This window comes from Eleutherodactylus coqui, chromosome 5 (assembly GCF_035609145.1).
Source record: "Eleutherodactylus coqui strain aEleCoq1 chromosome 5, aEleCoq1.hap1, whole genome shotgun sequence".
Taxonomy (NCBI): Eukaryota; Metazoa; Chordata; class Amphibia; order Anura; family Eleutherodactylidae; genus Eleutherodactylus; species Eleutherodactylus coqui.
In genome coordinates, this window is record NC_089841.1 from 76477418 (window position 1) to 76549506 (window position 72089).

Consider the following 72089-nt stretch of genomic DNA (forward strand, 5'->3'; position numbering starts at 1 on the left):
GATATAGAATTGCATGACCATTGTGTCAAGAGATGTTTTCTCTCTATTGAGAGTACAGAGCATTTGGATTTTCTAAAAAGATTTGTCAATGTAAATCTTGTGTTTCCATGGAGTCTATTAAACCTAACTCTTGTTAGAGCTGTCATCCAATTTTTTATATCTATCACTGTTTGTGAATGGCTTATTTACAATGCCTAATGGCGCTAGTGACTACGACTCGGAGCGTTCCATTCTTTTATTACCACTATCACAGTTTTGTCTCTTAACATGCTACATGAAGCGTGAATGCCTCCAGGTAAAGTTTGTGTATGGGGAACAGATATATTTCATTGCTCTGTGTTTTGTCTTGTTTTTGTGCACGTATTTTAAGTACCCTTGTGATTTAGCATGGCCCACATTAAATGGTTTTAGTAGGCTCAGTATGGCAATTTAGACTGTTATTCCTATAAATTATAGTCTCGTCCAGAAGCGGGTTCTTCCACTAGCCTGAAATCCCTGTCAAATAAATTAGTGATGGTAATGTTAGCATAATTAGAGCGTCCATTCTTTTAATCGTTTGCTTGGTATAGAAAATTCAGCTCTTTTCCTTAAACCCAATGTATGTAAGTAGGAGTTTGAAATTTGTATCTATATTTTTAGATTTCTAGAAATACACAGAACATGTTTTCAACCTGAATGTTTTTGAAAAGTTGCTGTTTAGTATGTAGCAAATTGATGACAAGTTATTTCATTTTTTAAAGTGACTTCTGATTTTGTTGGACCTTCTTTGTTCTTTTTGGTTTCACTCTGAGGATTCTGTGTCTCTAAAATATAACCTTTATTGAAAATCTAAGCTTAAATGATTTGATAGTAATTCCAAGACGAACACACAAAGTTACTAAATTATAAAAACAGATAGGGATTGGCAGCAAAAAGGACCTGAAATGTATCCTTCAACTGATTTAGTCAAGTATCTTAGTGGCTAATATTGATGTGCCACTCATGTTTATGACTACTTGCTAATAGCTAGGTCCCATGGATTACTAGTTCTATTCTGAATTTATTACTGATCAATGTCTGGGAAGCAAACACTTCCACTAAAGTGGTCAATGTACTGGTAAAAATATCCAGTCTAGAATATAAATTCCAGGTTCAACGCGTTTCCACTACCCTGTGGTAGTTTAATCAGGAACCTATCTACTTGATAGTGGAGAAATATAAGCAGATTTAAGCAGAACCACCTTAAAAGACTGGTTTAATGGTGCCGTCTGTACTGACAGAGTATGAGGAGTAGACTTAAGTACTCATAAGGTTGAAGTTTTTATCCCGGATTACCCAACCCCCACCTCAATCCCTATCAGGAACAAAACAACAAACTGATAGCATCACTAGCCTTTGTGGTAGGCTAATGGCCAATCATTAGCCTACCACAAAGGTAGGCTAGTGAAAATATTGTTTGTTCTTTTTGGTTTAAGTTGTGTTAAAAAATTGTTCACTTGAATTTTTTTTTTTAATTGTAAAAATTAAAATTTAACAAATCGTAGTCACATTGATTATTGAATTTAATGCTTTGATTTTTATTCCCTTCCTTTCTCGGGTCCTAAATCCAGAATAAGAATACTAATTTCATTAGTATAGCTCAACAAATAAAAACAACTTCATTAATTAAAACAGTTTTGGCAGTGAGTTTAAGCTAACAAATATGGAAACTTCGAAAGCATTTGAGTTTGAACTTTATGTTTTGAGCTTAGAGTTTTCTTTTTTAGAGCGTTTTTAGTTGCATGGACCCAAAGGAACGGCACCGTTTTTAGAATCTTTCTAAAAATCCAAATGTTTTTTGGCATATTGATCCTGATTATAATGTAATGATCTGAGGGGAATATCATTTTATAACATCTTTTCTGAACAACAACACAAGTAGGAATTAAGTAGCATTGGGAAGATATAAATAAGATATTGATTTCTTCTATGATTTAAGATTTTCCGAGTTCCTTTTTTTCTGTTTCTTTTGCTCAATTCCTTTATCTTGCACTCTGGAGATCTTTCTCCTATTCTTGTCACAAACTTTTCTGACTCTGTGGAGTCAAAATATGCCAAGATTTGTGATCTTTTTTTCTAATTTTATAAACGTTTAATAAAGAATTTGAAAAAAAGCTTTTCCAACTTTGAAATTCATAGTTGACAAATTTACTTTACTAGTTTTAGGTATTACCAATGATGGACAAAGCAACTTCAACTTTTTTGTTTTAACTGCTTTACTGTCCCTTTTCACATCTCCTTCAATAAGAACAGGTAAGCGGCACTCAGGAACTAGTATCTTGCTCCATATGGTATTATAAAAATATTCAAACCATTTATTGTGTCTCAATGGTATCCATCAGATATGGGACATTTTGACCTATGCGGTCTTTGTCAAGCATTCTAGAATATGTAATGTTAGCAGAAAAAGCAAAAAAATTCTACCAAACGCTGTTTCAAAAGCACAGAAGCTGCACTTAGAGAAACCTTGTCCCAATACACAATGGGTAACAAATCACAGCTAAACTAGCTTCCATTGCCGCATTCAATACTGCCTGCAGCATCTAGGCAGTTACCAGGGAAAGAGCCCTCTCTGTCATCCCACTGACCTCCTGCGATGTGATCAAGGGGTCGCAGTGCAATGGCTGTCTTTGGCCTATTATAGACTCCTAGGGCTGCCATGTATGGATTTAATAGGCAAGAATTAAAACACTAAATACCGAAATACAGAAATATTGTAGTATATTATTCAAGCAATTTCAAGTTCAGGTCTCCTAGTGAAACTAAAGAAAAGTTTTATAACATTTTTAAAAATATTAAAACAAAAAATAGTAAAAGTAAGAAAAAACCCTTTCCTATTTTCTCATGAAAAAGCTAAGGTGTTACAAACATAACCATGTTTGGAACAGTCCAAACTGTTAAAATATTGCACTATTTATCCTTCACAGTGAACTACATAAGTAATAAAAAATACACTCTATATTCCAAAAGATTAGAATTAAAATTATCAAAAGGTTTTATGTACCACAAATTGTACCATTAAAAACTTCAGCTTGGGCCACAAACAAACCAGGGTTTATGATGTCTGAAACTAGTCAGATTCTCAGTTTGTGTGATGCTGTTAAATGATCCCTACCACAGAAACTGCTTACAGGGGAACACAAATACTCATGTTACATTTACTGATGATGATCACATAGCTTTTGTTACACAGTTATAATAGAGGAGATCACAGCTTATCCTCCTGACTTTATGCGTATGGTCTGTAGCTTATTTAGGTGAATATAGAATGTAATGATAATTAAACTGCCCCACCTGTAGACAAAATTGGTATATCTTTAACTAATGGTGTGCTGATGCATCATGTGATAGACATGAAACTAAAGGGGCCCTTTTACAGTGAACAATTATTATTCAGATTCTTGCTGGGACATGGGAATCTGGGTAAATTCCTGCACAATCTAAATGACAAATAATAAGAGTGACCTATCAGAGGTGGCGCTCAGCCATTGAATGACAAAGTCATTCAATGGCTGAGTGCTGTCTCTGATTTGTCACAGCGCTCAGCCAATCAGAGGCAGTGTATTCTGGTGGCGGGGATTTTTCAATCCCCAGCCACCAGAATAGAGAAGAAGACTGCTGGGGATGGGGAGAAGAGCAGACCGCGCTTCTAGGTGAGTTAGGTTTTTTTTTACTATACCTAAGGATGATTTTCAGAATAGGGCTTATATTTCAAGCCACCCCCTGAAAATCATCGCTGCAGGGGTTGCCTTCATCCCATTGCATTCAATGGATCAATAGAAAGCAATGAGATACAATCACAGATAAATGGCCGTTACTTACTGACTGAGGAGTGCATATAGATGCATCCTCCTCTCACCATGCAGGTAGCTGACTACCATGCAGGTAGTCAGCTACCTGCATGGTGAGAGGAGGATGCATCTATATGCATTCCTCAGTCAGTAAGTAACGGCCATTTTTCTGTGATTGTTTTTAATTCTTGATTTCCCCTTCTGTGATGCAAAAGCAATGAGATAGCATCGTTGTCCTCTATGACAGCTGTGGCAGGGGATTATTTCATCCCCGCTGCAGACCCCTCAATTTTGAACACTGTGACAGTGCTGTCACAGTGTTCAGTGATAAGGGGACTCCCTGCGGGGATTAACGAACTTTACTGGCGTGCATTATAGGCACGCATTTCCTACCTTTTGCAGGTGCAAGTATTTCGCGCCTCTAGAAAACAGACATGTGAACACTTCATAGGAAACCAATGGTTCTAATACACGTAATTTTTCTTGCACATATAGGTGCGCAAAAAAAAATCACTCATCTTACTGAGGCCTTACTATGAATGGAGGTAGGTGGGCTAGAACAATCCTTAGCCCACTTCATCTCCATTCACTGAGCGTTAATCGCTTCTGTGTAAAAGCACAGGAGTAATCATCGCTGGAACGTTTCTGTGCATTGTTATGTGTAAAAAGGCCCAAAGTAAAATATCTGAGCATTAAGAAGGTGCCTTATAAGGGACTGCACTGCAGGGATGTGGCTGGAATACACAGAAGACCTCCAGAGTGTGGCAGAGAATCATGTGAGGAGGCAGGTATGGAAAAATGTGCTGTCGCCAGAGTGGCCCTTTAAAAGTTGTTTCAGTTAATTATATGGTACATTAAACGGCATAATTAAAATATACAACTCATTTCACAAAAACAAGTTCTTATATACCTATGTTGACAGAAAAAAAAGTTATGGCTCTTGGAAGGCCTGGATGGAAAAATGAAAAAACTAGTCTTGAAGAGGTTACACAATAGTTTGCTCTTTAATGATATACTCCCTTTAAGGTTTGTGCAATTAGTAACTCACTAATATATTTAACTTTACAGATCTCTACTAAATACATAACCAAAGATTACTACTCCGCTAAAGAACCACTACCATGATTGGAAAGTGCAGTACCAACTAAAGTTAGCAGAGTCGGATTTCTTACAGTGTAAACAAACTCATCCTTGTCACTCCGCTGTCTCAGATATTTCAGAATTATGGCCTTTTTTACCTTAACATTCATGGTTATAGGTTATATTTCTTGTGCAAACACAATAGAGCCAAATAGGATATTTTTCAGGGACACATGAAGCCATTGTATCCATTGATCTAGGAGACATATAATAGAGATCAATGATGAGTAGCTGATTGTGCTACACTCTGTAGATAACATAGTTATTGAGGCTCCTCATGGAGAGACCCTGAAGACTAATCAGAGTGTTAACGCTGTTTAGGTCATAATCTCAGCAATAACAATGAGAAAAATCAGCAAGTGTCTCATCATGGTGATAGATACAACAAAAGGCACAAAGTCAGATATTGATGTCTAGGTTTACTTTTTACCAGTGGATGAAATCCTTTATGAAATACTCAGTCGAAACCCAAAACCTAAGCAAATACAAAAAATTAGGTATCATAATAAATTGGATTATTGAGCAAATCTTCTTTCTTCTTGGGAATAAACAGCCTGTGGTTTCTATTGGCCTACACAAGTGAAAATTCCAATAATCAAGCATGCAATAGTCTGAGATTCTGGCATCTGAAAAAGGTACAACCATGCCTAAGTACCTGGAAAATGACTTGTTGGTTCAGCACTGAGACAATCTGGCAGGAAAAAGCAAGTCTGGTAATTGTTGTGAGCAGACCTTTGAGTCTCATGCTCAATTTCATTATTCACAATACAACCTTTTTGAAGATTTTATGTAACTATAGGCATAGACTGCATGCCATGACCAACATTACTTCTATGGACCTTTGAATATGTTATGATGTTACTGGTAATTTTTAAACACTGGTGTCACTAGCCAGGTGCTGATATTGGCATTGTCTATCAATCCAATAGACCCATAGAAGCTATTAAAAAGGGGCTTTACATCTAGACCAAGCATGGCTGTGATGGGGACACAATTCTATATGAGACGACCGGTGGCCAGGAGGATAGAAACATCTGAGTGTGGTTGGACTACGATACTTTCCTAACTCCCATGGAAATTATTAGGACTTATGCAAACCTCATAGCTATGCTGTTTCTGTAACTCTGGAATTAAGAAAACAGCATAACTCACGGTTCCATGTTATTTCTGTAAATCCTATTGAACTTTATGGGAGTTATAGAAACTGCAAAGAGTCCTGGGCTGTTTCCATAATCCTAACCACCACCAGCCACCTAGTAGAGCTGGGGTAAACTAAGATCTTCATCTATCTGACTTTGATAGCCATAAAATATGACCCAAATTTACATCCTAGTAGGGTGGTACTTAATGCACAAGGGCACAAACTTACATCTTGTGGACAGCATGGGATCAGAAACAGAGCTTGCGCTATCCTGCAGCAGGAGCTGGCTGTTATTGATAGCCAGCCTCCTGTTGCAACAGCAAGCATACATAAGAACAGCGACCCCCACTGTCAACCCCCTACATGCCGTGATCTATGTAGATCATGGCATGTAAAGGGTTCACATAGGGAGAATGCTTACTTTGCTTATTTTGTTTGATTTGCCTCCCAAAAAACTCCCCTGATTGGCTGGAATCGGCACACGTGACGGGGCGGAGCTACGCGGTGACGTGTAGAAGGGGCGGAGCCAGAACGCTGCTCGTGCCGCACCGAACAGAAGCCAGAAGACCCTTCTGCGCAAGCGCATCTAATCGGGAGATTAGACGCTGAAATTAGACGGAGCCATGGAGACGGGGACGCCAGCGCAAGGAAGGTAAGTGAATAACTTCTGTTTGGCTCATATTTAATGCACGATGTATATTACAAAGTGCATTAATATGGCCATACAGAAGTGTACAACCCCACTTGCTTTCGCGAGACAACCCCTTTAAGCACTTGCATAGTTATGTATACATTAAGGATACCTGATTTTCAAGCACCACTGCCAAGCCAGATCAATCCTACAGACCAATCCAACACTTGCACAAATCTTGAGCACAAACAAGTAAGTTTACAAACAAAACAGTAATTGCACATAAAGAGTTCCCTTATTGGGTTCTGGTTCTCCTTGTGGAGATCCAGTTGTAGTGAGGAGTCTCACAGACAATGATTACTGGGAAACAGTATGCAAATTGACTGTCTTCAGAAAACTGCCTCTCTAATATGACCTATATATGGCTACCCCATAAGTCAATTTCAACCCGTTAAATAGCCTTGAAACATGATGTATAATATGTGAGAAGAGAAGGCCACAGAGTATCGCTTGTATCTTTGTGAGCTGTTTCTACTAGGGATATTATCCAAACCATAGATAACCAACTGTTACTTCTCATCAGTACATAATTACATTCTGGTTAGCTGTGTAAGATGCTCTTGATGCAGCTCTCAACTTCTCAAAGACATCCATCTGAAACACTCTTTTGGTGTAGAATTCTTTTAAACATGCAATAATAGTTGGTATTGCATTCTTGTTTGCTTCATTTAAGCTCAGAAGTTAAGGTGCTTGTAGTTCGAGCAAAGCATTTGCATGCTTAGAAGTATACTCTTTACAGCAGGCATGTTCAGTAGTCCAATTAGTAGCACCACTGGAGCTGGGAGAGTGCTAAGGACACACTCTACCTAGCCCAAGGTTTTTAAATGGAGGGACCAAATATCTACTGCAGGTAATGAAAAATGTACAGTAACTATGACCATAGTAGTCTTATGCAGAATATAACTATATTACTTGTCCTCAGCAGATCAGTAGATGTAATGCCCTGAGCTGTGTACACATGTATGTCTTTATAGCAATCAATGCTGGAGAACATTGAAAGATTATTCCTTGCCGCTGGTAATACAAAAATTGTACCTGTCTGCAAACAGTCCTAATTTGTGTCTCAGCATCCCTCAGCCTGGTCAAAGTGTTTATACAAGACCAGTTGGACCAGATCACCTAAAGATTATCTGATAAGATCAACCGCTCAAGCTATGACTAGTACTCACCAAAATAGAGCACAAGAGGTCTAGTAGAAGACAACCCCATCTTAAGCTAATAATAAGGGTGGACGTGATTCTTCCTATCTTGCGCTGCGAGAGCAAGTGAAAACACTCACCTCGCAGCGCAAGAAAGACGCCAGGATGAGACCGGGATATCACCAGTCTTTTCAATGGGGCCAGCGGCAGCAGCGCCGGCCCCATTGAAAGGATAGGGAGAATACCGTGGACTTCTGCCACAGCTGTCTCAACTGTGACAGCTGTGGCAGGAGTTTCCTTCATCCCCATGGGGACCGCGGGGATGAAGGAATCCTCTGCCACAGCTGGCCCAGCTGTCACAGCTGTCACAGCTGTGGCAGAAGTGAAGCATGCTATCCCATTGCTTTCAATGAATAGCTAAATGAATGAATAGCGAAGCACTAGCTGTAATTGGCTGAGCACTCAGCCAATAGCTAAGCACTAGCTGCTATTGACTGAGCGCTCAGCCAATCAGCACAGCCCTTTCAGGGGGCGGGGATTTTAAAATCCCCACCTGCTGAAAGTGCTGGATAGCAGTTTCGGGGAGCCAGCTGGAGGACGCGTCTGAGCGGCGGAGAAGTGTGTAATTTTTTTTACCTTTTTTACCACCTAATGATGATTTTCAGGGAAGGGCTTATATTTCAAGCCCTTCCCCGAAAATCCTACTGCAGGGTTTGCCACTAGAGATGACCGAGCACCAAAATGCTCGGGTGCTCGTTGCTCGAGTCGACTGTTTCGTAATGCTCGAGAGCTCGTTTCGAGTAACGAACCCCATTGAAGTCAATGGGCGACTCGAGCATTTTTGTATATGACCGATGTTTCACATAGCTGATGACTTGTCAAACACCAGAAAACACCAGAAAGTCATGGAAACACCACAGAAACGGACAGGGAAGGGCAGGGGCAGCATGCATGGCTGCATCTGAGACTCCCAGGTCCCACTATTGAGCCAAAATGGGGGCTAGGGTCTGGCATCACCCCCCTAACAATTTACTTGGGACAAACCCTCATTAGTAAGGCACATGCGCTGGCACATCTTAGCTAAGCACCACACTACCTGCAACCAAGGACAATCACTGCCTACGGGTGACACCGCTGCCTCTTCTTCTGGGTTACATGCTGGCATTGCTGTCCAACCCCCCCCCCCCCAAGACCCTGCGTCCACAGCACACCCAAAATTATCCCTGCACAGCGTTCAGCTGGCCTCATGCCACACGCACGCTTCATAGCCACACCACCCTCATGTCTATTTATAGGTGCGTAATGCATGAGGAGGAACTGGAGGCACACTCGGCAGAGAGTTGGTAGGGCTAGGCAGCGACCCTCTTTGAAAGTGTGGGTGATAGCCCACAATGCTGTTGAGAATTGATGATAAATTGACGTACAATCATCATTCCAATCCCGTGCCACCTCCATCACAAAATTGTCAGGAGCCACAAACGTGGGCATAAAGGGGACTCAGGTGCCAGCACTTCTACACATCTCCACAATGCAGCAATACTCTGTGTGGGGGTCCCAGCCTCCACCGTGTGTGACCCAGGGTGCCGCACGTTAGATAGCAATGGGAAATCCATGTGTTCCCACACAATTTATTCCGTGTAGGTGTCAGATAGCTCAACTCCGCAATGGGAAGTCTTTGAGTTCCTTGGGCTCGCCTATGCTGTGGGTGCACAAAGATGGTATTACACAGGAAGAAATCAGAGTGCCCAAACATGGCAAAGTTTCTCCCCGCCAAGGACCTCAGCCTCGGCCCACATTTCTGCCCTAGTCAATCAGTGTATTTGTGCCAGACAGGTAAAACAACGCAATGGGAAGTCTTTGTGCACCCACAGCATAGGCGAGCCCAAGGAACTCAAACATGGTATTACACATGAGGAAATCAGAGTGCCAAAACATGGCATTTTCAACTTGCCAAGGACCTAAACCTTGGCTCACACCCTCAGTAATCGTGGGTATAAAGTGGACTCGGATGCTAGTGCAGCTGTGAACGTCTCATTAATGCAGTAACGCTCCTTTTGTTTGGCCCAAACCAGTGTCTCAGATAACTGTGGTAACACGAGAGAAAATACATGTTGCCCAGCGCTGATCCCCAGACCCCAAGCAGGAGGAGGAGGTATAATAAGGCCAAGAAACCATAACCGAGATAGGACCTGTAATACTCTGTGTGGGAAGTACATGAGCGGGCCCTGGGTTAGGTTTGGTCCCAGCCTCCACATTGTGTGACTCAAGGTGCGGCAAGATACATAGCAATGGGAAATCCATGTGTCCCCACACAATTCATTCTGTGTAGGTGTCAGATAGCTCAACACCACAATGGGAAGTCTTTGAGTTCCTTGGGCTCACCTATGCTGTGGGTGCACAAAGATGGTATTACACAGGAAGAAATCAGAGTGCCCAAACATGGCAGAGTTTCACCCCGCCAAGGACCTTGGCCTCGGCCCACATTTCTGCCCAAGTCAGTCAGTGTATTTGTGCCAGATAGGTAAAACACTGCAATGGGAAGTCTTTGTGCACCCACAGCATATGTAACATTTCTGTAGCAAGAGTATAGGTGAACCCCAGTAACATTTCTGTAGCAAGATTATAGGTGAGCCCCTCAAACCATTCAGTAGAAACTGTATAGGTAGACCTCAGTAACATTTCTGTAGCAAGAGTATAGGCGGACCACAGTAACATTTCTGTAGCAAAAGTATAGGCAGACCCCTGTAACATTTCTGTAGCAAGAGTATAGGCGGACCCCAGTAACATTTCTGTAGCAGGAGTATAGGCGAACCCCTCAAACCATTCAGTAGAAAAGGTAAAGGCAGACCCCAGTAACATTTCTGTAGCCAAAGTATAGGCAGACCCCAGTAACATTTCTGTAGCAAAAGTATAGGCGAACCCATGTAACATTTCTGTAGCAATAGTATGGGCGAACCCCAGTAATTGGTGTACCCAGAGTATAGGCAAACATCTGTAGAAATTAGTTTCCCAAGAGTATAGGCAAAGCCTGGGAAAATTTGTTTGCCAACAGTATTGGCAATGGCCTGAAAAATTGGTGTACCAAGAGTACAAGCGTACCCCTGAAAAATTGCTCAACCGCGAGGGCAGGTGAAACACACAAACATTTTTTGAAGATAGAGCTCGTTATTGGTTAATTTGTAAGAGAGCCTGGAGGCAGCCCTCCGCAAAAATTGGTTTAAGTTTAACTTTTAAAACTGTAAAAACTGGTAAAACTTATAAAAGTTTTAAACAGAGCATTTTGGGGCTTTTCGAAATTGGCAGTTCAGCCTGATGGCTTGCTGTTTTAGGAGTGGGAGTAATAATATCCGAGAGGGATTCACAAAGCTAATTCTCCCCTTTTTTACCAGTGATAGAGAATGCTTTTTTCTCCTGTTGCAGCGAAAAGATTCTTTAGGATCCTATGTTTTTCGCCGGTGGAGAAGAGAAGTCTGGGGAAATCCAGCCTTTGTTCATCTTTATGAGGGTAAGCATGTTGGCGCTGTCAGTTGACAGGCGGGTACGCTTATTAGTGATGATTCCCCCAGCTGCACTAAACACCATCTCTGACAAGACGCTAGCGGCAGGGCAGGCTAGCTCCTCCAGGGTGTACAGCGCAAGTTCATGCCACATGTCCAGCTTTGACACCCAATAGTTGTATGGAGCAGAGGCATCACGGAGGATGGTGGTACGATTGGCTATGTACTCCCTCACCATCTTTTTACAGTGCTCCCTCCGACTCAGCCTTGACTGGGGAGTGGTGACACAGCCTTGCTGGGGATCCATAAAGCTGGCAAAGGCCTTGGAGAGTGCTCCCCTGCCTGCGCTAGACATGCTGCCTGATTCCCGTGCCTCCTATGCTAGTTGGCCCTCTGAACTGCGTCTTCTGCCACTAGCGCTGTCAGATGGGAACTAGCATCACTTTTTCCACCAGGGCCCTGTGGTATTGCATCGCTCTCATACCCCTTTTCTCTTCGGGAATGAGAGGGGAAAGGTTCTCCTTGTACCATGGGTCTAGAAGGGTGTACACCCAGTAATCCGTGTTGGCCAGAATGCGTCTAAAGCGAGGGTCATGAGGAAGGCAGCTTAACATGAAGTTGGCCATGTGTGACAGGGTCCAAGTATGCAACACATCGCTGTCTTCACTAGGAAGATGACTTTCAGGATCCTCCTCCTCCTCCTCTTCAGCCCATACAGGCAGAACAGATAAGAGGCAAGCAGCATGGGTACCCTCTGCAGTGTGGCCAGCTGTCTCTTCCCCCTCCTCCTCCCCTTCCCACTCCTCCTCCTCCTCCAAAACGAGCTAAATATAGACATGAGGGTGTTCTGGCTATCAAGCGACATACTGTCATCCACCGTCTCCTGTTCCGACCCCAAAGCATCGGCCTTTGTGCTTAGCAGTGAACTTCTCAGCAGGCAAAGCAGCGGGATGGTAATGCTAATGATGGCCGCATCGCCGCTCACCATCTATGTAGACTCCTCAAAGTTTCTGAGGACCTGGCACCCATGCCCACTCAGTAAAGAATTGCAGAGGCTGACTACCACTCTGCCGCCCATGTTGCAGCTGGTATTCCACTATTGCTCTACGCTGCTCGTACAGCCTGGCCAACATGTGCAGTGTAGAATTACAACGTGTGGGCATGTTGCACAGCAGTCGGTGCTCTGGCAGCTGAAACCGACATTGCAGGGTCCTCAGGGTGGCAGCTTCCGTGGTGGACTTGCGAAAATGTGCACAGATGCGTCGCACCTTGCCGAGCAGGTCAGGCAAGTGGGGGCAGTTTTTCAGAAACCGCTGAACCACCAGATTGAAGATGTGGGCCAGGCATGGCACGTGTGTGAGACTGCCGAGCTGCAGAGCTGCCACCAGGTTACGGCCGTTGTCACACACGACCATGCCCGGTTGGAGGCTCAGCGGCGAAAGCCAGACGTCGGTCTGCTCTATCAGACCCTGCAACAGCTCAGGGGCAGTGTGCATCTTGTCACCTAAGCTGATTAGTTTCAGCACGGCTTGCTGACGCTTGCCCACCGCTGTGCTGCTGCGCCACGCGCTACCGACTGCTGGCGACGTGTTCACACTTCGTAATTGAAAGGTAGACGTGGCAGAGGAGGAGGAGGGGGAGGGTTTGGAGGAGGTGGCATAAAACGCCGCAGATACCAGCACTGAGGTAGGACCCGCTATTCTGGGCGTGGGTAGGATGTGAATGGTCCCAAGCTCTGACTCGGTCCCAGCCTTCACCAAGTTCACCCAATGTGCCGTCAGGGAGATATAGTGGCACTGCCCGCCAGTACTTGTCCACGTGTCCGTGGTTAAGTGGACCTTCCCAGTAACCTCGTTGGTGAGGGCACGATTTATGTGGCAAGAGACATGCTAGTGTAGGGCGGGGATGGCACACCGGGAAAAATAGTGGCGACTTGGGACCGAGAAGCACGGGAATGCCGTCGCCATCATGTTTTTGAAAGCCTCCGTTTCCACAAGCCTGTACAGCAGCATCTCCAGGCTGATTAATTTGGCAATGTGCACGTTTAAAGCTTGTGCATGCGGGTGGGTGGCGGTGTATTTGCCCTTTCGCTGCAACGCTTGTGTTAGCGACAGCTGAGAGACATTGCTGGATGGAATGGAGGACAGTGGAGGTGAGGGTGTGGGTGCAGGCTGGGAGGCGCTCGTGCCTGTGTCCTGGGAGGGGGATTGGATCTGTGTGCCAGGTTGTGGCACAGGGGAAGAGGCAGTGGTGTGACTCGGAGGCGGTGAATGTCCTTCATTCCAACTTGTGGGGTGCTTGGCTATTATATGCCTGTGCATGCTGGTGGTAGTGGCTCCCCGGCTGATCTTGGTGCGACACAGGTTGCACACCACTGTTCGCCAGTCGTCCGCGCTCTCACTAAAAAACATCCACACCTAGCCCTCTGCATGGAGGCTTGCCGCGAGGGGGTGCTTTGAGAAACTGTTGGAGGGATTCTTCGCTCTGGCCCTGCCTCTACCCCTGGCCACTCCACTGCCTCTTCCAACCTGTCCTGCTGCTGCACTTGCCTCCCCCTCTGAAGCCCTGTCCTCAGTAGGCTTAGCAACTGTGTCTCATCATCCTCATCCACAAAAAGCTCTTGAGACACTTGCCGGAAGTCCCCAGCTTCATCACCCGGACTCTGGGGACTTTCCAAAGGTTGGGCATCGGTCACAACAAACTCCTCAGGTGAGAGAGTAACCGTTTTTTTCCTCTCATGGCAGGGGCCCGAGAACAGTTCCTGGGAGTCTGCCTGCTCAGAATATGTCATTTTCATGGAGTGAGGAGGCTGGGAGGAAAGGGGAGCAGCTAGAGGATTCAGAGTTGCAGTCCCTAGGATGGGAGTAGTGGACTGCGTAGAAGACTGGGTAGTCGATACATTGCTGGACGCGTTTTCTGCCATCTACTTACCTCTCTCCTAATCCCGCAGCAGCCGGCTGTGATTTACCACCACAAGGAACTCGGCCTGTGCCCACACCCTGACTTGGACGCCCTCATCCGCGTTCTCGACCCTTACCCCTACTCCTTATCATGGTGGATTAAGAATAGAACAGGGCCCAAATAAATTACCCCACTGTACAGCACTGACAACTGTGGCTAATAGTTTATATGTGATTAATACTTGTAAATTGCGGAGGCTCTATGCTGTGACTTGAAAAAATTAACCCGCTGTCTTGCGCTGATACTCAGGGGTAATTTACCGCTCGCAGAGACTTGTAGATAATAGAGTCTGTGTGGAGTGGGAGAAGACTCTAAAGCCAGTGGATAGTGCTGGTAACTGCGGCCATCTCAACCCCCCCAAAGAAAGGGTATTGTGAGATGCTCTGAACAGCGGCAGAGCTGAAATACTTTGCAGTGGCCCAGGAAATATTACAGTACTGTTTAGCAGTGAGACCTCTGTCTAATGCACTGCAGACACAGAACGGTATAACTGAAGTAGTTTGCGGTAGGCTAGGAAATGTTAGAGTGCAGTTTCACGGTGAGAGCTGGTTGTACGGCACTGCAGCCTGAGAACGCTATTACTGAAAGGCTGGGAACAGGCCTAGATGCGTAATACAAAAGTTGGTGCACTACTGCTCCCAGCCAGCCACAACTGTAAAGCACACGGTCAGATGTAGCCCTAAGAGGGACCGTTGGGGTTCTTGTGCGGAGGATCAGGACTGTATAACTTTCCCTATAGAAGCAGCTCTGTCCCTAAAATCTGCGTTATGCACTGCAGGCTGAGAACGCTATTGCTGAAAGACTGGGAACAGGCCTAGATGTGTAATACAAAAATTGATGCACTACTGCTCCCAGACAGCCACAGCTGTAAAGCACACGGTGAGATGTAGCCCTAAGAAGGAGCGTTGGGGTTCTTGTACGGAGGATCAGGACAGTATAACTTTCCCTATAGAAGTCGCTGTGTCCCTAAACTCTGCGTTGGCACTGCAGACTGAGAACGCTATTGCTGAAAGGCTGGGAACAGGCCTAGATGTGTAATACAAAAGTTGGTGCACTACTGCTCCCAGCCAGCCACAACTGTAAAGCACACGGTCAGATGTAGCCCTCTAAGAAGGACCGTTGGGGTTCTTGCACAGAGGATTCAGGCGTCCTGTAAATCTTTCCCTATATAGGCAGCTCTGTCCCTAACCTCTGCGTAATACACTGCAGACTGAGAGCGCTATAGTTGAAATGGCCTGCACAGCCCGAGATGCTTAAAAAAAAAATGGTGCGCTACTGCTCCCAGCCAGCCACAACAGTAATGCACACGATGAGGAGTAGCCCTAAGAAGGACTGTTGGGGTTCTTGAAGACAGAATCCTACGCTAACACTATCCCTGTATGAGCAGCAGCACTATCCCTAACCTCTGCCAGGATGCGTCTGAGGCGAGCCGCGGGCGGGACCAGTTTAGGTACTCAGCAGTTACCTGATCGGCCCAGCCACTCACTGCTGTGGGGGAGGGGAGAGGGCTGGCACGTCACAGCAAGTTTATTGGCTAGAAAATGGCGCTAAACATGCGGGGAAGGAAATGCAATTGACTCGAGTACCGCGTGGTGTTCGCCTCGAGTAACGAGCATCTCGAGTACCCTAATACTCGAACGAGCATCAAGCTCGGACGAGTACGCTCGCTCATCTCTATTTGCCACAAACTACTACTTTCAATGGGACCGGCAGCAGCGCCGATCCCATTGAAAGCAATGGGATAGCATGCTGCACTTCTGTGACAGCTGTGGCAGAAGTCCGCAGTATTCTCCGTATCTTTTCGATAGGGCTAGCACTGCTGCCACTGGCCCAAATAAAAAGACTGGCGATATCCCGGCATCCTCCCGGCTTTTTTCTCGCGCTGCGAGGCGCGTTTTTTCACTTGCTCTCGCAGCGGAATAGAGAAAAAACACCAGTGAGTGTGAGCCCTAAAGCAGATCTTCTGTGGCTTTTGTAGATTACTTCATTATTAGAGATGAGCGAACACCAAAATGTTCGGGTGTTCGTTATTCGGAACGAACTTCCCGCGATGTTCGAGGGTTCGTTTCGAACAACGAACCCCATTGAAGTCAATGGGCGACCAGAGCATTTTTGTATTTCGCCGATGCTCGCTAAGGTTTTCATGTGTGAAAATCTGGGCAATTCAAGAAAGTGATGGGAATGACACAGAAACGGATAGGGCAGGCGAGGGGCTACATGTTGGGCTGCATCTCAAGTTCACAGGTCCCACTATTAAGCCACAATACCGGCAAGAGTGGGCCCCCCCCCCTCCCAACAACTTTTACTTCTGAAAAGCCCTCATTAGCATGGCATACCTTTGCTAAGCACCACACTAGCTACAACAAAGCACAATCACTGCCTGGATGACACTCCGCTGCCACTTCTCCTGGGTTACATGCTGACCAACCGCCCTCCCTCCCCCCCACAGCGCACACCAAAGTGTCCCTGCGCAGCCTTCAGCTGCCCTCATGCCACGCCACACTCATGTCTATTTAGAAGTGCGTCTGCCATGAGGAGGAACCGCAGGCACACACTGCAGAGGGTTGGCATGGCTAGGCAGCGGCCCTCTTTAAAAGGGGCGGGGCGATAGCCCACAATGCTGTACAGAAGCAATGAGAAATAGAATCCTGTGCCACCGCCATCAGGAGCTGCACACGTAGGCATAGCAATGGGGAACCTATGTGCCACACACTATTCATTCTGTCAAGGTGTCTGCATGCCCCAGTTAGACCGGGCTTTTTAATTCATAGACACAGGCAGGTACAACTCCCTATTGTGAAGTCCCTGTCGACCCACAGCATGGGTGGGTGCCAGGAAGCCACCGGCGGTACATAGAAATATCCCATTGCATTGCCCAACACAGCTGAGGTAGTAATGTCGTGCGTAATACAGGTGGGCTTCGGCCCACACTGCATGCCCCAGTCTGACCGGGGTTCTTTACAAGTGGACACATGTAGGTTACACTCCGTGTGCACCTACAGCATGGGTGGCTCCCTGGAACCCACGAGCGGTACATAAAAATATCCCATTGCATTGCCCAACACAGCTGAGGTAGTAATGTCGTGCTTAATGCAGGTGGGCTTCGGCCCACACTGCATGCCCCAGTCAGACTGGGGTTCTTTAGAAGTGGACACATGTAGGTTAAACTCCCTGTGGACCCACTGCCTGGGTGGGTGCCAGGAAGCCACCGGCGGTACATAGAAATATCCCATTGCATTGCCCAACACAGCTGAGGTAGTAATGTCGTGCGTAATACAGGTGGGCTTCGGCCCACACTGCATGCCCCAGTCAGACTGGGGTTCTTTAGAAGTGTACAGATGTATTAAAAACTCCGTGTGCACCTACAGCATGGGTGGCTCCCTGGAACCCACCGGCGGTACACAAAAATATCCCATTGCATTGCCCAAAACAGCTGAGGTAGTAATGTTGTGCGTAATACAGGTGGGCTTCGGCCCACACTGCATGCCCCAGTCTGACCGGGGTTCTTTACAAGTGGACACATGTAGGTTACACTCCGTGTGCACCTACAGCATGGGTGGCTCCCTGGAACCCACCGGCGGTACATAAAAATATCCCATTGCATTGCCCAACACAGCTGAGGTAACGTCAGCTGTAATGCAGGTGGCCTAAAAATTAATTTGATTACACTGTAGGCGAGGACCCACAAAAATTGCTGTATCAACAGTACTAATGTACATCCCAAAAATTGGCTATGGCCAGCCAAGAGGGCAGGTGAAACCCATTAATCGCTTTGGTTAATGTGGCTTAAGTGGTAACTAGGCCTGGAGGCAGCCCAGTGTAACGAAAAATTGGTTCAAGTTAAAGTTCCAACGCTTTTAAGCGCATTGAAACTTATAAAAATTGTTCAGAAAAATTATTTGAGTGAGCCTTGTGGCCCTAAGAAAAATTGCCCGTTCAGCGTGATTACGTGAGATTTCAGGAGGAGGAGCAGGAGGAGGAGGAGGAATATTAGAAACAGATTGATGAAGCAGAAATGTCCCTGTTTTGGATGGTGAGAGAGAACGTAGCTTCCATCCGCGGGTGCAGCCTACGTATTGCTTACGTATCGCTGCTGTCCGCTGGTGGAGAACAGAAGTCTGGGGAAATCCAGCCTTTGTTCATCTTGATGAGTGTTAGCCTGTCGGCACTGTCGGTTGACAAGCGGCTACGCTTATCTGTGATGATTCCCCCAGCCGCACTAAACACCCTCTCCGACAAGACGCTAGCCGCAGGACAAGCAAGCACCTCCAGGGCATACAGCGCGAGTTCAGGCCACGTGTCCAGCTTCGACACCCAGTAGTTGTAGGGGGCAGAGGCTCCACCAAGGATGGTCGTGCGATCCGCTACGTACTCCCTCACCATCCTTTTACAGTGCTCCCGCCGACTCAGCCGTGACTGGGGAGCGGTGACACAGTCTTGGTGGGGAGCCATAAAGCTGGCCAGGCCCTTAAAGACTGTTGCACTGCCTGGGATGTACATGCTGCTCGATCTACGCACATCCCCTGCTACCTTGCCCTCGGTACTGCGCCTTCTGCCACTAGCGCTGTCGGCTGGGAATTTTACCATCAGCTTGTCCGCAAGGGTCCTGTGGTATAGCAACACTCTCGAACCCCTTTCCTCTTTGGGAATCAGAGTGGGCAGGTTCTCCTTATACCGTGGATCGAGCAGTGTGTACACCCAGTAATCCGTCGTGGCCAGAATGCGTGCAACGCGAGGGTCACGAGAAAGGCATCCTAACATGAAGTCAGCCATGTGTGCCAGGGTACCTGTACGCAACACATGGCTGTCTTCACTAGGAAGATCACTTTCAGGATCCTCCTCCTCCTCCTCCTCCTCCTCCTCAGGCCATACACGCTGAAAGGATGACAGGCAATCAGCCGGTGTACCGTCAGCAGCGGCCCAAGCTGTCTCTTCCCCCTCCTCCTCATCCTCCTCATGCTCCTCCTCCTCCTGTACGCGCTGAGAAATAGATAGGAGGGTGCCCTGACTATCCAGCGGCATACTGTCTTCTCCCGCCCCCGTTTCCGAGCGCAAAGCAGCTGCCTTTATGGTTTGCAGGGAATTTCTCAAGATGCATAGCAGAGGAATGGTGACGCTAATGATTGTAGCATCGCCGCTCACCACCTGGGTAGACTCCTCAAAATTACCAAGGACATGGCAGATGTCTGCCAACCAGGCCCACTCTTCTGAAAGGAATTGAGGAGGCTGACTCCCACTGCGCCGCCCATGTTGGAGTTGGTATTCGACTATAGCTCTACATTGTTCATAGAGCCTGGCCAACATGTGGAGCGTAGAGTTCCACCGTGTGGGCACGTCGCACAGCAGTCGGTGCACTGGCAGCTTAAAGTGATGTTGCAGGGTGCGCAGGGTGGCAGCGTCCGTGTGGGACTTGCAAAAATGTGCGTAGAGCCGGCGCGCCTTTACGAGCAGGTCTGACAAGCGTGGGTAGCTTTTCAGAAAGCGCCGAACCACCAAATTAAAGACGTGGGCCAGGCATGGCACGTGCGTGAGGCTGCCGAGCTGCAGAGCCGCCACCAGGTTACGGCCGTTGTCACACACGACCATGCCCGGTTGGAGGCTCAGCGGCGCAAGCCAGCGGTCGGTCTGCTCTGTCAGACCCTGCAGCAGTTCGTGGGCCGTGTGCCTCTTATCGCCTAAGCTGAGTAGTTTCAGCACGGCCTGCTGACGCTTGCCCACCGCTGTGCTGCCACACCGCGCGACACCGACTGCTGGCGACATGCTGCTGCTAACACATCTTGATTGCGAGACAGAGGAGGAGGAGGAGGAGGAGGAGGGTGCTTTAGTGGAGGAAGCATACACCTCCGCAGATACCACCACCGAGCTGGGGCCCGCAATTCTGGGGGTGGGTAGGACATGAGCGGTCCCAGGCTCTGACTCTGTCCCAGCCTCCACTAAATTCACCCAATGTGCCGTCAGGGAGATGTAGTGGCCCTGCCCGCCTGTGCTTGTCCACGTGTCCGTAGTTAAGTGGACCGTGGCAGTAACCGCGTTGGTGAGGGCGCGTACAATGTTGCGGGAGACGTGGTCGTGCAGGGCTGGGACGGCACATCGGGAAAAGTAGTGGCGACTGGGAACTGAGTAGCGCAGGGCCGCCGCCTCCATGATACTTTTGAAGGACTCCGTTTCCACAACCCTATACGGCAGCATCTCAAGGCTGATGAATTTTGCTATGCGGACGGTTAACGTTTGAGCGTGCGGGTGCGTGGCGGCGTACTTGCGCTTGCGCTCCAACAGTTGCGCAAGCGACGGCTGGACGGTGCGCTGAACTACACTGCTGGATGGGGCCGAGGACGGCGGAGGTGAGGGTGTGGGTGCAGGCCAGGAGACGGTAGTGCCTGTGTCCTGAGAGGGGGGTTGCATCTCAGTGGCAGGTTGGGGCACAGGGGGAGAGGCAGGGGTGCAAACCGGAGGCGCTGAACGGCCTTCGTCCCACCTTGCGGGGTGCTTGGCCATCATATGTCTGCGCATGGTGGTGGTGGTGAGGCTGTTGGTGTTGGCTCCCCGGCTGAGCTTTGCGCGACAAAGGTTGCACACCACTGTTTGTCGGTCGTCAGGCGTCTCTGTGAAAAACTGCCAGACCTTAGAGCACCTCGGCCTCTGCAGGGTGGCATGGCGCGAGGGGGCGCTTTGGGAAACACTTGGTGGATTATTCGGTCTGGCCCTGCCTCTACCCCTGGCCACCGCACTGCCTCTTGCAACCTGCCCTGCTGATGCCCTTGACTCCCCCTCTGAAGACCTGTCCTCCTGAGTAAGCGTTGCACACCAGGTGGGGTCAGTCACCTCATCGTCCTGCTGCTCTTCCTCCGAATCCTCTGTGCGCTGCTCCCTCGGGCCCTTACTACTACCTCACTGCAAGACCACTGTGTCTGATCGTCATCGTCCTCCTCACCCACAGAAAGTTGTTGAGACAGTTGGCGGAAGTCCCCAGCCTCTTCCCCCGGACCCCGGGAACTTTCGAATGGTTGGGCATCAGTGACGATAAACTCCTCTGGTGGGAGAGGAACCGCTGCTGCCCAATCTAAGCAGGGGCCCGAGAACAGTTCCTGGGAGTGTTCCCGCTCCTGAGCAGGTGTCATTGTAGTGGAGTGAGGAGGCTGGGAGGAAGGAGGAGCAGCAGACAGAGGATTCGGATTTGCAGCAGTGGACGGCGCAGAACTGCGGGTAGACGATAGGTTGCTCGAAGCACTTTCTGCCATCCAGGACAGGACCTGCTCACACTGCTCATTTTCTAATAACCGTCTCCCGCGTGGACCCATTAATTGGGCGATGAATGTGGGGACACCAGAAACGTGCCTCTCTCCTAATCGCGCAGCAGTCGGCTGCGACACACCTGGATCAGGAGCTCGGCCTGTGCCCACACCCTGAGTTGGCCCTCCGCGTCCTCGGCCACGTCCACGTCCTCTAGGCCTACCCCTACCCCTCAGCATGCTGTATTACCAGTGATTTGATTTCACAGGCAGCTAATAAATTGGCGCAAGACTGCAGGCCAAATATAATTTTTTCCCTTTTTTGAAAACGAAAGGCCCCACTGCCTCTAGTGAATGTATAATCTAAGTTTAATAACTGTGCTGTGTCCCTGCTAATGTGTCACAGAACGTGAGGGTAGCAGAGTTATTAACTGTGGCAGAGCAGGTATTTTTTTTCCCAATTAAGGAAAGCAAATGGCGAAGCCAGGAGTAAAACGTAGCTGGGTGCGTCTGATTTTTACAGGTTGCACACGCAGCCGACACGTGTCCACCGCCCTTAGGACGGACAGAGGCAGGACAAATAGAATTATTTTCCGTTTTTTTGCACCAAAAGGCAGCACTGCGTATATTCTATGAACATGAGAAGTTTAATAACTGTGCTGTTTTCCTGCTAATGTGTCACAGAACGTGAGGGTAGCAGAGTTATTAACTGTGGCAGAGCAGGTATTTTTTTTCCCAATTAAGGAAAGCAAATGGCGAAGCCAGGAGTAAAACGTAGCTGGGTGCGTCTGATTTTTACAGGTTGCACACGCAGCCGACACGTGTCCACCGCCCTTAGGACGGACAGAGGCAGGACAAATAGAATTATTTTCCGTTTTTTTGCACCAAAAGGCAGCACTGCGTATATTCTATGAACATGAGAAGTTTAATAACTGTGCTGTGTTCCTGCTAATGTGTCACAGAACGTGAGGGTAGCAGAGTTATTAACTGTGGCAGAGCAGGTATTTTTTTTCCCAATTAAGGAAAGCAAATGGCGAAGCCAGGAGTAAAACGTAGCTGGGTGCGTCTGATTTTTACAGGTTGCACACGCAGCCGACACGTGGCCACCGCCCTTAGGACGGACAGAGGCAGGACAAATAGAATTATTTTCCGTTTTTTTGCACCAAAAGGCAGCACTGCGTATATTCTATGAACATGAGAAGTTTAATAACTGTGCTGTTTTCCTGCTAATGTGTCACAGAACGTGAGGGTAGCAGAGTTATTAACTGTGGCAGAGCAGGTATTTTTTTTCCCAATTAAGGAAAGCAAATGGCGAAGCCAGGAGTAAAACGTAGCTGGGTGCGTCTGATTTTTAAAGGTTGCACACGCAGCCGACACGTGTCCACCGCCCTTAGGACGGACAGAGGCAGGACAAATAGAATTATTTTCACTTGTATTACAAGCAAAAGGCAGCACTGCGTATATTCAATGAATAATAACTGTGTTGTGGCCCTGCCTATACAATTCTTTCCCTGCAGTATCAATGGAGGGTGCAATGCTCTGCAGAGGCGATTTTGAGAAGCAAAAAAAAATGCAGCACAGCTAACAGCAGCCTGGACAGTACTGCACACGGTTAAATATGGCCCTAGAAAGGACCGTTGAGGTTCTTGAAGGCTACACTCACTCCTAACACTCTCCCTGCCTATGCAGCACTTCTGTCCCTAATGCCGGGTGCAACGCTCTGCAGAGCCGATTTTGAGAAAAAAAAAATTGCCACTGCTAACAGCAGCCAACACACAGCTATCAGTGGCCCTAATAAGGACCTTTGGGGGGTCTTGAAGCCTACACTAACTACCAATTCTTTCCCTACAGCAGCTCCGGTACAAACAGCACTGTCCCTCAGCTAACTCACACGGCATCTGAGGCGAACCGCGGGAGGGGCCGACTTTTATACTCGGGTGACATCTGATCGCCCCAGCCACTCACAGCAGGGGGGTGGTATAGGGCTTGAACGTCACAGGGGGAAGTTGTAATGCCTTCCCTGTCTTTCAATTGGCCAGAAAAGCGCGCTAACGTCTCAGGGAAGGAAGTGAAAGTAACCAGAACACCGCATGGTGTTCGTTACGAATAACGAACATCCCGAACACCCTAATATTCGCACGAATATCAAGCTCGGAAGAACACGTTCGCTCATCTCTATTCATTATCTATTTTTTGGGTTTGGAGACAACCCTTATATGTAAGTGTATGAGCTTTGTTTTTCAAGGGTCTTGCTGTATTTTTCTACACAACATATTGGGGAACATATAAATTAACACTTCTTATTCATTTTCTATATGCAGTAAATGTTAAGCCCGTATCTCTTAGCTTTGGACAGAGAATTTGAGCTATTGAATTAAGATACACATCAATCTTCACTTTAAAATTTTGGTAGATCAAGCTAAAGTTTCTATTAGCTTTCACTGGGGCTAAAAGACACACAGAGTCTTTCCATCCTGGTACTGTATGCGCTCTTACAGTTCTTCGGTATGGCTCCATATTATGGAAATGCTTTTCACTAAAAGAAATTGTTCAATCCCTTGAAAATGGCACAATTTTGTTTGTTAGATTTATATGGAAACTAAATTAAAGAATTTTGTATGAGTGTGGTGGAATATGGAGTTATGGATATCTATGAGTGCCAAACTGGCAACGAGTGCTAGTGATGGTCGATTTCCGGTTTGTGTTAGTATCAGGCTGATTTCACAAAAAGTATCATGAGTTGGAACGGACAATTCCAACTCCCAAAATAAGTCAATGGGAGTAAAAATTAGGTTCACTAATTTGCCCTCCAGAAGGTCTCCAATGTAGCCAAAGCTCCTAAATTACATGGGAATACAGCCACACATCTAAGGAACACTGTGCCTCCCCCAATAAAAAGGTCAAAATATTTTACAGCTGTGTTAATCCTAGCATAGGGGTGTCCCTGTAAAAGCTCTATACTTCTCCCATGGGTTGCGAAACACGTTGAAGAAGATGCCCCTCTTTCTTGCCACTCTCCCCATGGTGTTGAGTAATAGCAGACTGGTCAGACAGTTGGGAGATTGGTATTCTTTTCTTGACCTCCTCCTGTTACTACAACACATCATTGTTCTTAATGACCTGTAGTTTCTCTTCCAGAAGACAGACAACAGGGATGGTCATACTTTTCAATGCGTCATCACGACAGACTATTTTGGTCCCTTTCTCAAAGCAGGCTAAATCAGCACCGGTTTTTGATCTCCAGCTACTCCACAAGCATCCAGAGACCAACCTCCATACAGCATCAGCTAATGGCATAAACCATCTGGAACTCCGTTATCACTCTATGCGGCTAGCTTAGCCTCTGCAACCTATGCAGCATGAAATTCCACCAAGTAGGCACGTTACATATGGTACGGTTTGGTGGGAGCCTGAACTGTCGCTGCACTTCCTCTTTTTTCATGTCTCCTTTTCATTACATTTTTTTATTCAGTTGTTTTTGGAGGGGAATGAAATAATGAGATGAGTGCATGTAGCTCTTGTGGTAAACTGAAGGTACACAGTTTACTCAACGCTTGTCACAGAAGTACAATACACAGTTCACACTTTGCAGACTTTAGTCAAGCATTCACTTTCACAGTAGTTCCGAGGGTAAGAATATCACACACACTTCCTTTAACTCTTGCTCTCAGTGTTAGCAAATATGAGCCAGCCACTCTCAGTTATCTGGGGGTTTTCCTCCAAGGAGTTATTCGTAGTTGTATGGGAGTGACTAAAGAAGGCCAACTGAACTGAACGTCCTCTGACTCTTGATAACTTCAGGGGTAAGTTACACTTATGGTTGCGAAGACTTTGTTTAGTCCGTTTCCGCACACTGTGGCTTGCTCCTAGTGTTTCCTTCCTTCTTTTAACCTCCATTAGGATAAGGATCTTCTGCAGCTCTGCAGACTGCTTATTTTCCCAATCTCCTCCGTACCACCACCCTCTGACTCCTCCTTCCCTTCCTGTTGTCTTTCCCGCACTTTTTTCTTTTCTCTGACTCACTTTCTCACTCACCCTGCTCATTTTCCCGGGCTTGCCTCAACTCCTCCCACTCCAACCAATCAGAAATTTACTAGCAAGCAGCCAATCCAAAGCAAGCGGTTGCTGGGGAGAATAGCTTTTGCCCATGATTTAAAGGAAAGACAGTTTCTCTCTCCTGCAAGATACCCTCTATGTCTCCACAGTAGCTCATAGTCAGGTATCAAAGACTTTCTGACTATTTGACTACCCTGTAGTAGCCTCTTCATTCACATCCAGCAGAAATATATCCTCTGTAGAATATCTGTGTCTAATAAGAACAGACCATGTATATAAATGTGATGCAGGTTCTTTCTCTGTTCCCTCTAATATAACCCTGGTATACAAACTTTCACACGCAGCAATATTATATCTTCTATAGAATATCTGTCCCTAACATCAGACCACATGTTATATACGCATATAAATGTGATTCAGCTTCCCTGTCCTGTAAAATGACTGCTGGTTACACTGTGCCTATGTTACATATGGCTAGGTCATGTGATGCAGGCATCCAACAAAACTTCAGATTTTTGCCAGAAATTGGTTCAAACTATTCCGATTCGATTTTCCTAAAATTAGGATGATTTTATCGCCCAGCTGATCAAGACGAGCAACACTAGTGAGTGCCATAGGGCTCTTTGCATGAAGCCTTTGACTGTATTGCAATAAATACTTATTGAATAATAAATAGGTACTCAAAGGAAAATGCTCTTGTCTAGCCTCCATGCTTTACATCTCGGTAACTTCAAATGTATATTGCATATTCCATGAGTATGTATATATATATATATATATATATATATACACACACATACTCAGGGCTCAGTCACACAGGCGTTTTTTCACACGATTTTTTGTGCGCATAACTGATGCACTCAAAAAATCGCGTGACCATGGCCCGTGTCACGGTGGAAAAAAGAGGCAGCCCATTTAGCAGACGGGGATTTAAAATCCCCACGTGCTGAATACTACTGAAAGCAGTTCAGGAGAAGAGTCGGCTGGATGTGGCTGAGCCCCGGCAACTGCATAGACGTGAGTATTGATTTTTTATTTTTTAGGATGTTTTTCAGGGAAGGGCTTATATTTGAAGCCCTTCCCCGGAAATTAATACAGCACTTGCCGGCAGCCCATTGCTTTCAATGGAGCGAGCTGTATTACCGACTCCATTAAATTCAATGGGAGAACATCGTTCTCCTCTGCCACAGCTGAAACAGCTGTGGCAGAGGAGAAGAATCTTTACTATATGTTCTCAATTGGGTCGGCGCTGCTGCTGCCGGCCCCATTGAGCGCACATACACAGGAGCACCGATTTGCGCAGAACGCAGTTACATACGTTCTGCGAATCGTTGTGTCCTATAATTTTCGCCACATGTGTTTATGCGCATGAAAAATGCGCACATGTGACCGCTCCCATTGCAAAGCATTGGGTCTATAAAGATGCGGATCGCAAACGCAGCTGTAAATCGTGCAAAAAAAACGCCCGTGTGACTGAGCCCATAGAGTAAAAAAAAATCAAGCACCTAGAAGTTGTTGAAAGCGAATGCAACTATATATGTGTGATTGCAATGTTAATATAAGTAAAGGGAGGCTCTCCTACCCTGTTGTACTCTATATACAAGGAAGAGTTAAAAATTATAAAGGTTAAAGGCTTTGTCTAGTTGCCAGACAACTTCCCACTTATATGTCCAGCTATGTTAAAAAGAATTGTGGTTATTCATCCTCTGCTGCGGGGATCCATTGCTGTAGCTCTGCTGTCCTATCGGTGTTTGTGGTAGAAGCTGATGTCACCGGATATCACCTGACCACTGCAGCCAATAAGAGGCTGCAGTATCAATGTTTTAAACTCCTGCCATCATGGTGTGATGACATCACTTTTCACACCCATCAGGATGATGTCGGGGCTACAGCACTAGTCCCCCATGGGAGAGTATATCTCCTTTTGCTTTTTTTTTAACACATGTGGACCTATAGGAGAAATGCTGTCTGGTAACTGGACAGAATATATAAGTTTTTAAAAAATAGCTTTTTCTAAAAAAAAAAAAGAAACCTTGCAAATCATTTCCACTATTGGCACATGTAGGCTTTGTTTTATGTGACTCTGATTAAAAATAAAATCTGCATGTGCTACCGGAATCCTCTCCTCCGTTCATTACTATCTGTCCACTTTTGTAATTATGTTACCATTTTATATTATCTCCTAGTTTCAAACACGAGAACCTCTTGCCAAGCACCATTGCACACCTGCAAAGTCAGCTTCCAGCCACCTTAACACAGGCAGGTTGCCACTTAGTGTCTCTTCCTGCTCTTCACAGTTCAAACCCTTTACAAGGTCCAAGACAAATGACACAAAAGCAAAAGTGCAGTGATTCAAACTGGATAGGCTTACAACATAATTCAATTAAATTGTGTGTGGCACACACCATGACAAAGCAGGGGCCACGACTTGAGGTCTGTGAATGCAGGGAGGCAGCACGGTAATAAAAAAAAAAAAAAAGTCCCTTTGACTGGTTAAATGCGACAGCCGCATATTAGGAAACCTCACATCTAACAGGTGGCTGCACAGCTCTCAGCTGCTGTCGTACATCGACTGTCACATTGACCCTTCTTTAGGAAAATTTTCAGCATTTAAGGAAAAAATTGTTACTGTATTTGATGTAGTGGAAACACTTTAAGGATGAATAATTCCCCTTGGTCCCTTAAGGGAAGGATAGTTAGTTGTGTCTTGTTGCATCCACCCTACTGCCAGCCCAGCCTATTCTCTGCCTCTCAGCTGAATTAACATAAAGAAACAGTGTGAAAAGCGTAGCTGGTGGAAGGATTAAGTATATCATTGAAAGGAATTATGTTGTAAATGACTGGGAGGGGAAGGGGCTTCTGTTCGTTGGTCCCATCTGGTCTATAAAGAATACCTTGTTGTAATTAGCCCCAGATGGCTTTATGTTGCACTGTGTCTGGGCAGCCAGGTGCCACTGTGTCCTGCTGAGTGTGATATTCATTGCTGGATGTTGTGAGGGCTAAGATGGACTTTATTGCAACCTAATTTCTTCCAGGGCATTACACAAAAATGAATTGAAGAATAACTGGCCTTGAAACAATTGCACCTAAGATGAGCCAGCTTTGTCATGCGACTTGTGCCAGTCGATGGTCATTGATAAAGCCTCTTTGTTTTAGCCCATTCTCTCGTGTATTAGAGTCTTTAGATGTCAATGGCTTGGAGGTGTTTGTTTAGGTTACATAGCGAGAGCCAATTCGATTGTTAAAGAGGCAACGGGAAAATGTAGGTGAATGCTGAAGGCTCTGCTTCAACTTGACATTCACTTTGTAGGTTGCAAATAAGTTAATGTGCATGGAAGAGTAGATTTTCTGAGTTATCATACACCTATATCGTTCTGGATTATATAAATTACAAAAATTAAAATTTTAAATGGTCCCAAGTAGAGTCTGAGCGAGCATACTTGCTAAGGACAATTACTGGATCGAGCATTGTCCTTAGCAAGTACCTGCCCACTCGGAAGAAAAGGTTCGGCTGCTGGCGCGGGTGAGAGGTGAGTTGCGGCAGTGAGCAGGGAGGGGGGGGGGAGAGAGGGAGAGAGAGATCTCCCCTCCGTTCCTCCCCGCTCTCCCCCGCCCGCTCCCCGCCCGCTGCCGACAGCCGAACCTTTTCTTCCGAGCGGGCAGGTACTCGCTAAGGGCAATGCTCGCTCAAGTAATTGCCCTTAGCGAGTATGCTCGCTGATCTCTAGTCTCAAGTCATTAGTACTGCAGTGTGCAGAAATTTGGGCGTCCCAAACTATTCTACAAGCATCATTTGGACAATAGCTGAATGCAGCAGGGTAAAATATTTTTTTAAGTCTAAAAAATATATTGATAAAGGCCAGATTGCGATGACTTTATGATTCAGTCAAAGCATCTCCAAAATGGCCTGTCTTGTTGAATGTTGTAGTGGCCAAAAAAGGACAAGCAGTGAACCAGTGGCAAGGTCATAGGAGCCCAAAGCTAAAGTTAATGTACATCTGTATGGGAAAATGGAATTTTTTGATTTATCATATACCTATATAGTTCCGTACGATATAATTTCCAAAAATGTAAATTTTTAATGGCTTTAAGTGATTAGCACTGCAGTGTACAGAAATTTAGGAGTCACAAACTATTCTGCAAGCATAATTGTGGACAATATTTGAATGCAACATGATAAAAATATATATTTTAAGTATAAAAACAATTATATTGACAAAGGCCGAACTGTGATGGCTTCATGATTGGGTTAACCCTTTCCAATCCAATTTCTATCCTGGTTTTCCTAGGGGGCTTACTCTTTTTCGGCCATTATACAACAGCGCTATATGCTGACTAAAGCCAGTACTGCATGAGGTGACACAATGGATAGGCTCCGACAGCAGAGAGGCTGGCAATATACAGTAAGAGAATCCCGACAGGCGTCTTCTAACATCGGAGCTGTACAGCCTTAAATCATAATGTCTTCATAGGTCAGACAGTGGATTGGAAAGGGTTAAAGAGTCTCCAAAGCAACAGGTCTTGTTGGGTGTTTTCAATATGCAGTGGCCAAGAAAGGACAACCAATGAACAGGCAACAGGGTTATGGGAGCCCAAAACGCATGATTGTAGGTAGGTAGTGAAGGCTAGCTGGTCTGGTTCAATCTAACAAAAGGGCTATGTTAGCACTAAGTTAAAGATGGCTGTGGTAGAAAGCTGTCAGAAAACACAAGGCATCACAGTTCCCTGTAATATAGGACTGCATAATCACATATTGGTCAGAGTGCCTTTAGTAACCAGTGTTCATGACTGAAAGCAGGTACAATAAGAACGTGAGCATCAGAACAGGACAATAAAGCAATGGAAGATGGCAATCTGTTCTGATAAATGATGTTGACTTCTACATCCTGTGGACAGTTGGGTGGTGTGTCACTTACTTGGGGAAGAGATGGAACAGAGATGCATTGTAAAAAAGGTAAGCCTGCCGAGGCATTATGCTTTGGTAAATGTTATGCTGGGAAACCTTGGGTCTTGGCATTCATGTGTATGTAACACGTACCATCTACCTAAACATTGGAGAACCAAAGCACCCTTTTCAGTAGAGGAATGCCTGTAGAACTCCTACCTACTATGCAAGTTTAATTTTCTTCCTGAGGTGGGGTTTGTATCTCTGTTGTGTCAGTTGCCTTGCTGGTCTCTGGACCATTGCTTGTGCTGCGCCACAGTTTCTGCTGTGGGAGAGAAGAATGGAGGATTGGTAGTAGCTGAGGCTCGATTATTGCAAGGCCTTTCTTCAAGCCATCTTGAGTTGCGATGACGAGGAGAAGAAAACCCAGCGGTAGATGTACACCTCAACATGGCACTCTGGCTCAGGCATCTGCTAACACTGCTGTGAATTCTCTGCTTTACAAGGCTGCATGTGCAACATCAGGGCCAATATCAAATATTGAGTGGGGTGATTATATTGAATGCACGCTCTGATTGCTTTACCGAAAAATGTTGTGGTGCGGCGAACAGGTTAGTGGAGTTTGCTCACTCAACCCCTCCTCTACCCTCATTAAAAAAAATGCTCATGATACAGCAGAAGTTGTATTTGCCCCTTCTAATGGAACTTTCTATTCGTTATCTCACTCTTTAATTGAGAAGAGTAAGCATGGCCCTGTTCTATATGCCTCATCTGCCCCTGCAAATGCTACCAAGCAGCCTACTTTGGGAAAAGTTGTATTTTTCAATGTTACTATTTCATGTATCATATGTTGTATTGAAAAACATTTGAAAAATTTTAAATAGAGTGAAATGGAAAAAAAATGAAATTCCTTTGGAGGCGGGATCTGCGGTGTACACATTGAGGCAAAGATGACATGATAATTTTATTCTATGGTTGGGTATGATTACTACAATACCAAATTTATTTAGTTTTTTTTTTGCTGTACTACTTCTTAGATATGAAATATCTTTGGGAAAAAATATCTTCTGCCACATAGTTGTGCGAGGGCTCATTTTTTGCAGGACGTCTATTGGTACCTTTTTGGAGTACATATGACTTTTTGATCGCTTTTATTACATTTTTCTTGGAGATGGGATGACCAAAAAAAAAAAAGCGCAATTCTGACGTTGTGTTTTTCTGATGGTGTTCATCGTGCAGGGTAAATAATGCGTTAATTTGATGGATCTGATTTTTAGGGACACAGTGATACCAAATATGTTTTTTTTTTTTTTTATTTAGATTTATTTATATGGCAAAATATTTTTTTTAACTTCTATTTTTTTAAATAATGAATACAACTTTAACATTTTTTTAGTCCCCACATGGGACAAGATATAGCGATAGCTTTCTCTGTCCTGCAGTATGATGTAATACTATAGTATTACATTATGCCGCGTTTTGACAGATAAAACCTTTTAAGTGCTCAGTCAGACGGGCATTTTTATGTGCGTATGTTACTTATGTTTGCGATCCCCATGTATTATGAACCAATGCTTTTCAATGGCAGCGGTCATATGCCCGATATTTACCTGAGCGCGAAAATGTGCAGCGGTAAATATTGAGCAACGGATTTAAAACAACAAGTAACTGCAGCATTGATGTTTTTTGGATGTGAAACCCCTGGATGCTGTCACATCCAGGGGTTTTACCTTGTGCTCAATGGGGCCAATGGCAGCAGCGCCAACCCCACTGAGAACATACAGCTATAGCGCTGGCTCCATTGAATTCAATGGGAAAACATTGTGATTCTCTGCTACAGCTGTGACAGCTGTGGCAGAGGATTTCTTCATCTCTGTGGGGAGTCCTCTTGTCACTGAACACTGGGACAATGCTGTCACAGTGTTCAGTGACAATGGGACTCCCCACGGAGATGGAGAAATCCTCTGCCACAGCTGTCAAAGCTGTGACAGAGGATCGTGGTGTTCTCTGTATGTCAATGGGGCTGCCGCAGGCCTCATTGACCAAAGGTGAAACCCCTGGGTGTGATAGCATCTAGGGGTTTCACATCCAAAAACGCGGCCAAGTGTGGGTTTTTTTCAGCATGATGCACGCTTCGGTCACACAAATTTTTTTAGGCATGCTTTTTTTGCACACATAAACTCACCCATAAGAACACTAGTCTGACTGAGCCCTAACTTATACAGGGTTCGGCACTTCAAAGACATCACCTGGGGTAACGCCACTTCATAACCAATTTACATACTACTGTCCCATGACTTATGCCATGTGAATGTATCATTTAATTCCTGTCAGTACAAGTGAGTAAACTTTGCAATGACTTCTGAAAGTCCACTCTTTGTAAGTTGAGTTTTCAACGACCCATACTTAATGAAAGTACATGAGCCATACCAGAACTCTGCAGATTAGCCCTGTCCATTAAAGTCTATGTCTATCACTCAACCGTAACACTACTGTATGAACAAGCATACCTTCACAAAATCCGGGCACTAAGATCCAGAACTGGTCTGGGCAAAGAGCGAAGTAGCCCTCACCCTTTGCCATTTTTAAGACATTTAAGTTTGGTTGTCCAAATTATGACGGGGCTGGACAACTCTCTAATGTCTTTGGGGGCCACTCAAATCAACCCTGAGGAAGAAAGGATTGGGGACGTTAAATTCCAACGTGTGATCTTCTTGCTGCTCCAGAGGTAATCTGTCGCCAAGTTGAAAGTTTATGCATTAGGGCGAGCTGGGGTAAACAGATGATCATTTAGGTGCATGGGAACCTATATACAGCTTTCCTTGTAATATCAGCACACATAATAGTATGATGCCACACAGTGATCAAATATGTAATTTGCAGTGTCCAAATAATACTACCATGAGGAAATCAAATGCTGCTGCCACATAATAACCTACAGGATGCTGCAATTAATTTTGCAGATAATACCATTATACGGTGCTAAATACTGTATAGAGTATTACTCATGGGGTTCATGTTCTCAGGGCTCCCTAATAACCAGGGGTCCTGAGCAATTACCCATTTTGCCATCTTCTAAAAGTGGCTCTGTTGAAGACTTGGCTTCATGCCCATCTAAAGACTTCATTAAAAATGGTATTATTCTTTCTGCTGATGGCATTAGAAAATACAGAGCTGACCTGATTTCTTTTTTAGTATTTTTCAATACCGGTATTACCGACAAGTCATTTCAACCTGAAGTGAAATGATAGAACAGAGAGCATGCTGGACAGATTTAGTTAAAGCATAAAACACAAACACTTTCCTTATTTCAGGCATATTATTTAATGTAATAGCACACATTCTTTAGTATTGATGTTCAATAATGGGTTTACTTACTCTTTAAATGTACAGTTTTGCATATTTCTCCCATCATAGGGAGCTACAGAATATGTTTTCAAAAATAAAAGGCGATAATAACCATAATTTATGATAAGTCTTGTTTTTAAAGTCCTCTTCTAAAGTGCCATAGAGCTACAGCTAAAGACATGACAGATGTTTAGTAATCAGCAGTGGCTACTTACATAAATAACTTGGAGATGGAAAGCAAAAACTGTATTTATGCAGCATTCATTGGAAATTCATAATATTTGAGAAATTGCTCTTCTAACATATTAAGAACATTTTTCGGAAAACAGGTACAGTTGTGGTTGCTGCCTTCTGTAGACTTGCATTCGCTGACAAAGTTTTTTTTTTCTTTTCTACAGACGATAGTAATATCGAGGGTGTATATTCCGTAGCCTATGTGGCTATTATGATGACTCAGGACAATGGGGAAACTTTAGGTTGGTCTTGTTATCCCTATTTTAATAAATAGGTGATAAAAAGGGGATGAGGGCACCCAGATCTCCTGTGCCAGATGAATAGGAGATTGGTGGTGTCAAGAATAGAGATGAGCGAGCGTACTCGGTTCGGGTGTTTTTGCACTCGAGCACCGCTTTTTCCGAGTAACTGACTACTCGGATGAAAAAATTTGGGGGGCGGCGTGGTGGAGCGGGGGGTAGCAGTGAGGAACAGGGGGGAGCTCTCTCTCCCCCCATTCCCTTCTGCAACCCTCCCCCGCTCACCCCCGGCGCCCCCCGAATATTTTCGTCCGAGTAGTCAGTTACTCTGAAAAAGGGGTGCTCGAGTCCAAAAACACCCGAATAGAGATGAGCGAACGTACTCGTCCGAGCTTGATATTTGTGCGAATATTAGGGTGTTCGGGATGCTCGTTACTCGTAACGAGTACCACGCGGTGTTCTGGTTACTTTCAGTTTCCTCTCTGAGACGTTAGCGCGCTTTTCTGGCCAATTGAAAGACAGGGAAGGCATTACAACTTCCCCCTGTGACGTTCAAGCCCTATACCACCCCCCTGCAGTGAGTGGCTGGGGAGATCAGATGTCACCCGAGTATAAAAATCGGCCCCTCCCGCGGCTCGGCTCAGATGCCGTGTGAGTTAGTGAGGGAAAGTGCTGTTCTATTGGAGTTGCTGTAGGGAGAGTGTTTGTAGTGAGTGTAGGCTTCAAGAACCCCAACGGTCCTTCTTAGGGCCACATCTACGTGTGTGCAGGCTGCTGTTAGCAGTGGAAAAAATTTTTTTTTTCTTCTCAAAATCGGCAGTGCAGAGCATTGCACCCGGTATTAGGGACAGAAGTGGTGCTTAGGCAGGGAGAGTGTTAGGAGTGAGTGTAGCCTTCAAGAACCTCAACGGTCCTTTCTAGGGCCAAATTTAACCGTGTGCAGTACTGTGCAGGCTGCTGTTAGCAGTGTTGCATTTTTTTTTTTTTCAAAAAATCGTCTGTGCAGAGCATTGCACCCTCCATTGATACTACAGGGACAGAATTGTGTAGGCAGGGCCACAACACAGTTATTGTTCATTGAATATCCGCAGTGGGGCCCTCCCTTTGCAAAAAAAGCGAAAAAATTATATTTGGCCTGCCTGTGTCAGTCCTAAGGTCTCCGTGTACGTGTGTGCTGCGTGGAGAACGTACAAAAATCAAACGCAACCAGCTACGGTTTACTGCAGGCTTGCGCATTGTCTTTCCTGACTGGCAAATACCTGCTCTGCCAGAGTTAATAACTCTGCTACACTAAAGTTGTGTGACACTTTTTTAGGGCCACACCACAGTTATTAAACGTATTGTTCATTGAATATCCGCAGTGGGGCCCTCCCTTTGCAAAAAAGCGAAAAAATTATATTTGGCCTGCCTGTGTCAGTCCTAAGGTCTCCGTGTACGTGTGTGCTGCGAGGAGAACGTACAAAAATCAAACGCAACCAGCTACGGTTTACTGCAGGCTTGCGCCATTGTCTTTCCTGACTGGCAAATACCTGCTCTGCCAGAGTTAATAACTCTGCTACACTAAAGTTGTGTGACACTTTTTCAGGGCCACACCACAGTTATAAAAGTTATTGTTCATTGAATATACGCAGTAGGGCCTTCCCTTTGCAAAAAAGCGAAAAAATTATATTTGGCCTGCAGGCTTGCGCCAATTTATTTCCTGCCTGGGAAATCAAATCACTGGTAATACAGCATGCTGAGGGGTAGGGGTAGGCCTAGAGGACGTGGACGCGGCCGAGGACGCGGAGGGCCAAGTGAGGGTGTGGGCACAGGCCGAGCTTCTGATCCAGGTGTGTCGCAGCCGACTGCTGCGGGATTAGGAGAGAGGCACGTTTCTGGCGTCCCCACATTCATCGCCCAATTAATGGGTCCACGCGGGAGACCTTTATTAGAAAATGAGCAGTGTGAGCAGGTCCTGTCCTGGATGGCAGAAAGTGCTTCGAGCAAGCTATCATCCACCCACAGTTGTGCGCCGTCCAGTGCTGCAAATCCGAATCCTCTGTCTGCTGCTCCTCCTTCCTCCCTGCCTCCTCACTCCACTACAATGACACATGCTCAGGAGCGGGAACACTCCCAGGAACTTTTCTCGGGCCCCTGCTCAGATTGGGCAGCAGTGGTTCCTCTCCCACCAGAGGAGTTTATCGTCACTGATGCCCAACCATTGGAAAGTTCCCGGGGTCCGGGGGATGAGGCTGGGGACTTCCGGCAACTGTCTAAAGACCTTTCAGTGGGTGAGGAGGACGATGACGATGAAACACAGTTGTCTTGCAGTGAGGTAGTAGTAAGGGCAGTAAGTCCAAGGGAGCAGCGCACAGAGGATTCAGAGGAAGAGCAGCAGGACGATGAGGTGACTGACCCCACCTGGTGTGCAACGCCTACACAGGACAGGTCTTCAGAGGGGGAGGCACGGGCAGCAGCAGGGCAGGTTGCAAGAGGCAGTGCGGTGGCCAGGGGTAGAGGCAGGGCCAGACCGAATAATCCACCAAGTGTTTCCCAAAGCGCCCCCTCGCGCCATGCCACCCTGCAGAGGCCGAGGTGCTCTAAGGTCTGGCAGTTTTTCACAGAGACGCCTGACGACCGACGAACAGTGGTGTGCAACCTTTGTCGCGCCAAGATCAGCCGGGAGCCACCACCAACAGCCTGACCACCACCAGCATGCGCAGACATATGATGGCCAAGCACCCCACAAGGTGGGACGAAGGCCGTTCACCGCCTCCGGTTTGCACCGCTGCCTCTCCCCCTGTGCCCCAACCTGCCACTGAGATACAACCCCCCTCTCAGGACACAGGCACGACCGTCTCCCGGCCTGCACCCACACACTCACCTCCACTGTCCTCGGCCCCATCCAGCAATGTCTCTCAGCGCAGCGTCCAGCCGTCGCTAGCGCAACTGTTTGAGCGCAAGCGCAAGTACGCCGCCACGCACCCACACGCTCAAGCGTTAAATGTGCACATAGACAAATTTATCAGCCTTGAGATGCTGCCGTATAGGGTTGTGGAAACGGAGTCCTTCAAAGCTATGATGGCGGCGGCGGCCCCGCGCTACTCAGTTCCCAGTCGCCACTACTTTTCCCGATGTGCCGTCCCAGCCCTGCACGACCACGTCTCCCGCAACGTTGTACGCGCCCTCACCAATGCGGTTAGTGGCAAGGTCCACTTAACTACGGACACGTGGACAAGCACAGGCGGCCAGGGCCACTACATCTCCCTGACGGCACATTGGGTGAATTTAGTGGAGGCTGGGACAGAGTCAGAGCCTGGGACCGCTCACGTCCTACCCACCCCCAGAATTGCGGGCCCCAGCTCGGTGGTGGTATGTTCGGCGGTGTATGCTTCTTCCACTAAAGCACCCTCCTCCTCCTCCTCCTCCTCCTCAACCTTTGTCTCGCAATCTAGATGTGTCAGCAGCAGCAGGACGTCGCCAGCAGTCGGTGTCGCGCGGCGTGGCAGCACAGCGGTGGGCAAGCGTCAGCAGACCGTGCTGAAACTACTCAGCTTAGGAGATAGGAGGCACACGGCCCACGAACTGCTGCAGGGTCTGACAGAGCAGACCGACCGTTGGCTTGCGCCGCTGAGCCTCCAACCGGGCATGGTCGTGTGTGACAACGGCCGTAACCTGGTGGCGACTCTGCAGCTCGGCAGCCTCACGCACGTGCCATGCCTGGCCCACGTCTTTAATTTGGTGGTTCAGCGCTTTCTGAAAAGCTACCCACGCTTGTCAGACCTGCTCGTAAAGGTGCTCCGGCTCTGCGCACATTTCCGCAAGTCCCACACGGACGCTGCCACCCTGCGCACCCTGCAACATCGCTTTAATCTGCCAGTGCACCGACTGCTGTGCGACGTGCCCACACGGTGGAACTCTACGCTCCACATGTTGGCTAGGCTCTATGAGCAGCGTAGAGCTATAGTGGAATACCAACTCCAACATGGGCGGCGCAGTGGGAGTCAGCCTCCTCAATTCTTTACAGAAGAGTGGGCCTGGTTGCGGACATCTGCCAGGTCCTTCGAAACTTTGAGCAGTCTACCCAGGTGGTGAGCGGCGATGCTGCAATCATTAGCGTCACCATTCCTCTGCTATGCATCTTGAGAAGTTCCCTGCAAACCATAAAGGCAGCCGCTTTGCGCTCGGAAACCGAGCCGGGGGAAGACAGTATGTCACTGGATAGTCAGAGCACCCTCCTGTCTATATCTCAGCGCGTTGAGGAGGAGGAGGAGCATGAGGAGGATGAGGAGGAGGGGGAAGAGACAGCTTGGCCCACTGCTGACGGTACCCATGCTGCTTGCCTGTCATCATTTCAGCGTGTATGGCCTGAGGAGGAGGAGGAGGATCCTGAAAGTGATCTTCCTAGTGCGGACAGCCATGTGTTGCGTACAGGTACCCTGGCACACATGGCTGACTTCATGTTAGGATGCCTTTCTCGTGACCCTCGCATTCAACGCATTCTGGCCACTACGGATTACTGGGTGTACACACTGCTCGACCCACGCTATAAGGAGAACCTTCCCACTCTCATTCCCGAAGAGGAAAGGGGTTCGAGAGTGTTGCTATACCACAGGACCCTGGCGGACAAGCTGATGGTAAAATTCCCATCCGACAGCGGTAGTGGCAGAAGGCGCAGTTCCGAGGGCCAGGTAGCAGGGGAGGTACGTAGATCGAGCAGCATGTACAGCCCAGGCAGTGCAACAGTCTTTAAGGGCCTGGCCAGCTTTATGGCTCCCCAGCAAGACTGTGTCACCGCTCCCCAGTCAAGGCTGAGTCGGCGGGAGCACTGTAAAAGGATGGTGAGGGAGTACGTAGCCGATCGCACGACCATCCTCGGTGACGCCTCTGCTCCCTACAACTACTGGGTGTCGAAGCTGGACACGTGGCCTGAACTAGCGCTGTATGCCCTGGAGGTGCTTGCTTGTCCTGCGGCTAGCGTCTTGTCGGAGAGGGTGTTTAGTGCGGCTGGGGGAATCATCACAGATAAGCGTACCCGCCTGTCAATCGACAGTGCCGACAGGCTAACACTCATCAAGATGAACAAAGCCTGGATTTCCCCAGACTTCTCTTCTCCACCAGCGGACAGCAGCGATACGTAAGCAATACGTAGGCTGCACCCGCGGATGGAAGCTACGTTCTCTCTCACCATCCAAAACGGGGACATTTCTGCTTCATCAATCTGTGTCTAATATTCCTCCTCCTCCTCCTGCTCCTCCTCCTGAAACTTCACGTAATCACGCTGAACGGGCAATTTTTCTTAGGGCCACAAGGCTCACTCATCTAATTTTTCGAAACAATTTTTATATGTTTCAATGCTCTTAAAAGCGTTGAAACTTTAACTTGAACCAATTTTTCGTTAAACTGGGCTGCCTCCAGGCCTAGTTACCACTTAAGCCACATTAACCAAAGCGATTAATGGGTTTCACCTGCCATCTTGGTTGGGCATGGCCAATTTTTACTGAGGTACATTAGTACTGTTGGTACACCAATTTTTTGGGGCCCTCACCTACAGTGTAATCATAGCAATTTGTATGTTCTTCGCCTGCACTCATGGTACAGAAGTGTGTGTGGGGTTGGCCTACACTTTAGCTACATAAATGTAACTTGGGCCTTGGCTATACTAAGGCTACTGAAATGGAACTAAGACTGCGCTCCCACTATACTGCTGCTTCAGAATTGTTACTGGGGCCTGTCTTGAGTGCTACTATTGCTGACATGGAACGAAGACTGCGCTCCCGCTATACTGCTGCTTCGGAATTGTTACTGGGGCCTGTCTTGAGTGCTACTATTGCTGACATGGAACGAAGACTGCACTCCTCCTATAATGCTGCTAGTGATATGTTAGTGGGGCCTGTCCTAATGCTATGGCTGAAATGTTACGAATTGTGGGCTCTGCCTATACCGCTGCTAATGGTATGTCTCTGGGGTGTGGAAACAGAGGCTTCCCAAAGACATGATGGCGGCGAGGCCATTTCCCACCAACGCGGTTACTGTTAAGGTGCATATAACCACGGACACGTGGAGAGGACACGTAGTGCCTCAAAAACATCCCCCTCCTCCTCCAACAGGGAAAACATTCTTGGCAAATGCCTTTGCATTGGTTCGTCTGGTGGCAGTCCAAGAATTTCACCTTTACCGACACTACAAGAGAGCCCCCCCACCATCCCCCCGCCACGGCCCACTTAATCCTGGCCACATTCCGAAAACCAACAAAATAAAACCGCGCTACTAGGTCCGCATTCACCACCACATTACCACCAACGCGGTTACTGTTAAGGTACATATTACCAGTCTAACTGGGGCATGCAGACACCTTGACAGAATGAATAGTGTGTGGCACATAGGTTCCCCATTGCTATGCCCACGTGTGCAGCTCCTGATGGCGGTGGCACAGGATTCTATTTCTCATTGCTTCTGTACAGCATCGGCGAAATACAAAAATGCTCGGGTCGCCCATTGACTTCAATGGGGTTCATTATTCGAAACGAACCCTCGAGCATCGCGAAAAGTTCGTTCCGAGTAACGAGCACCCGAGCATTTTGGTGCTCGCTCATCTCTACACCCGAACCGAGTACGCTCGCTCATCTCTAGTCAAGAAGCATTTGATAATGTCCTTTTTTTTATTGCTATGGAGATCCCAAGTATTTTTATTATAGGGTTTTCATATTTTCGTACAAATATAACAAAATACACATAGTACAAATAATATAAGTGTCTATGAGATAGCATACAGTATGTGATTATTTGCCACAGGGTTGGATCTTGTTTGCACTCCCAATGAATATACTGTAATGACCCTCTGTATCCATAATTTCTCAAACTGACCATAGGACAAGATAAGTCTATTAAATGGCATCCAAAGGGTGTGTAATCCCATCATAACAACATTTCTTAAAGTAGCTTCTTGAGAGGTGCAATAAAAGTTTTGGCCATTGCTCTTTGGATGCATGTAGAGTTGGCTATACACATTAGATAGAGGTAAAGCACTGTGCAAAGGTTTTAGGCTGGTGTGGAAAAAATGCTGCAAAGTAAGAATTGCTTTTTCAAAATTGGAAGGTGTCTGACTCCAAATTTATTTTCTGCAGCAGGACAATGACCTCAAATATACAGCCAACAGCATTAACAACTAACTTCAGTGTGAACAAGAACAAGAAGTCCTGGAAGTGATGATGTGGCCCTACAGAGCCCTGATTTCATCATCATCCAGTCTGACTGGGATGAGGTGAAAGAATAAAAGGATTTGAGCAAACTACATCCACAGAAGATCTGTAGTTGGTTCTACAAGATGTTTGGAACAACCTCCCTGCTACTTTCCTTCAAAAACTGTGTGCAAGTGTACCTAGAAGAATTGATGTTATTTTGAAGGTAAAGGGCCATCATAGCAAATATTGATTGGATTTACATTTCTCATTTGTTCAGTCACTTTGCATTTTGTTAATTGACAATAATTAACTATTAACACTTCTATTTTTGAAAGCATTCTTACTTTGCAGCACTTTTTCCCCGCATGTCTAAAACATTTGCACAGTACTGTAGATAGATGGTTGAGCAACAGTTGAGCAAATGCTCTTTGCCAATATTGACCATTCCAACTGGACGTACGGACTTAGTCCACAAAAGATTGTTAATTTAACTATTGGACGAAAATTTCAAGCATGGCTGACTTCTTTCTATATGAAGACAGCAAGTCTTCCATCAGCTGAAATGATCATTGGTTGTTAAATTCCATGCAACGAATGATTGTTTTGTTGAATTTGTACATTTTCATCAACTTTAATGTAATCAATATGGGAAGCTGTAAACAGGCTGACTGCCGCATGTAAACATGACATCAGAGGGGAAACTGATGAGTATGCTGATGGACACAGCAGGGAACTGGAAGAGGGAACTGGAAGTATGGGATTGTGTTTTATGTGTATACATGGGGAACATGGATTAACCAAAAATATTATCTCAGACAACCCCATTAAGGTGGATTTGGAAGCTATTGCCTTAAAGGAGAAGGATATTCCATTGGTTGAGGCAAGGTTTTTTTTCACGTCTTGCAGGATGCTACAGTGTATTGAAGAGGAAATAAGAAGTTGTTGTTGCTGCAAGATACACATTTGTAGGAACTTTAAGGCTAGGTACTCCTTTTCACTCTTTTTTTTTAATCCATGGATTTTTGGAAATGAAAACTCTTTGTTATTGATTTTCATTAAAAAGTTCTGATTGTATGATTTCTATGCTTATATTGTTTTCCAAGGAATTGCAGACTGGAGGACTGAAATCTTAGCAAATTCTGTCAGTCAGGGTTAACCGACATGCTCCTCATCTGGCATGCTTCCCTGTTGTGAGCCTGCATTCGCTGCTTTTCCTTTGAGCTATTACAAAGTGCAGTGCGACAGTGGCAGACAATGGCAAGGAGATTAGGAGGATACAGAGCAGAGAAAGCTACTATTACAGAGGGCTCTAATTCACACCAGTTGAATGTTCTGCTCTTATCAGCAGTAAAGGAGAATGAGAACAGCAGCTACTCAGAGAGAGGATGAGAGATATCTTGTAGTATTGAGGGGGTATGGTTTGGCTACAGAGAGGAGCGGGAAAGGTTGGCTGAGTTTGTGCAGCTTCAGGAAGGAGACCAGCTGACCAGTACTGGGAACACCCCGGGGCCATAAACTGAATGTAGGAGAGCCTGCACATCAAGTATGAGTCTTTTTAAATCCATGAGAAGGAAACCCCAATGCGAAAAAATAGATAAGTGCATAATTTTCTTATGCATGGTTAGATATATGTGTATTAATTTTTCATGCACAAATATTTCCACAATAGTAAATTGTATATTCCATTTGTACTACAATTTCCAAGAGTCAAATTAGGTTAATGTCCTTGTTCTTTATCAGCATTCAGGATATCTAGTGTAGAGAAAAGTGAATCATTTTGCATAGCATTTATGTTGTTCTCAAGCTTTCTTCAAGGATTACATTGGTGTCAAATAAGATGAGGGTAAATGAAGCCCCACTCCCCAGAATGGTGTAATTAACATTGATTTTACTACATTGTTATCAGTTTTGTATATTAACCCAATACTTGTCTGAAGTTTCCAACCACCAGTGGGATAGCTAACCAAATGTAGTCATTTTGTAAGTTAGATGCTCCCAGACATCTTACCGTGCTCCCACGAAAATAAGGCACTGTCTTATATTAATTTTTACCCCAAAAGAGTCACAGTGTCTTATTTTCATGGTGGGGGCCTTATACTCACCTGATCCACGGCGTCCTATTGCCTCCCGATGATCTTTGGCGGCGTTGCAGCAGTCTGCATCCTCCCTGTCTGACATCTGAGCTTCTTCCTGGTGACAGGTCTTTGTCTTACTCCACCTCCAGCAAAGCGAGCACTGTGATTGGCTGATCGAGCACCAGCAGGCAATCACAGCCGGCACTTGATGAGCCAATCACAGCCACTCAGTGAATGACAGTGGTGATGAAGTAGGAAGACACAATGGATGAGACTGTTCTTTATTCATGACAGTTAATCCATTAATTACTGTTGTTTTATGCAAATATGCTATTCATGTTTGCCCTTGTGCATGAAGTAAATTTCCCAATCAGTTGAGCATATAAAACAAAAGTGCATGCAAGTGATGAAGTGCTCTCAGTATTGTGTCATGTTTTCAGACTTGGTAATATTATTGATAGACACATTATTATAGGCTTATAGTCCATTTACACAAAACGAGCTGTTGGGCAAACGATGCCCGGCAACTCTCCCAAAGTAATGCTCACTCCTGTGCCTTTACACAGGAGCGAGTATCGCTGGCATTGAGTATCGCTGGGGATTGTTCTTCCCCACCAGCTTCCATTTACAGTAAGCACATAAGAAGTGAACGACTGCTATTTACACTGACCGGCTCGTCGTTCATTTTTTTGCATGCAGAAACTGAATGACTGAACAACTCGAATCATCCTGTGTAGAGATGAGCGAACACCAAAATGTTCGGGTGTTCGTTATTCGTAACGAACTTCCCGTGATGCTCGAGGGTTCGTTTCGAACAACGAACCCCATTGAAGTCAATGGGCGACCAGAACATTTTTGTATTTCGCCGATGCTCGCTAAGGTTTTCATGTGTGAAAATCTGGGCAATTCAGGAAAGTGATGGGAATGACACAGTGACGGATAGGGCAGGCGAGGGGCTACATGTTGGGCTGCATCTCAAGTTCACAGGTCCCACTATTAAGCCACAATACCGGCAAGAGTGCCCCCCCCCCCCCTCCCAACAACTTTTACTTCTGAAAAGTCCTCATTAGCATGGCATACCTTTGCTAAGCACCACACTACCTCCAACAAAGCACAATCACTGCCTGCATGACACTCCACTGACACTTCTCCTGGGTTACATGCTGCCCAACCGCCCCCCCCCCTCCCCCCCACAGCGCACACCAAAGTGTCCCTGGGCAGCCTTCAGCTGCCCTCATGCCACACCACGCTCATGTCTATTTAGAATTGCGTCTGCCATGACGAGGGACCGCAGGCACACACTGCAGAGGTTGGCACGGCTAGGCAGCGACCCTCTTTAAAAGTGGCGGAGCGATAGCCCACAATGCTGTACAGAAGCAATGAGAAATAGAATCCTGTGCCACCGCCATCAGGAGCTGCACACGTGGGCATAGCAATGGGGAACCTATGTGCCACACACTATTCATTCTGTCAAGGTGTCTGCATGCCCCAGTCAGACTGGTAATATGCACCTTAACAGTAACCGCGTTGGTGGTAATGTGGTGGTGACTGCGGACCTAGTAGCACGGTTGTATTTTGTTGGTTTTCGGAATGTGGCCAGGATTAAGTAGGCCGTGGCGGGGGGATGGTGGGGGGGCTCTCTTGTAGTGTCGGTAAAGGTGAAATTCTTGGACTGCCACCAGACGAACCAATGCAAAGGCATTTGCCAACAATGTTTTCCCTGTTGGAGGAGGAGGGGGATGTTTTTGAGGCACTACGTGTCCTCTCCACGTGTCCGTTCCATGTAAGCAATAGTAGCACTCAAGACAGGCCCCAGTAACAATTCTGAAGCAGCAGTATAGCGGGAGCGCAGTCTTCGTTCCATGTAAGCAATAGTAGCACTCAAGACAGGCCCCAGTAACAATTCTGAAGCAGCTGTATAGCGGGAGCGCAGTCTTCGTTCCATGTAAGCAATAGTAGCACTCAAGACAGGCCCCAGTAACAATTCTGAAGCAGCAGTATAGCGGGAGCGCAGTCTTCGTTCCATGTAAGCAATAGTAGCACTCAAGACAGGCCCCAGTAACAATTCTGAAGCAGCAGTATAGCGGGAGCGCAGTCTTCGTTCCATGTAAGCAATGGTTAATGTGGCTTAAGTGGTAACTAGGCCTGGAGGCAGCCCAGTGTAACGAAAAATTGGTTCAAGTTAAAGTTCCAACGCTTTTAAGCGCATTGAAACTTATAAAAATTGTTCTGAAAAATTATTTGAATGAGCCTTGTGGCCCTAAGAAAAATTGCCCGTTCTGCGTGATTACGTGAGGTTTCAGGAGGAGGAGCAGGAGGAGGAATATTAGACACAGATTGATGAAGCAGAAATGTCCCCGTTTTGGATGGTGAGAGAGAACGTAGCTTCCATCCGCGGGTGCAGCCTACGTATTGCTTACGTATCGCTGCTGTCCGCTGGTGGAGAACAGAAGTCTGGGGAAATCCAGCCTTTGTTCATCTTGATGAGTGTTAGCCTGTCGGCACTGTCGGTTGACAAGCGGCTACGCTTATCTGTGATGATTCCCCCAGCCGCACTAAACACCCTTTCCGACAAGACGCTAGCCGCAGGACAAGCAAGCACCTCAAGGGCATACAGGGCTAGTTCAGGCCACGTGTCCAGCTTCGACACCCAGTAGTTGTAGGGGGCAGAGGCGTCACCAAGGATGGTCGTGCGATCCGCTACGTACTCCCTCACCATCCTTTTACAGTGCTCCCGCCGACTCAGCCGTGACTGGGGAGCGGTGACACAGTCTTGGTGGGGAGCCATAAAGCTGGCCAGGCCCTTAAAGACTGTTGCACTGCCTGGGATGTACATGCTGCTCGATCTACGCACATCCCCTGCTACCTTGCCCTCGGTACTGCGCCTTCTGCCACTAGCGCTGTCGGCTGGGAATTTTACCATCAGCTTGTCCGCAAGGGTCCTGTGGTATAGCAACACTCTCGAACCCCTTTCCTCTTCGGGAATCAGAGTGGGCAGGTTCTCCTTATACCGTGGATCGAGCAGTGTGTACACCCAGTAATCCGTCGTGGCCAGAATGCGTGCAACGCGAGGGTCACGAGAAAGGCATCCTAACATGAAGTCAGCCATGTGTGCCAGGGTACCAGTACGCAACACATGGCTGTCCTCACTAGGAAGATCACTTTCAGGATCCTCCTCCTCCTCCTCCTCAGGCCATACACGCTGAAAGGATGACAGGCAATCAGCCGGTGTACCGTCAGCAGCGGCCCAAGCTGTCTCTTCCCCCTCCTCCTCATCCTCCTCATGCTCCTCCTCCTCCTCCTGTACGCGCTGAGAAATAGACAGGAGGGTGCCCTGACTATCCAGCGGCATACTGTCTTCCCCCGCCCCCGTTTCCGAGCGCAAAGCAGCTGCCTTTATGCTTTGCAGGGAATTTCTCAAGATGCATAGCAGAGGAATGGTGACGCTAATGATTGTAGCATCGCCGCTCACCACCTGGGTAGACTCCTCAAAATTACCAAGGACATGGCAGATGTCTGCCAACCAGGCCCACTCTTCAGAAAGGAATTGAGGAGGCTGACTCCCACTGCGCCGCCCATGTTGGAGTTGGTATTCGACTATAGCTCTCCGTTGTTCATAGAGCCTGGCCAACATGTGGAGCGTAGAGTTCCACCGTGTGGGCACGTCGCACAGCAGTCGGTGCACTGGCAGCTTAAAGTGATGTTGCAGGGTGCGCAGGGTGGCAGCGTCCGTGTGGGACTTGCGGAAATGTGCGCAGAGCCGGCGCGCCTTTACGAGCAGGTCTGACAAGCGTGGGTAGCTTTTCAGAAAGCGCTGAACCACCAAATTAAAGACGTGGGCCAGGCATGGCACGTGTGTGAGGCTGCCGAGCTGCAGAGCCGCCACCAGGTTACGGCCGTTGTCACACACGACCATGCCCGGTTGGAGGCTCAGCGGCGCAAGCCAGCGGTCGGTCTGCTGTGTCAGACCCTGCAGCAGTTCGTGGGCCGTGTGCCTCTTATCGCCTAAGCTGAGTAGTTTCAGCACGGCCTGCTGACGCTTGCCCACCGCTGTGCTGCCACACCGCGCAACACCGACTGCTGGCGACATGCTGCTGCTAACACATCTTGATTGCGAGACAGAGGAGGAGGAGGAGGAGGAGGAGGAGGAGGGTGCTTTAGTGGAGGAAGCATACACCTCCGCAGATACCAGCACCGAGCTGGGGCCCGCAATTCTGGGGGTGGGTAGGACGTGAGCGGTCCCAGGCTCTGACTCTGTCCCAGCCTCCACTAAATTCACCCAATGTGCCGTCAGGGAGATGTAGTGGCCCTGCCCGCCTGTGCTTGTCCACGTGTCCGTAGTTAAGTGGACCGTGGCAGTAACCGCGTTGGTGAGGGCGCGCACAATGTTGCGGGAGACGTGGTCGTGCAGGGCTGGGACGGCACATCGGGAAAAGTAGTGGCGACTGGGAACTGAGTAGCGCGGGGCCGCCGCCTCCATGATACTTTTGAAGGACTCAGTTTCCACAACCCTATACGGCAGCATCTCAAGGCTGATGAATTTTGCTATGCGGACGGTTAACGTTTGAGCGTGCGGGTGCGTGGCGGCGTACTTGCGCTTGCGCTCGAACACTTGCGCAAGCGACGGCTGAACGGTGCGCTGAACTACACTGCTGGATGGGGCCGAGGACAGCGGAGATGAGGGTGTGGGTGCAGGCCATGAGGCGGTAGTGCCTGTGTCCTGAGAGGGGGGTTGCATCTCAGTGGCAGGTTGGGGCACAGGGGGAGAGGCAGGGGTGCAAACCGGAGGCGGTGAACGGCCTTCGTCCCACCTTGTGGGGTGCTTGGCCATCATATGTCTGCGCATGGTGGTGGTGGTGAGGCTGTTGGTGTTGGCTCCCCGGCTGAGCTTTGCGCAACAAAGGTTGCACACCACTGTTCGTCGGTCGTCAGGCGTCTCTGTGAAAAACTGCCAGACCTTAGAGCACCTCGGCCTCTGCAGGGTGGCATGGCGCGAGGGGGCGCTTTGGGAAACACTTGGTGGATTATTCGGTCTGGCCCTGCCTCTACCCCTGGCCCTGGCCACCGCACTGCCTCTTGCAACCTGCCCTGCTGATGCCCTTGACTCCCCCTCTGAAGACCTGTCCTCCTGAGTAAGCGTTGCACACCAGGTGGGGTCAGTCACCTCATCGTCCTGCTGCTCTTCCTCCGAATCCTCTGTGCGCTGCTCCCTTGGACTTACTGCCCTTACTACTACCTCACTGCAAGACAACTGTGTCTGATCGTCATCGTCCTCCTCACCCACAGAAAGTTGTTGAGACAGTTGGCGGAAGTCCCCAGCCTCTTCCCTCGGACCCCGGGAACTTTCGAATGGTTGGGCATCAGTGACGATAAACTCCTCTGGTGGGAGAGGAACCGCTGCTGCCCAATCTAAGCAGGGGCCCGAGAACAGTTCCTGGGAGTGTTCCCGCTCCTGAGCAGGTGTCATTGTAGTGGAGTGAGGAGGCTGGGAGGAAGGAGGAGCAGCAGACAGAGGATTCGGATTTGCAGCAGTGGACGGCGCAGAACTGCGTGTTGACGATAGGTTGCTCGAAGCACTTTCTGCCATCCAGGACAGGACCTGCTCACACTGCTCATTTTCTAATAACCGTCTCCCGCGTGGACCCATTAATTGGGCGATGAATGTGGGGACGCCAGAAACGTGCCTCTCTCCTAATCGCGCAGCAGTCGGCTGCGACACACCGGGATCAGGAGCTCGGGCTGTGCCCACACCCTGACTTGGCCCTCCGCGTCCTCGGCCGCGTCCACGTCCTCTAGGCCTACCCCTACCCCTCAGCATGCTGTATTACCAGTGATTTGATTTCACAGGCAGGAAATAAATTGGCGCAAGACTGCAGGCCAAATATAATTTTTTCCCTTTTTGGAAAACGAAAGGCCCCACTGCCTCTAGTGAATGAATAATCTAAGTTTAATAACTGTGCTGTGTCCCTGCTAATGTGTCACAGAACGTGAGGGTAGCAGAGTTATTATAACTCTGGCAGAGCAGGTATTTTTTTTCCCAATTAAGGAAAGCAAATGGCGAAGCCAGCAGTAAAGCGTAGCTGGGTGCGTATGATTTAGCAATGTTTTTCACGCAGCTCACACGTGTCCACCGCCCGTAAGGACGGACAGAGGCTGGACAAATAGATTTGTTTTCAGTTTTTTTCCACCAAAAGGCAGCACTGCGTATATTCAATGAACATGAGAAGTTTAATAACTGTGCTGTGTCCCTGCTTATGTGTCACAGAACGTGAGGGTAGCAGAGTTATTATAACTCTGGCAGAGCAGGTATTTTTTTTTCCAATTAAGGAAAGCAAATGGCGAAGCCAGCAGTAAAGCGTAGCTGGGTGCGTATGATTTAGCAATGTTTTTCACGCAGCTCACACGTGTCCACAGGCGTTAGGACGGACAGAGGCTGGACAAATAGATTTGTTTTCAGTTTTTTTCCACCAAAAGGCAGCACTGCGTATATTCAATGAACCTGCGAAGTTTAATAACTGTGCTGTGTCCCTGCTTATGTGTCACAGAACGTGAGGGTAGCAGAGTTATTATAACTCTGGCAGAGCAGGTATTTTTTTTCCCAATTAAGGAAAGCAAATGGCGAAGCCAGCAGTAAAGCGTAGCTGGGTGCGTATGATTTAGCAATGTTTTTCACGCAGCTCACACGTGTCCACCGCCCGTAAGGACGGACAGAGGCTGGACAAATAGATTTGTTTCCACTTGTTTTTCCACCAAAAGGCAGCACTGCGTATATTCTATGAATAATAACTGTGTTGTGGCCCTGCCTATACAATTCTTTCCCTGCAGTATCAATGGAGGGTGGAATGCTCTGCAGAGGCGATTTTGAGAAGCCCAAAAAAAATGCAGCACAGCTAACAGCAGCCTGGACAGTACTGCACACGGATAAATATGGCCCTACAAAGGACCGTTGAGGTTCTTGAAGGCTACACTCACTCCTAACACTCTCCCTGCCTATGCAGCACTTCTGTCCCTAATGCCAGGTGCAACGCTCTGCAGAGCCGATTTTGAGAAAAAAAAAATGCCACTGCTAACAGCAGCCAACACACAGCTATCAGTGGCCCTAATAAGGACCTTTGGGGGGTCTTGAAGCCTACACTAACTACCAATTCTTTCCCTACAGCAGCTCCGGTATAAACAGCACTGTCCCTCATCTAACTCACACCGCATCTGAGGCGAGCCGCGGGAGGGGCCGACTTTTATATTAGGCGAACACCTGATCTCGCCAGCCACTCACAGCAGGGGGGTGGTATAGGGCTTAAACGTTGCAGGGGGAAGTTGTAATGCCTTCCCTGTCTTTCAATTGGCCAGAAAAGCGCGCTAACGTCTCAGGGAAGGAAGTGAAAGTAACCAGAACACCGCATGGTGTTCGTTACGAATAACGAACATCCCGAACACCCTAATATTCGCACGAATATCAAGCTCGGACGAACGCGTTCGCTCATCTCTAATCCTGTGTCATAATTTTAGGTTTTCCTCTTGTAGTTGGACTTTCTATCCCACCCAACAAATCAATTCTTTTACCTGTACAATTTCTAAAGTAGTGTTTCTATAAGTCTTTTTACCCCTTTTTGCATATATTACCCTGTATATATTTGTCCTCTCACTGCTAGACTATTCCCATACACATCACAGAACAATAGTCACATCTTCCTCATAAGGAAAGCATATCAGATAATTTAAGAGGGCAACCCCCTTACATAGGACACATCTCTTTGACTAAGGAGAATGTTAACACCTAGTTGTTACTTTATTGATACATTTCAAGGAGAAATAACAAAGGAACAGCACAACATAAAGTTTGAATACAAGACCTTAAAGAATTGTTTTTTAATGGAAAATACATGTATGTACTGAAACCAACTTGTCAGGAGTGGTGGTAGGTCCTCTTTGAGAGTGATGAACACAGAAGTCATTAGATGCCCTTTTACAAGGTGATCTATATAAGCACCTAAGATGAGTGAGCATTAAAGATGGGCAACAGGGCTTTATGCCTGATCAATGGTACCTTCTATTTGAGCCTACATGGTTATGGAAAGATCTTTTGGTACTGTAGTCACATAGATGTTCCTGCTGCTTCGCTCACTCCCTTGTGTCTCCTCACTTTTCAACCATGATATCCATTTAATCTAATAGTCCGATTTCTCATGTTGTCTGCTCAGCCTTCCATTCTTTTCAACTATCCCATCAAGACGAGTCAGATGGGAGTTAATTTATCCTTTTTACCCTTCCTTCCAATATGGGCAAATAACAAACTGTATAAAGCTAACGTGTCTACTAGAGATGAGCGAACGTACTCGGTAAGGGCGATTTTGCAATCGAGCACCGCGATTTTCGAGTACTTCACTACTCGGGTGAAAAGTACTCGGGTGCGCTGTGGGTGAACGGGGGGTTGCAGCGGGGATTGGGGGGGGAGAGGGAGAGAGAGAGGGCTCCCCCCTGTTCCCCGCTGCTACCCCCCACTCCCCTCTGCAACCCCCCGCCCCACAGCACACCCGAGTACTTTTCACCCGAGTAGTGAAGTACTCGAAAATCGCGGTGCTCGATTGCGAAATCGCCCTTACCGAGTATGTTCGCTCATCTCTAGTGTCTACCTGTAGCCAGCAATATCCTGCATCCTCTACAGAATCTGTACAACTAGTGCTATTGGAGAAGCAACAAGGAAAAACAATAAGAGAGTAAATATTACTGGGGAACTATACTAGTCAATGGTTAAAATGGGGAAATTCTTCAACATGGGATGAAGGGCAACTCACAGTTTGAGAGGTGTTGCTATAGCGTGCCATTCATTTGATAAGTGCAATTTTAGGGATAAGTAAAATTAGATTTTTTATTTGAATAAACTAAAAACTGGAAGATGTTCATTATCTAAGTATATTTATATTAATAAAATTAAATTAACAGGAAAGTAAAAGATCACAAAGGCTTTCCTTCAAGCCAAAGTTAGACTCTTTATACAAGCCTTATAGAAATCACTGGGAATTAAAAGATAGCATTTCTGACCCCCATCCCAGGCCTCTCACTAGCAAAGCCAGACTTCTACTGTACACTGATGAAGGGCAAATACCCCAAAACAGCTGTCTGTACATGAAGTCTGGCTTTGCTTTTAATTCCCGGTCATTGTTACAAGGCTTGTATAAAGAGTCTAACGTTGGCTTGAAGGAATACTGCCTTCCAATAGGTGGCCCTGTTAAGGTATTATTCCATCTCCCTTATTAGCTCCAGTTCTATTCACATCATGTTTTTGACTACATGAAAGATATGCTTCAACATATACCTCTACAAGAGTATTTTGTTTCTCTGAGAGCAATGACATTTAACATATACCTTTGACATGTTCATAGGCCCCCATGCACCCTGCACATGCCTACTATGCCTTTTATACAGACGGACATAGGAGTCAATGGTCGGTATACGACACGGTATGCCAGAGTAATCTGAAACAGACTGATTGCTAGGAAAGCTTTGTCAACCATACCACTCACAATGCTGTATCTGTTAGTCAGTGCATATTGTTGCATACTCACCATACTCACCTGCTCACAAGTTAAATTGACTCTGGGCTGATAGCAGAAAAGGAGAAAAGCAGCTCTGACGCTAAAATGCTACACCTTTCCCCATCAGAATTTTTATTACTAACAGAAAACAATAGTGGTGAATTTTTTAATGCATCAAAGTGGGATTTTTGGAGTTTAGGGGATAATGTTTCTTCTTATGGAGACTTCCACATTGGTGTAGGAAGTCTCGGTATGCAAATAAGCTCTTATCCAGGAAGAAGAAAGCTGCCTCTCTAGTGCCACTTATTAGACAGAAACCCTATAAGTGCCTCTGCTAATAATAACCTAGAATGGTCTTAACAGATGTTGGCCATTTTGATACCATGCAGATTAAAAAAAGCTCAATTGTCTGGTTCTCCAGGCTCCTCCATTTAAGGTGCCAATACGACTTCAATAGCTGACAGCCGAGTGTTCGTTTAGGCAAGAGCTAGTTCTCCCAATTTCGCAAAAATCATGAATGCTTGTTTTGGTCAAGTATTCTTCTGTTTTGTGTGGAAAAGGTTAACAGAACCATTGCCAGACTAATCTTTCAGTTGCTTTTGTTCAGAAAGGATAGGGCATTGAAATTCAGAGGGATGGCTCCTTCTTTTCCCCAACATCGTCTGTCAGGAAGACTCAGTTGGCCCTCGTTCACAGGAAATAGTTGACCGTTTCCAAAGAAATTGTCGGATTTGTTAGACTTTTCACTAACGTGCCTTTACCATTGGAGGAGCAAAAACTTATACAGTATACACTAGGCTACAAAAAGTAATTGGACACCTGAGCAAGAATCAAAAACAGTTTTTATTCACATACAGTGGATTCAGAGAGTCTTCAGGCCCTTTCTTTTTTTTTTTTTACATTTTGTTATGTTGCGGCCTTGTGCAGATACTATAACAATAAACTTTTCCCCCATCATTCTGCACTCAATACTCCATAACAAACAAAGTGTAAAAAAATGTTTGAAATCTTTGTACATTTTTATGTATGATGCTGCCACCACCGTGACATTGGATACTCTCCATGGCATACTTTCTACTAAAGTGGGATACACTTCAGCTTGTATTTCCCTCCATTAATCCTGCAAATAAATGTCTGACTATTTCTCTCACAGAAGATGCATTGGCTGTCTACAGTGCTGCAAGGAGCATCATCATTGGCAGTTGAGCAATGGAAGAATGTTCTAGGGAATGACAAGACACGCTACTTAGATGGATGTACCTGGGTGTGGAGGATGCTTGGGAACACCTTTTGCCTGAATGTGTTGTGCCAACTATTAAGTATGGTGGATGCCCATTAAAGTCTCGGGTTGTTTTTCCTGACATGTTCTTGGTCCAAGGGCGTAACTATAGGGGATGCAGTGGATGCGGTTGCACCCGGGCCCACGAGCCTTTAGGGGGCCCATAAGGCCTCTCTTCTCCACACAGTAAGCCTAGTACTATGAATAAAGCATTATAGTTGGGGGCTCTGTTACAGGTTTTGCATTGAGCCCAGAAGCTTGAAGTTACGCCTCTGTCTCGGTCCATTGGTTGCAGTGGCAAGAACCATGAATATGAGGTGTATCTTGACATTCTAGACAATAATGTGCTGCTGACAATGTGGCAATACTCTGGGAATGGCACCTTGTCCTAAATCCAATGCTGTTTTACATTGGTTTGAGGATATGCATGTTCCACGATTGGACAGTCCTGTATAGAGTCCCGGCATGAGCCCTACTGAACATCTTTGGGATGAACTGGAACAGGAAATATGAACAGTGTCCATCTTCTTTGATAGAAATTGCCAGAAGTTTTCACGATGAACGGAGGAAAATGCCAGCTGAAGCGTATCAGACATTAGTAGAAAGTACACCATGAAGATTATCCGATGTCGTTAGGGTCAAAGGAGCCCCACTAAGTATTAACATATGGAGATACATATTACTTTTTATTCTTGCTCAGCTGTCCAATTACATTTGGTAGGAGAGTGTACTACATTGAGGCACATTTTATAGACAAAAGAGATAGCGTTTCATGACATATCCTACACTGTATGACGAATACCATGTCGGGTTGGCAGGTAGATTTCCCTTCTCTGTGGCAAAATGTCAATATATCTTAATACTGTAGCCAAGGCAGAGTCGTTTCTTGGCAACCCCCTTCCAGGCACCCAACAAAAAAAATGATGATAATAATAACGGAAATGTTAAATATTCAAGTAGATGTCATCGTCTATAGATGTAGGAAAAAAAATTTACATATGTAATCTTAAATTCCTGTTATTAGTTTTCTTAAACTGAAATTCTAGCTAATCAGCCGACTATTCTTTTCACCTAGACTGGTAAGTAGGATCAAGAAAGAAACAATTATCGGCAACCGCACATGTAGAGAACGTGGTGGGAACTTCATTCTATTTGTCAGTGTGGTGAGATCAGTAAGTTCTTGTGATTTTCATGATAAAATTGTAGGTCTGCATGTGAAATCAGACCTTTGGTGTTTGAAGTAATGTCTCTCCGTTGGAGAAAACCTTCAGGGGACCAACAATTAATCAACATCATTCTGCGTCTAGCTAGAAAGTGCATATTGAACAAATGGATATATAATTCAGCGCTGGCAAATAGACAATTATCTTATCAGCTACAGCTAATAATATCTATGGCGTAATGGGACCTATTATTAGATAAGGAGTCTGCTCCCCATAGTTGGGAAAAATAACATAATTATATTACAGAACCTTAATGGAAAAAAGTTGATGAAAGCCACGGGTAGTTGAGATCAGGTTTGTTCCCTGGTCAAGCTCTTTGCCTTTTCTCTAATGTGTGTGTACTGGGAAATGGGTTTTGTTTACCACATTAGTAAATGACTAGAAAACAGAATGATTGGAAAATAGAAGAAAACACCCAATTTCTTATTTCAGTCATTTTGAGGCATTACTTTGAAGAATCAGAAAACCTTTCATGAAAATTGCTTTAGATTATAAGGACAAGTCATAACATTGATGAGAATATGAGAGAAAAGATCATTCAGAGGGTGAAAATGATACATCAGAATATTCAACATTGTGTGTAATATAATATGTAATATGTAACATAATGTGTAGGGCCAAAGGCATAACTTGAAGCTCCTGGGCCCCAATGCAAAACCTGGAACGGGGCCCCCAACTATAATGCTTTATTCATAGTACTGGGCTCCCTATGTGGAGAAGAGAGGTCTTATAGGCCCCCCAAGGCTCCTGGGCCCGGGTGCAGCCGCATTCCCTGCATCCTCTATAGTTACGCCCCTGTGTAAGGCTGAAAAAAGACATATGACCATGCAGTTTAACGTATTACCAGAGGATGGCAAAGCACCCCAATAAGGTAAAAGACGATTTTTCTCATTTTAGAGTAAAAAATTCCTTGCTGACTCCAATCTGGCAATCAGAATAATCCCTGAATAACCGACCCTTCTGATGTAATTAGTGACTATAATATATAATATTGTAACACTCAAGAAAGGCATCCAGGCCCCCTTGTACTTTCAGAGAGTTCTCCATCACCACGTCCTCAGACAGAGAGTTCCACAGTCTCACTGCTCTTACAGTAAAGAACCCCCTTCTGTGTCGGTGTAGAAACCTTCTTACTCTAGACGTAGAGGGTGCCCCCTTGTTACAGTTACAGTCCTGGGAAATGAGATCTCTGTATTGTCCCCTGGTATAGTTATATATAGTTATTAGGTCAACCCTCAGCCATCTTTTTTCCAAACTAAATAACCCCAATTTTGATAACCTCTCTGGGTATTGTAGTCCGCCCATTCCTTTTATTACTTTAGTTGCCTGCCTTTGTACCCGCTCCAGCTCTGATATGTCCTTCTTGAGTACCGGTGGCTAAAACTGTATACGACATACCATGTGTGGTCTGACCAGTGACTTGTAAAGAGGAAGAACAATGTTCTTGTCATGTGCCCCTGGACCTCTTTTGATGCACCCACTGATCCTATTAGTGGGAGCAACAAGCGTCAGGCAGCTGCTGCCAAGGCAAAGTTTACAATTTATTAAAATCCCCAAGTCCTTTTCCATATCAGTTTTGCCCAGTGTTTTCCCATTTAGTGTATAATGGTGGCATGAATTTCCTCTGCCCATGTGCATAATTTTACATTTATCAGTGATAAATCCCATTTACCACTTTTCTGCCCAAGTCCCCAATTTATCCATATCCATTTGCAGCCATGATCTGTCCTCCCTTGTGTTAATTTCTTTACATAGTTTTGTATCATCTGCAAATATTAATATTGTACTCCACAATCCTGTACAATACAATGTGTTTTGTATAATATACTACACACTGAATAGCTACTATGTTAGAAACACCCATTTGGTAGTATGTTGGACCTCCTTTGGTCTTCAGAACCACAAAAAGGAATCATAGCTTTAAGCAGGTATCAGAGGACCCAGAATGTGCCAAGAAGACCTTGCCATTACTACATCTACACCAACCTAAACTGTTGATACTTGACATAAAGGGTTTAAGGATTCATTCTGTTTACCCAAAATTCTGACCCCCACCCCCCTATGAGCACGGTGCAAGAGAAATCTGGATTCATCTGACCAGGAGATGTTTTTTCACTGCTCAGAGATCCAATTTTTGTGCTCTACTCCCTACTAGAGTCTTGCCTTTTTGTTTCTCCTTGACAGCAATGGCGCTAAAACTGGTTTTCTACGGTTATAGCCCATCTATGCTAATGAATATTGTTCATCGAACAGAAACAGTTGAACCCTGTTTATGTCGAACTTTGCTAAAAGTTCGGTTTCGCATGAACTTGACCCTCGGGTGGTTCATCTTGGTCAAACTCACTAAACTTCTTCTGTTTCCTTCTTTTTCTATGTCTTCTTCTTTTTCTTATTTTCCTCCTTTTTTCTTCATTAAATTTGCCTTAAAAACAGCTTAAAAGATATACTTGGAACAACTCTTAGCGTTGTACACTAGTTTTAGGGGTAATGGTGAAGTTCAATTTTAGTTTCAACTAACTCGGACCAAACTAAACTTCTAGCCAAAATTTGGTGAGCCGAACAAACTGAACTTTTCAAAAGTTCTCTCATCACAGCTAAGGAATGGCGAGTTGTGTATTCAGAAACAATAGTTAGATCACTAACATTGTAATTAGTGGTAGATTGCTAGGCTGTACACTGTACGCTCATCAGAATGATACTTGATATCCGTCAATGACCCATTCCTTTGACGAGTTGTTTACATTCAAGGGATGCAGGCTCAAACTGGCCGACAGGGGAACAGATGAATCCTCTGCTGGGCCTTGGCGGAGAGTGAGCCCCAGACCCCCATGTGTGGCATATGATACAGTATACTCGTAGCAGTATATACAGACAGGAAGCAAACAGCACCTCAGATAGCTTATACAGTATATGTCCATGTAATAACCTGGTTAGTTTATTTATATAGATGCATAAGCTGGCTGAGATGGCATCTAAATGCAGCTGCATTTTGGGGTGTATCCTCCTTCACTGGGCTCCATCATTTCACCAATACTGTGGTTGCCCCATCATCATAGTGAACTATAGCTCTCAGCATGCTTAGCAGCTACAGACCTTTTGGTTTCTGCATGGTGTTGCCATTTTTCAACCCACAGATTGCATTCTACAAGAATCCTTGTAAATGGTGGAATTACACAAAAACTGACATCCAGTTTTGCTGCAAATCTGAACACATTCCAAACTGACTGTTAATGGACACAGGGTTTAAGGCTGGGTTCACACGAGGCGGATTTGCTGCGGAAATTCCGTGCGGAATTTTGCTGCGGCAAATCTACATGCGGCCGCTAATCCCAGGATTAGCCAGCCATGTGGATGAGATTTCTCAGAAATCTCGTCCACATGGGACGCCAAATCTGCTGCGGCTAAGCTGGCAGAAGCCGCTGCTGCAGCGCGGATTTGCCGAATGCAGCATGTCTATTTTTTATTTTTTTCCGCTGCGGTTGCGCTCTCCTCTATGTGAGCGCCGGCCACAGCAGAAGAGCGAGCGGCCGGGCCGCTTCAAAGCCGCCGCGACTTTTTCCGCAGCAGTTCTCCCGGCGGAAATGTTGCGGTTTTTGCTGCCGCCAAACCGCGACATTTCTATCGGGAATCCGGCCTGTGTGAACCCAGCCTAAGGGTTTAACTGTTGTTCAAAGAAATCACTGCAAAAAAGACATCAATTCAAAAATCACTGCTAGTGGCCAATTTTACCGATTTAGGCCACAGGCGCTACTACTTCTTTTTTTTTAATTCTCTGCTTACTGGCAATTTATTCTCTAGAAGTTAGACCGCTCCTAGGGTTATTTAATCTATAGCTAGGGTTGGCTAGGAAAGGTCTAGATCGGAGTATCCATATTATTGTTGGATCTCTCTGACATTGGACTATGATAGATGTCTTGTCTGGTATTACTCTTTGAACAAGAAGACACTACAACTTTATAGACTCTGATACAAGAGACAATTGTTTTCTCTGATCCCACTTCCGGGGAAAACTAAGAGTATGGGTATTAACCCATGCTATGCCGACACCTAAGAAATTGCCAGTTACTATGATAGTGGCCATACTTGGCATACTGCTGCAATATCTGTAAGGGCTGGCGCTTATTTATCTTATGCCAGCACTTTATAGCAGCACAGCACCAAGTTATAACTACTAAATAAACGACAAGAATAAAGAGTAACTGAAATAATTCTATTTTCAGTTACAAATATATATTGTGACCAATATTGGAGACGTATATGTTTGAAATACATGAAACACATTATTTACTCTGAGATTAGCTCCTGATGAACTGTCCGTAATAGGGCAGGGAAACGCGTTGAGCTACTATGAGAGATGAGCGAGCGTACTCGTTTTGGGCGATTTCACACTCGAGCACTGCTTTTTTCGAGTAACTGACTATGTGGGCGAAAAGATTCGGGGGGTGTGGTGGAGCGGGAGGTAGCAGTAGGGAACGTGGGGAGCTCTCTCTCTCTCCCCCCCCCCTACTTCCCTCTGCAACCCCCCGAATCTTTTCGCCCGAGTAGTCAGTTACTCGATAAAAGCGGTGCTCGAGTGCGAAATCGCCCTAAACGAGTACGTTCGCTCATCTCTAGCTACTATTCGAGCTATTATTCAGTTCAAAAGAGATACTATCCAGTTCTAAGATTAATAGAAGAGTAATATATAAGTTCAGAAAAACCTACGAACAAACAAATGGTACTCTAAAATATTGGCATGTCGATGCAAGTGTGCCTAAGAATATTATAGAGACCTCACCCAAATGCTATCTCTTTGTACATACTTGGGGTACGAGTGATTGATGGTCTCTCTTACTCTTTAGACCGTGAGACCAGCACTGTCTATTCATTACTTCTTGTCGTCATTTATGTTTGTTGGTTTCTTAGTCCAGGATTTTAATATATAATTAATGAAGTATTTAGTTTTAGTCTATACCTGTGAAGGGTTAGTTTATTACTTGCATAGACTTCTCCTACACTGTGAATTCTGTCGATTGTGGCTATACTGCACTAAAGTTCGTGTCAACAGGCGATTTCCAGCTTCCCCCCACTCCATGTCCCCGGCCGGCACCCGAATCTTTTCTCATGAGCGGGCAGGTACTCGCTAAGGACAATTCTCGCTCATCTCTAGACAGGTCCTATCCACAGACCTTAGATGCGAGCTTTGCAGTCACATGTCCTATCTTTGATTGGTGAGAGTATTTTGCGTCTCTAAAATTCCTTCATGTGATCGGTTCTATAGGAAACTATTGGTTCTTATAGAAGCACTTTCTTTGCACACCTCTAATGCACTAAAACAGCACTTGTGTGAACGAGGCCTAACTGATAGAAAACACAAGGGCAGGTATAGAACCACATTCTTCAGCATGCAGACAGGCAACGTAACAAGCACTCACTCAGCTACCACATATTGGCAGGAGCGGCTGCTTAGTGTTATACTTGCACATAGATAAAACATACAAAGGGTGCTACTCAAACTGATACGTGTAGTGCACCATGCACATTGTGGCATCAATAATAGGTTGTAAGCCATGCAAAAAAACCAAACAAAGTCAGCACTTCCAACGAATAAGTTAAACGTGAAGGCGCACATAAAGCACGGCTGCAATAAATACTGTAGCAGAAGCACACCTCAGCACTCATGCACATTTCATATCTGAATAAAAGTTGTTGGAAGTGCTGATTTTGTTCTTTTATATGCTTTGTATCTGTGCGAATGGCTGCCTAAACTTTTGCTATGTATTCCATTTACCTATCTGTCTCAGGCCTCATTCACACCATGCACATTAAAGGCGCGCACAGGACGCGCTTCTATAGGAACCAATGGGTACCTATCGAAGCGTTCACATGAACGATTGTTAGATGCGCTAAATTTAATAGCGATAGGACATGCGACTGCAGGTGGCATCTAAGCTCTGTGGTGCGCACAAAGATAGGACCTGATCTATCTTTGGTGAGCGCTTTTCATAGACTCCTATGGGAAATGGAAAATAGGCACCACGAATCGTGTGAACGGGCTGCTTAAAAAAGCTGTAATTAACCCATTCACGCAATCTTTAGAGCAATATTGCTGTGATCTTTTCACGCAGCTCTACTGCGTGCCGACAGTGCTCATATGAACGAGCCCTCAGGTGCTTCAATTACAGTATATAACCAAGTATCCAGATTTCCAATTCAATTGGAGGCTTTTTAGCCCAAACAGGGGTATCTTTTAAAGTTAGTAACCCATGCAATTGGGTTTACCTGGACGTGGCAGATGGGCCCACATATTTCGATCAAAATATACATGAAAAAACTTTTTCTCTGTGTTTAGTATAAACAACTGTTGTGGAATTCTATTCAGATATTAAATGTGTATGAGTGCTGAGGTCTTTTTGCACCCTCACTTTTAATTTATTTCTTGGAAGTGCTGATTTTTTTTTTGCATGACGTCACAATGTGCATGGTGCACTACACATATCAGTTGGACTAGTACCCTTTGTATGCCTTCTCTATGTGCAAGTATAATACTAACCCAATATATGGTAGGTGTATAAGTAGTTGTACATCAGTATGTTGCACCTGTGCAATGCTCCTCCATAAAGCAACTTGATTGCCTGCATGCAAGGAGAGCTGGTTTCTAGACCTGCCCTTGTATTTTGCAGCTGTATATCAGTAAGCATGGGCACTGATAGTGATTTTTTTTAACTGTCCTCCATCTGCAAAACCATGCAACTATTAAAAAACAATTAAAAACCTTCTGTTTCTATTAAAACTGTGTGTCAGTGCACTTTTCGGCCATTCTGTGTCAGTTGTGTGCAAATAGGTGCATTTATGGTATTACAGGATATGCCATAAATGCACCTATTGAATTAAGAAGAGTCCACCAATATCCATCCAGCACTATCAGGATCACCTTTCACTGCATTATCTAAGTAATTACATGAGAAAACCCCATAAGGTTTACAGAGCATGCAATCTTGGCCATGGCTAGTCTAGCTCCAATGACCAGGCGTCATTGCAAGCCGCTCAGATTGCTTGATTTTTTCCATTCTCCTTTGATTTTGTGCTTTCCATACATGGAAGCACCAAACAGGAAAGGGCCGGGGCTCTAATAAAGTGGCAATTCAGTGTAAATGTGTCGACTTTAGATAATAAGAATAATAATCTTTATATAGCATCTTTATATAGCGCCAACATATTTTGCAGCACTTACAAAACATGGGAGGACAGATACAAAAAACAAAAATACAAAAACCACGGTTACATGTAGTAATCAGTTGATGGAAACAGTAGGGGTGAGGGTCCTGCTCCAACGGACTTACATACTACAAGTAATGGAGGGATACAGAAGGTAAGGGGGCTGGAGATGTGCACGGTATGGTGAGGTGGAGAGTGTGGGATGCTATATATATAGACACACAGACAATGATCAGACTTAAGCCATGTGGTGGCTGAATCAGTATGACTGCAGGAGGCGGTTGATTAAGGCTAACAGGGATGGCAGTCGGTAGGTCAGAAAGCATGTTATCAGGCGGACTAGAGAGGGATTTGGTTTAGGGGATATGGTACACCTCAAGAGGTGCATTTTTAGAGCACGTCTAAAGTTTTGTGTGTCGAGGATTGCCCGGATAGTCTTGGATAGCGCGTTCCAGAGGACAGGTGCTGCTCTGGGGAAGTCTTGCAGGCAGGAATGAGAGGTTCGAATTAAAGGGGCACTTAATCTGATTTCATTAGCGGAGCAGAGGGCCCGGACTGGGTGGTGGATTGAGATGTGGGAGGCAATGTACGGCGGAGTGGTGCTATGGAGAGCTTTATGGATGAAGGTAGTGACTTGGGGGATATAGCATGCATAAAGAATATGTTGCTTAAAGACAAACATGCTAAACTAGAGAAGTCCGGAGATGAGTCATAATATCCCATAGCATTTTAAAGCCTACTTATTTGGGGATAATATGCTGTATTTGTACCAATTGAGATACTGCACTGGATTAACATACTTTTATCGAGCAGCTTTGTGTAATTGGCCACGCATTTGCTAAAGAGTAACATTTGATAACTTACAGATGAAAAGTAACATTTAGCATTAGGACACTGACAGCCTGGAAGCAGAAGTGAATATTTTTATTTGTAGCTGTAATTTATTTTTATACAGTGCTGACAGTTTACTTAGCATTTTAGTTAAAAGCATGTAAAACACAATCTTAAATAATGTTCACAACATCCATTCAGATATAAAGGCTACAGCCAGAAACATAAATAGTAAGAAGAGGTTCTTGTCTGTTCTTAATGGAGTTATATACAACAGCAAATGCCGTTTTGATTATGTGGTGTTTTAAAAATAAGGTCTGGCTAGTAAGGCCGTGTGTGGAGCAATCACTTAAGGAAGACGGGCAGAGACATAAAACAATAATAAAGTAGTACTGAACCTTAGAACGGATGAGCAGTGATGTCAGAATGCTGATTCCAACTCTTTAGCAATTTAATCTGTTTGATTTGTTCATTTGCAAAGCTATTTCACATGAGGGCTCATTCACACCTGTACTAAATTACAGGAGGGGGGTATATAAGGGGATGGTAGCTGGGATAAAAGCGCCCCCTTGCTAGCTGGTGCCCAATAACCTGCTGCCACATAGCTACTTGTTGAGTAACCTAAAGGGGTTACCACAAGATTATATTTTATCTCTTATCCACAGGATAGGGGTTAAGCAGGGGTGTAACTATGGGGGATGCGATTGCACCCGGCCCTAGGAGCCTTAGGGGGCCCATAAGGCCTCTCTTCTCCATATAGGGAACCCAGTACTATGAGTAAAGCATTATAGTTGGGGGCCCTGTTACAAATTTTGCATCGGGGCCCGGGAGCTTCAAGTTACGCCTCTGGGGTTAAGTGTCTGATTGGTGGGGATTCGACCACCGGGACTAAAGGTGAGCAAACCAAACCTGTAGAACTCAAATTCAGGTCAAACTTTGCTAAAAGTTTGGCCTGGCAAGAACCTGAGCCTCAAGCAGTTTGTTTCTGTTAACCAAGAAGTTCATAAAACCCCCTAAAACTAGTACTGAACACTATCTAAGAGTGTGGTGTTGGTCGTCCCTCTTCACTGAATGCCGCTCAGTAGTTGGCACCGTTGCCTTGCAGCACTGGGATGCTAGGTTCAAATCTGATCAAAGACAGCATCTACATGGAATTTATGTTTGCTTTATGTTTCTCACTTTCTCCTCCACCAGAGCAGGAAGATGCATGGTTTAGGGGTTAACACTATTTCTTTGCAGTGCTGGAGTACTTGGTTCAATTATAACTAAAGACAGCATCTGCATGGAGTATTCAAACTTCATGAAGATGTTGTCCTTGGTAAGATTTGAACCCAGGACCCCAGTGCAGCAACAGTGCTAACCAGTGGGCTACATCCATTGAAGAGGACTGTCATTATTATCATGTCAGACCTCATAGAAAGTGTTTAGTACTAGATTTAAGGGGGATTATGAACTTCTGGCTTAGTTTGAACTATTTTGAACCCAAATTTTTGACAAACTTTATCAGAACGGCTCAACCAAACTTTTCAGAAGATTGCTTATCTCTAACTGGTACCTCCACCACTTACGGGAACAGAGGTCCTGTGCCCCCCATATATATTTAGCAGTGGTTGTGCATGCGTGCTGCCACTCCATTGATGTCTAAGCTATTGGTGGGAACTGCTGAACACTGTACTATGCTTCACTTCAGCAGTCTTATAGAGATCAATGGAGCAGCAGTGTGTATGCTCAGTCGCCATTTATACGAGGAGTCATAGAATCACTGTTCGTGTCATAAGTGGGGATCCAGTGAATAGAGGATAGGTTAAAATTTTAAAACAACCCTCTAAGGCTGTGTACACATTTCACTTTTTCTTTACATTTGGCATTGCACTACAAAAGCTCCCATACATGAACCAATTGTAGCCATCCCTCTAACAAGCCAAGAGTGACATTTAGGCCTCTATCAATGGGGTATGAGTCAGCATACCTTTATTGTATTGTATAAGAAAGTCCAATATACACTGGCAACCTGTAAAAAAAAACATAGAGGTTTAATATTAATGGGTAGTGTTGAGCAGACTGAAAAAGTCAAACCCTGTGTCGTGCTGAACTCGGCCGAACCCGCTAAAATTCTTCTTCTTATTCTTCATAAAGGTGAAGAAGAGTCAAACATAAGAAAAGCATACAAACGCCATGCAGATGTTGCCCTTGGTCAGACATGAACATAGGACACCAGCACTTCAGGGCATCACTGCTAACCACTGAGCCACCATGGTTCTTCTTCCCTCTCCTGAGGAAGAGGAGGTGGAAGAAGAAGCATGCTGGCTGAGTGTTGCTTTGCAGGGCTGGGGTCCTAGGTCCAACCCAAATCTGACCAAGGAAGCCAACTGTATGGTGTTTGTATGCTTTTCAGGGGTTTCTTCTTCATAATAATTACCTGTATTTAAATAGTACATACATTTATGGAGAAGGAGAAGAACTACGTATATGTCTGTGTTATACACCAGTTTTAGGTGTATTGGTGAAGTTCTGGTTTGGTTCAAATTAGTTCGGACCAAACTGAACTTTTGGCCAAAGTTTAGCCGAACCTACTTTTCAAAAATATGCTCTACAATACTTATGGGCGATATAAGCCCCTGAATGGCATTGAGTGCAATAGTGGCCACACAGCCTTATATATATTTGTCCTCTTGGGGTGAGGAGTCAGGCTAAGTTGTCAAATGAATCGTACATTCCCCATAAAAATATCAAAGGAATGGCGCAATGCAAAGTTTTGAGAAAAGGCACTTCAGAATTGTTATTTCAAGTATTTACTAAAACAGACATGTCAGGAGAACTGATAGGTCTTGTTTAAAGGAGCTGTCTAATCCGAGATAACCCTTATAAAAATGCAACATCCAAGATGAACACTTGATGGTCCCAGATCCTCATCCAGGCTTTACCAGCAAAAGCTGATTTTGGAGTGGTGGCTACATAGGAAATGTAAAACAATCGATGCATGGACCTATCAGCAAAAGCAAATACACTTATCATGTTACCATCTCGATGTGATCTAAATATGAGCTGTAGATAGTTGAGGCACCTACAAATATATGGGTTTTTAAAGCCTTGGAGCACCCATTGTATTGTTCTACAGTACATCGCCTTTGCTTATTAGATACTTAGCGGAATTGATAAAACATAATATTTTGCAGGTCTTTCCATTTTGGACATAATTTCCCTACACCAGCTCTCAACAGATGGCAAATTGTATTTGCAAGGAATAGATCCAGGGACTCCTCCTCCTTACTCCTTGTAATCAAATATTTCCTCGGGTCTAATCAGTAGCAAGACAGCTGACATAAATGCCTGCGTACATTTCCCTTTCATGATACTCTCTCCGTGTCAGCTGAAGCATGGACTATATTGTGCAGAGGGCAAACTCATTCCTTTGGGGGCTGAAGTTATATTGATTCTTTATTAAGCTACACAGATGCAAAAAAAAGGATTGTGACTGATTATTCTGGCGTGCCGGGAGAAATCTCAGACATAAAGAACAGACTTCTTAGAGAAAATGCGCCATACGTGAAATAACACTATGCATTCTGTAGTAGTCGATATGTGAAAATCTTTTATGTGAAGAAATGCCGTAAGAACATCCAACTCTACAAATACTGCAGGATGCGAGGGGTTAAAGTTCAGTGAAGCAAGTTTATCGGCAAAGACAGAAGAGTATTTTGTGTAATATGTGTTGGTACTGTCTCTTTGGTGATAGGATAGGCTCTGACAAAATGAGTTAGTGACCCCAGTCAGTGCTGCCTAACATATGCTGGCACAGATGCTACCATACAACCTCCCACTGGGACCGGGACAGGGACTGAATATTGAATATTAGGGTAATTTAGACCATGAAGGATTAGGTTTGCTCCTGAAAAGCAAATAATTGTGTTGTGGAGTGGAGAACAAAGAGAAGTAATTAAACATCAACTTTATAAGCTGCCCTCATTGACACATGTAACATTTTATGTGTGAAGTTGGATAGTTCAGGACCGGTGGGATTTGTAGTCCCTGGGGATTGTTTTTTAATTTAAAATACAAACCCTCCACAAAGAAGGTCAAATTCATTTACCTTCCATGACTAAAAGGTTACAAGTATAGAATGAATAGCAATACAACAAGGCACATAGATAGATAGATATGAGATAGATAGATAGACAGATAGATATGAGATAGATAGATAGATAGATCGATATGAGATAGATAGATATGAGATTGATGATAGATATGAGATAGATGATAGATAGATAGAAATGATAGATAGATATGAGATAGATAGAAATGATAGATATGAGATAGATAGAAATAATAGATATGAGATAGATAGAAATGATAGATAGATAGATATGAGATAGATAGATAGATATGAGATAGATAGATAGATATGAGATAGATAGATAGATAGATAGATAGATAGATATGAGATAGATAGATAGATAGATAGATAGATATGAGATAGATGATAGATATGAGATAGATGATAGATAGATAGATAGATAGATAGATAGATAGATAGATAGATAGATAGATAGATAGATATGAGATAGATAGATAGATAGATAGATATGAGATAGATAGAAATGATAGATAGATATGAGATAGATAGAAATGATAGATATGAGATAGATAGAAATAATAGATATGAGATAGATAGAAATGATAGATAGATAGATAGATAGATAGATAGATAGATAGATAGATAGATAGATATGAGATAGATAGATAAATAGATAGATATGAGATAGATAGATAGATATGAGATAGATAAATAGATAGATAGATAGATATGAGATAGATAGAAATGATAGATAGATAGATAGATAGATAGATAGATAGATAGATAGATAGATAGATAGATAGATAGATAGATATGAGATAGATAGATAGATAGATAGATATGACATAGATAGAAATGATAGATATGAGATAGATAGAAATGATAGATAGATAGAAATGATAGATAAATAGATAGATAGATAGGAGATGGATAGATAAATAGATAGATAGGAGATAGATGGATAGATAGATAGATGGATAGATAGATAGGAGCTTGATAGATACTTCACAAAGAAAAAGTAATTGGTATATAATACTTTTGTGTAGTACAGATATGTGAAGAAAGCATACAGAACAGAGAACAGAAAGTATATATGAGAGCATTGGTTTTTATTATACAAACACGTCAGCTCCAACTTAAGATACTGTGGGCTGCAGGAGCAGGATGTTCAACTGTTTGTTGCTCCCTGTTTGAGGCCTATTATATGGTAAAATAAGATGCTTTCTGATTCAGTGTGGTGAATATTTTAGACTCGTGGGGGATAAAAAATGCCTCCCAAAAAATGAAAACCCAATGGACAAGTCCAGCCAAAAGCAAAGGAACTAAAATTACTGCGAGCGAGTGAGATAAGTGAACAACGTGACCAACAACTTTAGAATGATCAGGAAAGAGCAAGGACATCAAGGGCTGCAGAGACTCGGAAATAGCATGAGGTACAATTTCATAAAGAGAAGTAATTGAGAGACACCGGCTTTTCATGATTGGTGTTTCCCTGTATGGAAAATAATTAATGTGACCCTGGAGTGCAGCGCAAGACCACATGAGCAAGTTTTCTGTAAATCAGTTTCAGTGTGAATCCACATTACAATGTTTTTAGACTGGATGCTTTTGACAGCTATTCTAATGACTATTGCTCCTGTGCTTTTGTAATGGGAGAGTGGCAATGCCCGGTGTTTTAGGATGCAAGATGGTGCAGCAGTGTGAGACAGAGGCAAATGCAGTACAATTGTTTTCAAAATTAACCCTAACTGAACAGTAAGCCCCTTAGGAGAGTTTATTCCATAATAATGCTGGTATAAACTCTTAAAGCGGCAGTACTCTAAAATGTCCTCTACGGCACTAAATATATTCCTCATGACTCAACGTTTCTCATCGACATAAACATCTCTCCCTTGGCAGCAGCAAAGCACATGATTGTCACATTGCATCGTTTACCACTTTTCTAATCTGTGGCAAAGCCATTACTACCACTTCTTTCTCTGTGCGTGATCTCCATACAGGAGACCTTTTGGAGAAAAAGTGGCAAATCTTCACCACCAACACCACCATGGTGTCAGGGATTCCTTCCCCTTCCACAAGCTATGAGGTATATATATATATATATATATATATATATATATATATATATATATATATATATATATATATATATATATATATATACACACACACCGTGTTTCCCCGAAAATAAGACAGTGTCTTATATTAATTTTTGTTCAAAAAGGTTTACCTTTTTTACATGTATAGCTGCCTGGACACTATTTAAATTGACTTTTTTAATTAACTGTTAGGCCTTCATTTTGGAGTAGGACTTATATTTCAAGCATCCTCAAAAAGCCTGAAAAATCTTTTGCATCCTCAAAAATTCTGGAAAATTATGCTATGTCTTATTTTCAGGGTAGGTCTTATTTTCAAGGAAACAGGATATATATATATATATATATATATATATATATATATATATATATATATATATATATATGAGAGAGAGAGATGAGATAGATGATAGATAGATATGAGATAGATAGATGATAGATATAAGATAGATAGATGATAGATATGAGATAGATAGATGATAGATAGATAGATGATAGATATGAGATAGATAGATAGATAGATAGATAGATAGATAGATAGATAGATAGATAGATATGAGATAGATAGATAGATGATAGATAGATAGATAGATAGATAGATAGATAGATAAATAGATAAATATATAGATAGATAGATATGTGTGTTTCTGTTTGTTGTACCAGCCTGTGAAAGAAACTTAAGTAGCCTTGAAAGCTCGCTGTAACATCATTTCTTTTGTTAGACATTACAAAGTATCACAGCTACAAGATTGCTTTTCTTTTCTCACTGAGAACAATTTCATGTTATTCTGTCTAACTTTTTTCATTCTGCCTCTCTTCACTTTGAAATGGATAATAATAGGATACAATAGATTGGATTCAATTGTATCCCAGTTGTGATAAAAAATAAACTTTGCGTGGGATGCCCCTTTGCAATCTGTACAAATTCAAACCATGCAATCAATTTTAATCATTCAAAGGTGTGATCAAGAAAAAACATCCAGTGAGAGAGAACCTTGTTGACATAAATAACTAGTTGCAAAAAGGGGCCAGAGGAGGATGTCAAGAACTGTTCTGACAAATAGACACTGTACACTCAAGCGAATTGCAGCCAAACACAATGTTGTTGCTCCAATAATACACAGATGGGCTATAATAACTACAGACAACCAGTTCCAGCGCCATTGGTGTCTAAAAGAGACAGCATGAAGCTGTCGCCTGGTCAGATGAATCAAGATTTCTGTTCACCATGCGGGTGTGAGGGTCAGAATTTGGCACAAGCAGCATGAGTCAATGAACTCTTCCTGTCAGGTGTGAACAGTTCACACTGGTTGAGGTGGAGTAATAGTATTGGGAATGTTTTTTTGGCACACTCTGGGACACCTGATAGCTTTGGATGGATGCCATGATGAATGGTAGTGGTTCTAAAGGCCAAACGAAGTCCAGCACACTATTAGATGGGCATCTCTAATAAAGTGGTCATTCAGTGTATATTATAAGTAGAGAAGACTTCAGTTCTGAATTGCCCAATACAATGTGCTGACTAGATGCAGCTATTACTTTTTTCTGCCATCAAAGTCTCGGTTCGTGTTCATCAACAATAATATGATCTACGAAATATTGAACTAAATTCCCCTCCAGCTGTTTATATTCCCAGCGATCACAAGTCATTTGAATTTTGTAATCTAAAGAAGTAACTTTCCAAAATTTGTCAATAGAATGTGAAATGAGAAGGTAAAGTGGAGACATTTTCGAGATTGTGCTGAAAAGTCTTTTCCTCCTCACAGGAGAAGGAACTAAGGCGATGTGTTCTGGTTCAGTGGAGGTGTTATCACACTCAATATGCTGATTCTACAGGATAACATATTTCCCTTCAGAATGTAACGGCCGCACATCAACGATGGAATTACAATTACTGCATAAATGCATTTTAGGCAAGGTGCAAATGTCTGATGGGGCAACTGATGAAATCCCTTTAAATTGAAGTGTAATATGAAATATTAAGCAATGACTGTCCACAATGTAAGTCAGATAAAACTATCATCTTTTCTTCGGCATCTGTGCTGTGAAACACTGCAACAGTTGTGACTGAGTTGCGGCATTACAAAGGCAGTTCAAGGAAACACAAGCGACGTCTAGGACTGTGAATGTTCGAAACCTTCAAGGACATATACTTTGGTTTTCAAAGCTTGAAATTTTATTTGAGTGTTCGGCATCTTTTCATGTTCATTGGCCTTATTTCTCAAGGACACGTCCGTGCATATTGTAT